This window comes from Gymnodraco acuticeps, unplaced genomic scaffold (assembly GCF_902827175.1).
Source record: "Gymnodraco acuticeps unplaced genomic scaffold, fGymAcu1.1, whole genome shotgun sequence".
Taxonomy (NCBI): domain Eukaryota; kingdom Metazoa; phylum Chordata; class Actinopteri; order Perciformes; family Bathydraconidae; genus Gymnodraco; species Gymnodraco acuticeps.
In genome coordinates, this window is record NW_022989768.1 from 29,338 (window position 1) to 101,426 (window position 72,089).

Below are 72,089 nucleotides of genomic sequence, written 5' to 3' on the forward strand. Positions count from 1 at the left end.
CAGTATTTATGTTCTTCTGGTTGCTGTGCAATCTGAGAGGGGATTTGCTTGATTTGACCTGTTATTTCCTCTTTTTGTTTGCCTTCAACATGGTCTCCATCACTTCAGTCATGCATTCTTTTATACTGCAGTTATTATCCAGTGGAAAGTCCTTACCTACTGGCCTAGTTAAATCAAAGTGGTTACTTTTTTTTGGCTGGGCAGTGTAGTTTTAAACACCGTCTTATTTGACTTTCTCAGGACTTAAAACAGTTTTTTGGGGGCAGACCCCCTCAAAGAAAACAATATATTTACACACGTAAGGTCATCATCTTAATAATTTTGTATGCTCATCCGTGAGCAGAGCATCAAGTTGACATGTCTATTACAGCTGAATGCGGCGATTACCATCTTGTTCATCAAAACGCCTCACAAACGTATTAAGATCAACAGCTTTAGTGCGTGTTGATTCAATGCTGAGTACAGACAAACTGACAGTCTCTTCTCTGTCATTGTAGACCGCAAATACCTCATTCCTTCAGTGCTTGGGTCCGAATGCTTCTCGTTTTGCGCCGTCCAGTTCAAAATGAAATCGCCGCCAAATCTTATGTCCACGCTCGCGCCAGGACCGGGGGAGGGGTTACATGACGTGCATCTTGTGCTGCATTCACTTGCACTCAGACATTAGAGACTTTCTCTCATAAATGTCCGATGAGCCACAACTTTTCTTTCAAAACAAAGCTGCCAACTGGGGTGGCAGCTGGGGTGGCAAGGCCTATTTTTAGGGTGTCAGTTGCCACCCCGGTAGGTGAAACTAGGCTACTAGCTACAGTACAGATGGAACTAGATGAGCTGTTAACTCTCGCTCTGAATTTTTTTCGTTTTTGTTTTAATTCTCGCTCTGACTTAGACAGGTTGAAAGAGACACACACATTTTTCCCACCCGCATTCCGCGAAGACCCGCCCTACTGTGCCTCTGATTCGCAGATTGTTTGGGGGGAAAAAAACGCTGACTGGATGCTGAATGTGATTGGACCAAAGCGTTGACAAACACAGGTGGAACACAGTGGAACAGTCAGACATGCAGAGCGCTGTTTGCAGTGGACATAGCGGAGAATTTTGACTCGTTGCGAATGCGTTGTGGCGATGTCTCACATATAATACAGAGAGATCATACATATGAAAAGTATAATTTGCTCAGAGTCCGGAGACAGTGGTGGTTCGGTCCGGATCCGGACCGGAGTCCGTAGTTTGAGGATGCCTGGTCTATACACTATCATCTTCTCCCTCCATTTACACAAGTGTGATGTTAATGCTATGGGTCTGTAGTTACTGCCCATGATTAAGTACGTAAAATATGCGCACTTCGACCATGCACTGCGTGGGTGTAAAATTACTACAATCTGCTTGTAGAGTAATGTTCTAAGTGTGGGTCAGACATTCGAGATGGCCGAGTGGAATTTTTTTCTCTCCAGCTTTTTTTATTATCTGTTTTGAATGACTTTGTATTTAATGGGGGGCTGTGGCTCAGTGGATAGTGTACTGGACTTCGAATCAGGTGATAGCAAGTTTGAATCCCACTGCAGTCAACATGTAGTTGTGTCCCTGGGCAAGACACTTCACCCTCAAATTAAGGTGGTAGCCTGTCTTCTGCGTTTCACGGCAAATAAATGGGAGGGTATCAGCCTCAGTATTAGTGTTGCTCCAGCTGAAAACGATATCCAACCATATCAAATTAATTGTACCACAAAATGATTCTGAGACTTATTCAGAAATGTATACAAAGGTTCATCACAAACACTGCAGCATTTTCTGCTTCTATTTCATTGCATGCTTCAGAATAGTATTATATATTGATATATAGTGCTTGTGAAGGAAGAGGGGACACATATATAAATATATATATGAAAACAAGAGGGACATAATATCACAAAACAATTAATGGTGATGATTATTTCAGCCATATGTATAATAGTGTTAATATCTATGAGATTTAAAGTAATAATAATAATAATTCCCTGCAAAAGCACTAATAACAATACAATAATGGCAAAAATAGCAATTCGATATATAGTACAAATCAATCATTGTCATGTGAAGCAAGGAGTGGTTGGACCCAAATGCAGAGACTGGAGACAGCAGAAAACTTAATAAAAATGTATATTTAACAGGCAGAACAGGAACTCAAGTAACAACAATCAACACGGAAAAAACAGAACTTCATGACATAGACAAACAAGGAACCGACAAGAACAGGACAGAAAACCATGACTTATATACAAACAGGGTGACGAGGGGATGAAGTGCAAGTAGACACACAACACAGTGTGTAGCTATGATGGAGATAGTTTCAGTTTAGCTGAATGTATGCCATGGCACACGTGTATGACATACATCCCAGGTGTATGAACTGCACTGCTTCTAACCTCTGTAAACCCGCTCCACACATCCGATCACTTCTTCATTTAATTCTCTCTACCCCTTTCCAAACATAACAAACTAATCTCTTCTCATCCTGCACCTCGTTCTCTCTCCCCCTCTACCTTTGCCTCATCGGTTCTCTCAGCCCTCCCTTCCTCTGACTTGTTCCAACTCCTGCCTCCAAACTCTGCTGCAGAAACTCTCCTCTCTACTCTCTCATCCTCTCTGGACTCTCTCTGTCCTCTCACATCTCGGCAGGCTCGTCAGTCCCCTCCTGCTCCCTGGCTAAATGACGCACTGCGTGCTAATAGAACCATCCTTCGGGTAGCAGAGCGGAAACGGTGGAAATTCAAACACCATGACGACCTCCTAACCTATCAGGCTCTCCTCTCCTCTTTCTCTGCTTTGATCTCTCAGGCAAAAAGCACTTTCTTTCAAGATAAGATCCAATCCTCCTATTCCAATCCCAAAAAACTATTTTCCATCTTCTCCACCCTCTTGGACCCTCCCAAAGCCCCTTCCCCCTCCTCCCTTCTGTCAAGCGACTTTGTTAACCACTTTGAAAAAAAGGTTGATGATATTCGCTCTTCTTTTTCTGACTCACCTTTACTCACCGCTGGGTCACCTGACCCATCTTTCACCCATACACTAACCTCCTTTTCCCCTCTCTCTCCAAGTGAGGTTCTTACCCTCATTACCTCTGCTCGTCCTACCACCTGTCCTCTGGACCCTATCCCTTCAAACCTCCTTCAGACTATATCGCTCCTGATATTCTACCGTTTCTCACCCATTTCATCAACACTTCTCTAACTTCTGGTCACTTTCCAAACAGTCTCAAGGAGGCAAGAGTAAACCCTCTCCTAAAGAAACCCACTCTCAACCCGTCTGATGTTATAAACTACAGGCCTGTCTCTCTCCTCCCGTTCCTGTCTAAAACACTTGAACGCGCTGTCTTTAAACAACTCTCCTGTTATCTCCATCAGAACAACCTTCTGGATCCGCACCAGTCTGGTTTCAAGGCAGGTCACTCCACAGAAACTGCCCTCCTTGCTGTCACTGAGGAACTGCACATGGCTAAAGCAGCCTCCCTCTCCTCTGTCATCATCCTTTTGGACCTGTCTGCTGCATTCGACACGGTGAATCATCAGATCCTCCTTCGCACTCTCCAAGAACTTGGAGTTTCAGGCTCTGTACTTTCCCTCATCACCTCATACCTCAAAGACCGCACCTACAGGGTAACTTGGAGAGGGTCCGAGTCCGACCCTTGTCAATTAACTACAGGGGTCCCTCAGGGCTCTGTTCTTGGTCCCCTCCTCTTCTCCTTGTACACAAACTCGGTCGGATCAGTCATTAGCCCGCATGGTTTTTCATACCACTGCTACGCTGATGACACCCAATTAATTCTGTCCTTTCCCCGCTCAGAGACCCAGGTCGTCGCACGCATCTCTGCTTGTCTAGCTGACATCTCTCAGTGGATGTCTGCTCACCACCTCAAGCTCAACCTTGACAAGACTGAACTGCTTTTCCTTCCGGGAAAAGATTGTCCCACTCTTGACCTGACAATCAACATCGGCACCTCTATTGTTTCCCCGACTCAGACTGCAAGGAATCTGGGTGTGATCCTAGATAACAACCTGTCCTTCACTGCAAACATAGCTGCTACAACCCGCTGTTGCAGATACACGCTTTATCAGGAGGATACGTCCCCAGCTGACTCAGAAAGCGACGCAGGTTCTGGTCCAGGGTCTCGTCATCTCACGCCTACTACTGCAACTCCCTCCTGGCTGGTCTACCTGCATGTGCCATCCGACCTCTGCAGCTCATCCAGAATGCAGCTGCTCGTCTGGTCTTCAACCTTCCTAAATTCTCCCACACCACGCCGCTCCTCCGCTCCCTTCACTGGCTTCCAGTAACTGCTAGAATCCACTTCAAGACAATGGTACATGCGCACCATGCTGCGAATGGATCTGGCCCTTCCTACATCCAGGACATGGTTAAACCGTACACCCCAGCACGTGCACTCCGCTCTGCATCAGCCAAACAGCTCGCTGCACCCTCACTGCGAGGGGGACCCAAGTTCCCATCGGCAAAAACACGTGGGTTTGCTATCCTCGCTCCAAAATGGTGGAATGAGCAAAAAGCTTACACACCTTCCAGCGCAGACTGAAAACTCATCTCTTTCGACTCCACTTCGAGCGACAGAATTATTAACAAAGCACTTATATACTGATAAAGGACTGGCTTATCTAAAGCAAGTTGAGTAGCACTTGAAATGTTTTTGCTCTATGAAACCTGATGTACTTATATGATTCTGTTTTCTTCAAGTTTGTATTTTGTTGGTCGAACGCACTTATTGTAAGTCGCTTTGGATAAAAGCGTCAGTTAAATGCAATGTAATGTAATGTATAACTTTATCAGTTTAAAAATAAATAAATAAACAAACCTGAAAACGTGATCAATTCCCAATGATGCATTATATTTTCACGAGAATTTTACATTATCCGTTGCTAGGTTTTAGATTATCAGTAGGTAAAAGTGGTATCACAATTATTCAGTCGGAATATTTTATTACATTATGCCCAGGTACTCACAAGAACATATCCTAGATGTCTGAGAACATCCAGAGATTACATTATAAACTTAATTTTAGCCTCTTCACCTCATTGGAGTCAAGAATTACTGTCAAGCTTACCAAGAAACAGCATCGCGTATGAAGGCTGAATGAAAATGGATAGATACATCTTGAAAAGCATTGTAATCACATGTCTTAGAACAAAGAGGGTTACTGAGTGGAACGAGTGGTGTCATAAATGTTGTATTTAATATGTTAATATATTGTTTAATGTTACACTTCACACAAGTCACGACTGTTTGCAGGTCGTTGCCGTGTGTAACGTTAGTTTATATAATGTGCAGCGCTTCAAACAGTGTGCTGCCTTAAAGGCATTTTATAATGTTATAATTTGTTTGCAGTTCATAAAGTCACCAGTAGGAGTGCTAATGGTATTGTTATCTTTAAGTTCGCCGTTCTTAGCCTCACTTCCGGTTTAGTGTTAGAGAAACGGCATGGGCTGAAGTCCAATAGTCCATTTAGCTTAGGAACCTTCCTAACGAAGTGAAATGACCCGGAAGTACGTCACTGGCAGCCATGATAAGAGCCGTTCCAATTCTCCAAATGAAAGGAAAGGAGGTTTCAAACTTCCTTTATAACCTCCTTTAGCTTAGGAACCACTGGACCTCCCTAACCAAAAGGAGAGGAGAAAATGCTGCCCCACAATGCATTGCAGCCGCAGCATTTGACGTCACACAACAGTCGGCCGTTCACGGACACAAACGATAATGGGAGAAATGATATCATGAAAGTTACGGTGCTTATTAAGCTTTTTAAAACGTATGTGGTAAGTTGCCAAAGTGCTTTGTTTTGAACGTTCATCAGTATTATAATCAAAAAGAGAAATATGAACGTTAGTTTTTACTGAAATGATCAAATAAAGTCAACATTTCACTGAGCTGTGAGGAGTTTGTTCAACTTGTTTCAAACTAACCCCGTGACGTTTCACTCAGAGGTCAAGGAATAGGAGATAGGGTTAGAATTTAGGAGCTGGGTTGCGTTCCGATAATCCAAAAATTAGCTCCTAAATTCTAACCCTATCTCCTATTCCTTGACCTCTGAGTGAAACGTCACGGGGTTAAGGGATAGTGGACCCACCGGTGTGGGTGCCCTCGCCCTCGTTAGGGCCCCTGCCCTCTCCTGCGGCCCCCTTTTGTGGCCCGTTCCATGGCCCGTTCCATGGCCCGGTCCTCAGCTGCGGCCCCACCCTCCTCGGCCCCTGTGGTGCTTCCTCCACGGACGCGAGGATTTTTTTGCCATGTTTGAATTCTGGGGGGGCTTGTGTGGTGACCACCTATTAATACACTGGGACATAATTCATACATGGAACTACAGTTGGGGCTATTGTTCCCACACGGACATGTTATGTGTTTACTATATATGTTGTGTGCCCTCCTGACTTCACTCTCTTGTCGACCCGGGCTGCGACCCGACAACATGTCCTTTGCAGCTTATGAATAAATTACTATTCTTGCACCTTCCTTGCACCGCCTCTGACTCCATATCTCTCGGCACTACACTGGTGACCCTGATACGTCTTGAGAAGTTTCCGGGACGGAGCCGAACACGGCAAAAGGAACTCGAGTTCCTTTCTCGAAATGCCGGGGTTTGATTGGAGACGTCCGTGGCTGCCACCGGCACGCGGACTGAGGTTCGGTGCGCGCTCCGCAGAAGGCTGGAGACGTTGCTCGCCGTTCCCGCATCGGCTTTCTATCCAACGGGGGGACGATGCACGACCTGCTGGGTCGACCAGCAACCCCATTGCTACCTCATGGGTTTGTTCTTCGGGGCGTGCGGCTGCACGTCCCGGCTGCTAACAACGTGGGGCTAACGACGGCTGGCAGCTACCCATGGCTGGCAGCTAGCGACTAACCACGTGGGGCTAACGACGGCTAGTGCTAACGGCTATCAGCCCTTTTGAGTTTGTTTTGTTTCTGGTGCCGGAGAGGAGGTTCGACCAGCCGGTTGACCTCATGTGGACACTCTCACCTTTTTCACCACCTCCACGGCGGTTCCAGACGCCACTCACGTTTTCATCGACGCCTGGGTGGTGCACTCCTGGACCCCGTCTCGCCTCGACGGTTTTGGACGTCGCCCATGCTGCCATCGGCCCGTGGGTGGCACGCTCCGGAGCCTGTCTGGCCTCTCCTGCCTTCCGGGGATATCCAGACGCCACTCACGTTCATCGGCGCCTGGGTGGCGCACTCCTGGACCCCTCTCCTCGCCTCGACGTTTCCGGACGTCGCCCATGCTCCATCGGCCCATGGGTGGCGTGCTCCGGGACCCTGTCCTGGCCTCTCCTGCTTCCCGGGGATGCCTCAGCGCCTGCTGAGGACTTCATGCCCGCCGCCGCGGCACGTCTGCCTGCGGCCGGGTTGCTCTCCTGCTTCCCGGGGATACCTCGACATCTGCTGAGGACTTCATGCCCGCCGTCGCGGCACGTCTGCCTGCGGCCGGGTTGGTCTCCTGCTTCCCGGGGATGCCTTGACGCCTGCCGAGGACTTCGTGCCCGCCGCCGTTGCACGTCTGCCTGCGGCCGGGTTGCGCTCCTTCCTCCCGGGGGGACTGCTCCTCTCTTCCGGGATACCTCGACGCCTGCCGAGGGCTTCGTGCCCGCCGCCGTTGTGCGTCTGCCTGCGGCCGGGTTGCGCTCTTTCCTACTGGGTTCTCCGCGACACCTACTGCGGCCCCCGGTGTGGGTGCCCTCGCCCTCGTTAGGGCCCCTGCCCTCTCCTGCGGCCCCCTTTTGTGGCCCGTTCCATGGCCCGTTCCATGGCCCGGTCCTCAGCTGCGGCCCCACCCTCCTCGGCCCCTGTGGTGCTTCCTCCACGGACGCGAGGATTTTTTTGCCATGTTTGAATTCTGGGGGGGCTTGTGTGGTGACCACCTATTAATACACTGGGACATAATTCATACATGGAACTACAGTTGGGGCTATTGTTCCCACACTGACATGTTATGTGTTTACTATATATGTTGTGTGCCCTCCTGACTTCACTCTCTTGTCGACCCGGGCTGCGACCCGACAACATGTCCTTTGCAGCTTGTGAATAAATCACTATTCTTGCACCTTCCTTGCACCGCCTCTGACTCCATATCTCTCGGCACTACAGTCCTTAACATCTATCACTGTGTATATCACCATTCAAACATCTTTTAAAAGTTGAACAACCCCACACAGCTCAGTGAAATGTTGACTTTATTTGATCATTTCAGTAAAAACTAACGTTCATATTTCTCTTTTTGATTTTTGACTTTCATGATATAATTTCTCCCATTATCGTTTGTGTCCGTGAACGGCCGACTGTTGAGTGACGGCAAATGCTGTGGCTGCAATGCATTGTGGGGCAGCATTTTCTCCTCTCCTTTCGGTTAGGGAGGTCCAGTGGTTCCTAAACTAAAGGAGGTTATAAAGGAAGTTTGAAACCTCCTTTCCTTTCATTTGGAGAATTGGAACGGCACTTATCATGGCTGCCAGTGACGTACTTCCGGGTCATTTCACTTGAGTTAGGAAGGTTCCTAAACTAAATGGACTATTGGAATGGGCCCCAGATTTTTGGATTATCGGAACGCAACCGTCGTCTGAAAGAAGAAGAAGAAGAAGAAGAAGAAGAAGAAGAAGAAGAAGAAGAAGAAGAAGAAGAAGAAGAAGAAGAAGAAGAAGAAGAAGAAGAAGAAGAAGAAGAAGAAGAAGAAGAAGAAGAAGAAGAAGAAGAAGAAGAAGAAGAAGAAGAAGAAGAAGAAGAAGAAGAACATGGCAGTAACTTTCCCTCTGCTTCATTCATTTCCCCTGTGCAACAGGTTAGTAGTGTGTACACAGATTATGTCATATTTCGATCTAAGAAGTGTCTTTGAAACTGTTTTATGTGTAGTGTAATGTCATTCTGTAAGCTACGCTACTAGCGTGTGGCTAATGGCGTCCACTAGCTTCTTTAACACAGGCTGTTTCCCCCTGAATAATGTTGCTCTACTATGTGTATGAGTCCCGTGCACTAGTCTGGCTTACATTTCAAGTTTATTCTGTTTGTATAAATATGTGAAATGCTGGTCTGAGGTCATAATTGTTCATATTATTTAAATGCTAAAGCGCTAATGCTATGCTAATATTGTGAGTACAGTCGGGTTGTGTGTGTTATCTGTTATCACTGTATTATATACTGTAAATGAAAAAGGCTTTAATCCTTCATGAAAGTCATAATATGGCATCTGTATTTATGTCAATTTTTTATTAGAAAACGAAATATGTCAGACATACAGTTATTTTGATTGGCTAAATGTATTTTTACATTCTCAGTTAGCTTCAGGCCTCACTGAGGAGAAGTATTGAGGTAGAAAGCTGGTGAAGCCATTTCCTTATATTCTGTTTGCACATATAATAAAGCTGGTTGGCAAGAAGGAAGTCATATTCATTCGACCACACAACACAACGCCGTGTTGAACGCGGACCAGGAGCAGTCAGTCGGGTCGAGAGACTCCTGTCCCACCTCCCCATTTTATTTTGAGTTGTGCATTGTTATTTGTGCTTGAGAAACATTCCACTTGAACTTTATATTTTAATGAACTTAGTAATAATTATTGTCCTACATTTCTTTCCGATTTCACAGCTGCCTGGGCCTAGCAGCAAGAACCTCCATCTGTGCCTGCACCCAGGTCAAGATCTACCGTGGCTCAAGGGCCTTCACCAGAGCCATCACCACCAAGGACCAGAGGAGCAGCATCACTACAGCAGCCTCCACCTCCATCTGTGCCTGCCACAAGATTAAGATACACCTCGGTACAAAGGCCACCACCACAGCCATCACGATCAACCCAGCCAGCAAAGAAGTCTCGCCTAGCACACCTCCCTCCTGCCGACACAGCCACCAGCAGCCCATGCACCAGGGCTCTCGACTAACTTTTTTCCCCATCCTCCTGGAACCGTCCCGAAATACAATATAAGCCGTCCCGAAATTAATGTGGATCGCCCCGAATTTAAAATGTTAGTTTTTCTACATTATCATTAGTTAAAATCATTCAAAGTGACCTTTAACATAAATAAAACATCATACAAATCATTAGATGATAATTCATCAACCTTTTTATTTGAGTAACTCATTCAATCACATAAACAAAGGCCAAATATATTTAAACAAACACACAAATGAGAAAATTACTCTAATATTGAATCCAATCAAGTCCCATCCAATTAACAAAAAAATGTCCTGAAGACAGAACCCAGAGTAACCACTAACCAGGATGACAGTTTGTAACACAGTCAGGAGACCTTTACAAATGGCCCCGCCCCCTCGCACACAGACGGGAGAGAGAGATCTCGTCTGGATTGGAAAGCTCGAAAATACATCATGGACGCATGTTGTAGTCTTATTGCATATTAGAAACGGAGTTGGTGAAACTAAACTGCGATATAAATGTGTATGTAGCAATAATACATATGACATATATTTTTTAAATGTCTCCAGTACCGATAAAAAGTCAGAAAACGTCGGAGCTTAACGTTACCACTGTCTTTAATAATTCCGGCCCAGGGCCCATTTAATACCGGGGCTCGGTACCCATCCCTACATGGGGAGAGGCGCAGCATATTGCTAAGGACTAAATACGATGGAGAGTTCTCATCTCAGCCTTATTACTAGGGATGCACGATATTGGTTTTTGAAACTGATACCGATAACTTCCTGCTTCTCAAGACCGATACCGATAACCGATAATAAAAAAAAATGTACGCCACTAATTATTTTAACGCGATTAACGCATGTGTATTTTTTTTCCTTGGCCGCCCCGTAGTTTCAGAGCGCATCGAGTTTAAAATACCATCTACAAGCTGATTCTGACAGCCCCGCTCCTGCAGCCCGCTTGTGGCAGACCACACTTCCACGCTCACCGGCAGGCACCGACTGGTGTTTAGAGTCTGCGAGGTCCTGATAATTTATTCCGGTAAATTACTCTGACCTACTAATTGACCTGACCGAAGTTATTGAGTCTATGTAAGTTTACTGCTTGGCTCAGATCCACCAACGTCAGCAAGATCTCACCTCTATTAACCCCCCGAAGAACCAGCTTCAATTAACTGCTGTTTCAATTCAGACAACTCTTTTTTAATCTGTTTAAGGGATCCCGAAGGATTTTGATATCAGTAAATGGAGTGTGCTCCTACCTAAGTGTGAGTGGCAGGGTGCAGTCTTACCTTTTAAGCAGGAGAGGAGAGCACAGGTGTCTTTTAAGTTATCCCAGTCCAAAAGGTAGGATCAGTTTATTTGAAGAAAAATAGGTCCAAACTTAATACAGGGTTTTTACCTTCTCTCTTTACAACATTATAATCATACTAAAAAAAATGGTGCTGTGATCATGTTCAAATATGAAACTTTAATTCACAGTCTTACATTTATTACCAAAATGTTTAATTTCAACTGCCCAATTCAGTTGTGACATTTTAAAATTCTCCCGATAGAATTTAGAGGTATTTCCTCATAAAAAGACCGGTGACAATAAAAAGCGCGTTCAACTTTTTATTCACCAAATCAATTCACATCAGTTTCATACCTTTTTTCCGACATAGACGGCGGGTATAACATTCAAAAACCCGTTCCTATCCGCATTAATTCGGAGGAAGGTCCTCACAGGTGGCGGTTCTAATATTCATACACTTTTTCCGACACAGACGGCGGAATAACATTCAAAAACCCATTCCTGTCCGCATTAATTCGGAGGAAGGTCCTCACAGGTGGCGGTTCTAATATTCACAAACACATCTCTCATCAAATCATTCCACTCAGCCAACAACCAAGAAATTTGAGAGATATTTACCAAGTGTGAGAGGACCTTACCGAGAGCTATTAACCCAGCTCTGAAGGACAAAGCCTACCGGGAGAGAGTATACCAGGGGAAACCCCCCTCTCTCTCGCGCTCTCTCAAAAAACCAGTCTCTGTATGCTCAAAAAACCGGATCGAAACCCCAAAAAACAAACAACTCCTCTATTCCCAACCAACATCTTCTATTGGCTATGGCCTAAGACACACCTTCCCATGTTTGTGTAGAAAACAGGACATGAACAGACATATTCTATGTCTATGACATAACCAACTTTTTGACGCCTCAATGTTTTTCTCCTTCAGTCAGGAGCCCCCCTCCCTGTGAACTGCTGTCAGAGGAGAGGGAAAAAACAGCCTACTCTCTTATCAGAGACACCCATAACTCTTATAGGCCTTACACTCAACTAAACAAACCACTTGGTTTTGTTTATACTGTAACTATAGAAAAACCTAAAATATGAAGTATTTTCATTGTGGGTTATACAAGAATATAATTGATTATATTTGATTATAATTAACTTTCGTTTTAAGTATTAAACATACTATGAAAACTCTCAACACCCTCTTTTCAAAACGCAAGTTATCAAATAGCAACAGATAAAATTGTAAGCATACATACATATTCAAATACCATCAAGAAGCATTCTCATTATGGGTTTATACAAGAATATGATTGATCATATATGATTTATAATTAACTTTCGTTTTAAGTATTCACTTCATATATGATTTATAATTAACTTTCGTTTTAAGTATTCACTTCATATGGAGATCTCAACACTGGCCATCTGGAGGACCGGGAGGGTGTGTGTATGTATGGCACGAGCGAGAGAGAGACCTTACGTGCATTGTTGTTGTTAGCATCTGGTGCTAGCTAGCTGCGCTAACGGATATAAGGAGCTGTGTAAATGAAAACAGAGGAGCGACATTTCGCCACAACTGCGCCGAGCACTTGACTTTATGCTGGAAGCCAGACAGTGGGACATTGTACGAAAAGTCAGCACACTCAGCACGGATAGTGCGCAACATGATTGCAGCGTCCAGGCAGCTCCGGTTCGAGCATATGCCGTGAGTTGCACATAGCTCCAACGCCCATACCACCGACGACATGTTTGTTTACTGTCCTGGCTTCACGGCCGCACACCATTTACGTCACAGCCAGGCATGAGTTAGGGAGCGCTGGATTTGTGAAGAACTCCCCTCTTCCTAAACCACTAATACCACAGTACTGGCAAAACGGGAGGAGCCGAGTGAAAAACAAGCGCCCCTCATCCCAATCCACCCACACCGCAGTATTTTTTTCTTTCTTACCCAAACAAATATATTGTATATTATCGGGGCTATTAATACTGGTATCGGGTTTATCGGGATGATGTCATAATTCCTAATATCGGACCGATAATTATCGTGCATCCCTACTTATTACCCATAGGGGATGAAGAGGAGTAAGTAAATAAAGAGGCCGGTGCTCCAGGGTCTGGTTCTGCTGTGCGTTTTTGTGATGTAATGGTAAAACATTTCAGAATTCCTCCACGGGAGGCCATTGTACATCACTCAACCTGCGAAATACACACACTTAGTACATAGAATGCGGGCACAGCTGTAGCTACATGTGTGTATTTCGCGGGTTTCTAAATGTTTTGTGCGTGTGTGTTTATCATGGTGTTTATGTTGACAAGGAGGTTTAATAACTGTGTGCTACACAAAACGTGCAGTCGGTTTCATTTTCATCGCCGTTTGTAGTAGAGTTAGCAGGGTATTTTTATTTTAACTCTCGTCCCAAAATTATTTGTTATCCTCCTTGACACCATTTTTTTCGACGACGGGACGTCCTTAAGCTTGAGCCCTGCCATGCACCATCACCCCCACCTACACAGCAGCCAGACCCACTGTCTTGGAAGACAGACAAAGACCATGGCACTGCTCCCCCTGTCTTTACATTTATAATGAATAGTTGGTTGAGAAAGTTCTGATATTGTCAGGGTTCGTACGGTCATTTAAAAACCTGGAAAAGTCATGGAATGCAATATGCAGCTCTGCACAGCGGACTTGTAACACTAGCAGCAGTGGAGATGGAGCATCAGAACCTGGAGAATACAGCAACAACAACAAGGATCCATTTGAAGATAGGTAAATATTACAGTAATAGTGTACTTTCATTGTGTGGGTGTAACATAGTTAAATAGAGAGAGAGAGGGGAGAAACATTCCACTTGAACTTTATATTTTAATTAACTTAGTAGTAATTATTGTCCTGTATTTCTTTCCGATTTCACAGCTGCTGGGCCTAGCAGCAAGAACCTCCATCTGTGCCTGCACCCAGTTCAAGATCTACCGTGGCTCAAGGGCCTACACCAGAGCCATCACCACCAAGGACCAGAGGACCAGCATCACTACAGCAGCCTCCACCTCCATCTGTGCCTGCCACAAGATTAAGATACACCTCGGTACAAAAGCCTCCACCACAGCCATCACGATCAACCCAGCCAGCAAAGAAGTCTCGCCTAGCACACCTCCCTCCCGCCGACACAGCCACCAGCAGCCCATGCACCATCACCCCCACCTACACAGCAGCCAGACCCACTGTCTTGGAAGAAAGACAAAGACCATGGCACTGCTCCCCCTGTCTTTACATTTATAATGAATAGTTGGTTGAGAAAGTTCTGATATTGTCAGGGTTTGTACGGTCATTAAAAACCTGGAAAAGTCATGGAATGCAATATTTTTCCCAAAGTTTTGGAAAAGTCATGGAAATAGAACTAAAGTTGCATCAAATATAATTTATATGTTATCTAATCGCCGAAATAGTAATACTATAATGACAATAAATACTGTATCTTATAATGAAATGTAAAATGGCAACTGTGGCAGTATTTTGCTGGTGAGAGATGTTTACAATCATGCCCTCTAGTCTACAGGAGCTACTATTTGATATAAAGATGCCAGGGAAGTGCAGTTTCAACACTGTATGGCTTCTAAAGAATAAGTAATTGTGGTTATCAAAAGACATTGACCCAAGACGTGCTAAATGCAAACTGTGTTGTAACATATTCAATATTTCGAATATGAAAGAGTCATTTCTTTGGTCATGGAAAAGTCATTTAAAATCATTGGTGAAAAAGTGTATGAACCCTGTATTGTAAATATTGAGATTTTACAGTTTCTTATGTTAACATAAATAGTTGGTTGAAAAAAAAAGTTGTAATGCTCAATTTGTATTTGTACACATCACATGAACCTCAGTATTGGAATATGAAGTCATGAATCAGTCCTGATGTAACTTTTCTGTGGTGAAAGTAGAGTGATAGAACTATTTTACTCCAAATTCTAATTTACACATTTTCATTTTAGACATGAACAACACATTTATATAGGCCTATAGTGTAATTCATATATTTCACTACTTTTGTGAACCAAAAACGTTGGTAAACCAAATCTGAAACACCAAAAAAAATGGATGACATGAGTACAGCTGTGTTTTCACAAGAGTTTTTAAGTTTTCCAAAAATCTGATTTCTAAGCTAAGTATCTCATAAGACAACACACTTCTCACTCCCTAAGCGTCCAGGAGCGACGTTTGGTCAGTGTCCGTGGCGTCCAGTTGTGACGCTCCTAGGCTCCTTCAGCGTCATAAAGGGACGCAAATAGCTTTCAACTGATTGCAATGAATTCCCATCTGCGGCGGGATTTGACGCTCATGGAAGCACGGCATTCGTTTGTGTCGGCTGCCCTTAAAGGCAATGTGAGCGTCCATTTCCATTGGATAACGGAGAATTGTACACCCGGAAGTAAGTATTCCTCTTACTGTTGATTGATTTTAGAGTGATATCTGCACTACTCATCGACTAAAAAACACCAGATTATCCTTGTTAATTACACAAACTTGATTGGTTTAAATTGTGTGCAATGCTTTTGTATTTTTCCCCTTCGATTCGGTGAAACACATATTGTTTCGGAGTAAAGGATGGCAGAAGACACTACACTACCCAGAATCCCCAGCTATCGTTTGGACTACACCATGTGCTCTGTTTGACAAACCCCGTGATAGTCCTCAAGCTCTGTGATTGGAGAGTGTGCTCCGAGGGTTATGCCGATTCTCGAACAGCACTTGAAATGGGATGGAACCACGGCAGACTGTCCAAAACTGGATTTGAACGGGTCCACCACGTCCCCCCCTCGCCAACCCCGTCCCCAGAACTACACATGCTGGCTATTCTGTTTCGCAACATGTTCTCTATCTATGGCACGTCTCTACTGGGAGTTGTAGTTTTAAAAGACGTTTTCGTATTTCCCATAATAAGAAGTTGCCAGTATTAAACTGTGTACATCCCTGGAGGTTTAGGGGGTAGGAAACACTCAAATTTAAAACATATAATTAATAAATGGGTGAAAATTGCTTGTGCCCATAATGGGCAGCATTAATATATATACACACATGCCAGCTAAGGTCAGAAGAGCTTTATTTAACAGCTGGTCTTATGTTTGTGACCCCTGTTGTTAATTGATAACATTACATTAATTGATAAGCCTGAAACATGCACTTGTCAAGGTTCAGAGGCACATTTTGCAAATATGGCATGTAGCCATCGATCAGCTTAAGATAAGATATACTTTATTGATCCCAAGTTGGAACATTTGCGTTACATCAGCATGTGTAACAGTTGTAAATATGCAGTGGTGTTTATTTGTAAATCATTTAGTATAATCACACAAATTCTGTGTTTTATATTTAACAATTCTGTGTGCTTTATTTATTGATTGTTCAATACCTGACAAGGCCGGAGATGAAATATCTACATACATCTTATAAGAGTATAATACATTATGTATAATATCAGTTAAAATAAGTGCTTCAACATAGTTTACATTGCTGGAGGTATGCACAAATATTGATAGATGTCTTGTAATGCACTATTGAGGAACCTGCGACCCAAGTTTTTCATTCAATGCAGAACTACACCATAGTTGTGTAGGCCTATATGATATGTCAATAAACCTTAGAAAATCTTGAAATCTTGAAAGGGATGTGCAAAATAGTTATTATATACAGTCTTTAATTAACTATTAGTAGAGAATAACGAGTAATGAATATACTTTATAGGGATCCTATTAATATCTAATAATAAAAATAATGAAATTCAATAACATGCTTTAACCACTAGGTGTCCCTTTATATCAGCTGTGCACCTTTATGGTGTAAATACAGCCTATCTACCAATTGGATCAAATATAAAAGTCAGCCGAATTAGTGTTGATACTGCAAGGAGACGTATTGTGTGAAAAATAAATGTAAGATGTTGTTTAATGGCTGATATATTCACGTTTTCAGTTCCTCATGTTTGTCTAGAAGTCTTCTCATCAGGGCTCTATAAATACAGAACTATGGCAGATATGTAATATTTAATGCAGCCGAACCGTGTATTACAATGCCCTTATGTGATGAGTTTCAAAGAGAAAAGCAAGCACACTCGGAATAAAGTATTTTTAATTTTTTTTAAATGTTTTCGGTCTGTTTCCGGTATTTGTTAATGACGATGTGCTGTGAGACTGGAATTGCACAGGGGAAAAATAACGTAGGCTATCTTTAGATGCGGATTTTGTTAAACTAATATGTTTGCGCTGTGGACCAACACTATACATTGACGGGGAAGGGGGTAGCAATAAAGATAACACCATTAAACAGTTACACAACATAACAGAAATAGTATCGATAGCAGCGTCCCTAGCAACCACCTTGGTAACAATGAAAACGTCGCGATTTCCTGAAGTAATCTTCGTAATAACTAGCAAACTAAAGATCATGTACATCCACTGCACAAATAATCTGAAATAACAACTCATATTTCTCGCATCAAATGACATCAAAACGCATTTTAATGGCCAAACTAACTTTAAAATAGGCATTTTCCACCGAGAATAAAACGAAGTTCGGCCATGTTTTCTTTTTCTGCAGGGAGAAATTTGAAGATCACGTGACATAAACGCCAGCCATTGGAATGAATGGTGAAAAAAAACGGGGTTTGTCAAACAGAGCACATGGTGTAGTCCAAACGATAGCTGGGGATTCTGGGTAGTGTAGTGTCTTCTGCCATCCTTTACTCCGAAAAAATATTTGTTTCTCCGAATCGAAGGGGAAAAATACAAAAGCATTGCACACAATTTAAACCAATCAATGTTGTGTAATTAACAAGGATAATCTGGTGTTTTTTAGTCGATGAGTAGTGCAGATATCACTGTAAAATCAATCGACAGTAAGAGGAATACTTACTTCCGGGTGTACAATTCTCCGTTATCCAATGGGAATGGACGCTCACATTGCCTTTAAGGGCAGCCGACACAAACGAATGCCGTGCTTCCATGAGTGTCAAATCCCGCCGCAGATGGGAATACATTGCAATCAGTTGAAAGCTATTTGCGTCCCTTTATGACGCTGAAGGAGCCTAGGAGCGTCACAACTGGACGCCACGGACACTGACCAAACGTCGCTCCTGGACGCTTAGGGAGTGAGAGTGTGTTGCATAAGACAGTGCTCTAAGGTGAGTGACATTGCATTTCTAGCAAGACCAGAGACTGAACATTTTGATATGTTACACCATGCCATGTTATAAGAAGTACATTTAAAAGGTGATTTAAGGAGACATAAATACCCTTCACTTCAGTAAAATAAGGTAAGGCGATTTTATTTTAAAAGACAATGAAGGCAGGTTATATTGATTGATATATTTATTATATTGAAAGCCAAATTAATACATAGTCCCCTGAATCTGGAATAACGTACAATTTACAGCCTCACAATGTCAGGAACTTTTCATCTACAGATTGCTTTGGTCTGGTTTTGCTCTTCACTGATTGGTTACTGAGACTTTGAACTTAAACGGACCTCCCCGTTTATAAAACGGACCTCCCCGTTTATTCGCGCGTAGTTTCGCGCGAATAAACGGACCTCCCCGTTAATCCGCGCGAAACTACGTGCGAATAAACGTGCAAATTGTGGCGCAAAGGGCGTTCCATACAGGGCGTTCCATAGTAAATTGACGTGCTTGATGTGAACGAGCCTGGTTAAAGTTGCGCATGCTCTATGAGCGCATATACGGGTACTTCTCAGGCATGCTGGGTAATCTGTGACGTTTCACTCTCTCAAAAGTTGGGCCATTTTGTCATCCAGTTCTTATTGTTCAAACCATGGTTCAAACACTGACCCAGATCGCTGGATCGCTAGAAACACCGCTGTCATCAGGCTGGCAAGGGCTGTTCCATGCTCTTCTCAACCTCCCGCCTTCCCAATGGACTCAGTAGCGCCCCTGCTGCCGTGGAGCATGCGCCGGCCCCTGCGGAATATACGTTTTTTACTTGTAAAAAAGAGTGTTGTAGTTGTAAACAATTTTTGTGTACTTGATTTATTAGAAAAATGGTAGGCCTATGTGTTTGTTTGATATATACGTTTTTTCTTTGCAAAACTAAATGCATTAGTTTGTAGATGGTGTTTTGTATTTGCACACCACATTGTGTTTGTTAGTGAATCATGAGGCATTATTTTGCAAAACATGTTTAGTTTGTTTGTGGAGTTATGGCAGGAAATTAGCTCCATAGTATTGGCTTTGCACACAGGCTGGTTGATTGACGTTATGTAAGCTTCTTTTGGCACGTGCTCGAATTTCCCAATGAAAAAGTGAAACGCAACAGCAGTTGGTGGAAACGCCCACAACCGAAAACAGACTTATCCCTCCCTTCTTTTGAAAAGAACGTCCAATCCTCTTTTCCGGATCTGCTCCTGAGTGTACGTTATACAAGCAACTCTTTAAAAGGGTCTCCTAATACATCCCATGTTATATCACATTTCCTCACTGTGGGGACGGTGTCTTAATGTGCCAGGCTCATCTGCAGATATCAATTCGGCAGTTTAAATACTTTGCAAAAAGACTCAATCATACATCTTTTTTGTGTGCACGGAGTATCCAAATAATGGCAATGCTGAATCATTTAACGACAGCATGCTGGAAGAAAGTTCAGAACGACCGGCTAAAGAAGCAGCTCTTCTTCATTTTCCGCGCCTTGCATAAGTCTGCAGCCAGCGATGCTTTTGGGATCTCCGCGGCTGGGGAAGGAGCCATGCCGGAAAGTGTTATCTCATCGGCGGCTGTCAGCGAGAAGCCCAGAATCCTGAGCCTGGAGGAGATGCCTGGACCCAGCACCCTCTCCAACCTGGTAGAGTTCTTCTGGAGAGACGGGTTCAGCAGAATTCACGAAATACAGGTAATGGTGTCCACAACCCATTCCTCTCTTTGTGCATTTTGTTTTGATTATTATTTTTTTTACATATAAAATCATTTCTTTGTGTTTCATTGAAAAATACAAAACATGTTATCTCAATTACAATATGAAAAAAAAGATTCCAAAAAGAAAACAGTTGCACAATTACACACACAAACTACAATTTAAGCATTAAAATTACCTATGACATTTGGAGCATTTTGCAAGAAGTTCATTTGTTGATTGCCATACATCCCCTGAAAGCCCTCAACCATTTATTTGTGGTTGTAAAGTTTCACAAGGCTGTTATCCTAGAGCTCACACTCATTGTATACAGCAAGGTCCAGTTTTTATAAAAAAATGATATGATTTATGAATTTCTTGAACCCATTTTGATTCAGATATGTTGATGAGAAGTCAAGTTACCTCTGCCAATATTCCCATATAAGCTTTATATAACTTTGGAGCGCTGTTTAGCCTCCTTTGGGACAAGCTAGTATGACAAAGGGACAATGGATTTCCACTGTAGCTTTTAAACTGAGAACCCACTACAGCCTTTAAAAGACCATACAGGTCTAGAGAGTTAATGGTCCTATTCTCATGGTGGTACAATATCAAAATGTGCCATTAATATATGAATTTAGCAACATTTTAAAAATCATACATGAGACAATCTTTTAAAAAAAGAAAGAAAAGAAAGACAGTTGCATCATCAAGTAATGTAATGGTTTTTTTCAATCCAATTTAAGGTTTTAAACCTGTTTATTTATTACTCTTTGAAGAATTTCTATACAATAAGAAATACACCTTTTATATGAAACAGCCCATAATACTATTTGAGAAAAGGCAGACATTTCTACAGTCAATATCTCGAACATCAAGAACCTCCCACCTTAGATAGATAGTTAGATAGATAGGTACTTTATTGATCCCAATGTGGGAATTGTTTGCGTTGCAGCAGCATTATAAAACAAGGCAATGTACATAAGAGAAATTTAAGACACAAGAAATAAACAGTCCAAAGTATTTCTGAAATAGAAATAAAATAGCATTAAAGTCCATTATCTTATAATCTTAATCTATATTGATTATTACCATTACTGGTAAGAGAAAACATTTGTATTTTTTTAAATGTTGGGGTTATATGTCTCATTAAGCAGTAACACGAATGTGCTTTGTCAGGCATACAGTCTATAATCCGTCATTACTTCAATCCCTAAATCTATCACGTTTTGAAACTTGACCCATTGGCATGGCATTGAACACAAATCTGCCCTAATGCATTCCATTACTTTATCCACATTTTAATAGGATAACACTTTCTTATTCAGTGAGCCTGACAAAGCCTTGCACTGTTTATAATCCAGTTTACTCATTAGTCTCACTACTAATCAGAAGTATTTTTATCCTTATCTTTATTCTTCAAGTTTATTATAATTCAATTTGTTTGCACTCTTGCTACATCTGCATACTCCCCCTGTAAACCGTTCAGCTATCTAAATGTTCAGCTCTTAAAGGATATTTATGCTATGTTGGGAAAGGTTCTGGCAGAAGATGAAGACTAAATAGTAAAAATAAATATAATAAGTATTTCGGGTTATAAACTTTGCCAGGCACACAGAAAGAGTATGTGTTACCCTGTGTGTCACACACTTGGTGCAGTGTACTCTTTATCAGGACAAGTAATTACTATCACTAACACGAAGTACTGTTCATCTTGTGTTAAAACTTGACTCAACTTGATGATATGACCCACACTGTATCTTATTTGCCATATCCCTTTCTATTTTATCCACTTTGGATTAATACCACTGTTATCCAAATCTTTGTAATTCTATGTGCCTGGTGGAGCCACACACAGTCTATTTTCTGGCAAATGTAAGCGTCTTATACTCATTTGACCACACATTTGGCCATGATACTAACTAGGCAGTGCTGACACAAAGTGTGCAAAAATTACACCAAATAATGCGGAATGATGAGGCATCAAAGGATATTACTTTTCTAAGTTATTTGCCAAATAGTTTTGACAAAAATCTCAAATAACTGCTATGATTTTCATGTTTACGTTTTGCCAATTGAGTGACTCTTTTTGGCAAAAGTTGCTTACAATTTCCCCCCTTCATTCATCATTTTAGGTAATAAACATAGGGGAATTTATGCTAGTTGTAGGCTTGTAACTGAGAAATCAGAATGATTTACACATTTGGCTTGGGGAACCTAGTCTATTGTTGTGTTTGCTAAAATAAATCGCGTTTTCTGCAGGTCTCCCTTGAAAAAGAGATCTATGATCTCAAGGGACAATCTGGATAAATAAAGGTTTGAAATGAAATGTTAAAATTGCTGTAAATATTTACTTAGCACTGGTAATCTTAACATTGGGATGCTCAACACACAATTAATGCACAGACAACAGTTAACCTCATAGCCAATATCTGCAAATTACATTACATTTTTATTTCATAAAGAATATGTCAGTCTGAATGTGAATATGTATTGTTATGTGTGACTCTTGCTTTATAGATGGAGCACAGTAAGAAGTTTGGAAAAATATTTAAGTCCCGTTTTGGGCCGCAACTGGTGGTCTCGGTGGCGCACCGTGACCTGGTGGCTGAAGTGCTGAGGGCTGAGGGCGTGGCCCCTCAGAGAGCGAACATGGAGTCCTGGAAGGAGTACAGAGACATGAGAGGCCGTTCCACTGGCCTCATTTCAGCGTGAGTGCCACTTCAAACTTAGATGAGTGATTGAATCTGCACAAAGACCTACTGAAGTTAATTACTTTGAGGTCAGCAGGATAATCCCTTTAGTTTCCATTATGTGTAGATGGGCACAGCACAACATTGCACACTTTGGCATACATACTTTTAGTTTTTCAACAGCTTCACCAGCATCACACTAAAATACATTTAATTTCGCTAACACTTTTGTCCAAAGCGATTTACAGAAAATGCAATTTCACAACAGCTCAAATCCTAAAAAAATGTATTTGTTTCTTTTTATATATAAGATAAGATAAGAAGTACTTTATTGATCCCAATTTGGGAAAAGTTTGCGTTGCAGCAGCATCAAAAGAGAAATTAAAAGACTAGAAATAAACAATACAAAATGTAATTTGTCATTAATAAAACAACAAGGTTGTCCAGAAATGCCTTGCATTACATTAAACAATGCCAACATGTCCTGCTTGTGTCTCTTGTGTGGTGTTCTCCAGGGAGGGAGAAGACTGGCTGAAGATGCGGAGCGTGCTCAGGCAGCTCGTCATGCGGCCCCGTGACGTAGCATTGTTCTCTGACGATGTAAACGAAGTGGTCGATGACCTTATCAATAGAGTTCGTATTTTGCGCACCCAGGAGTCTGACGGAGCAACTGTCCTTAATGTCAATGACCTGTTCTTCAAATATGCCATGGAAGGTTGGTAGAGATGCAACAGAGGTTGTGTGAATGAATTGAATGGATTTAAAAATGATGAAATGATGATGCACCTGTGTTACATTCGAGTTACACTTTAACATAGAAACAAGTGAGGAGTAAGGAATTCTTGTTGCAGCTTTCCAACTGCACCAAAAAGATTAATCCTCCTATCCCTTTTTTTGTCTTTAAAGGTGTGGCAGTCATATTGTACGAGTCCCGACTGGGCTGTTTGGAAAATGAAATTCCCCAGGAAACCCAAGACTACATCGGAGCGCTGCACCTCATGTTCAGCTCCTTCAAGACGACCATGTATGCAGGGGCGATCCCCAAGTGGCTGCGACCTGTCTTCCCCAAACCCTGGGACGAGTTCTGTTGCTCCTGGGATGGCCTCTTCAAATTCAGTGAGAATTTTACATGACAGCTACTTTAACACTGTTTGGTATACATGTTAGTTTTAGCAAACCATCTGCCTGCAGTAGCAACAGTGCTTTCTCATTCAACAGGTTTTACTGCAATTCTGTTCTCCGCTTCCAATAAGAATTTGTTGCAAAGATAACCCTTGAAAACATCACCAGGATTTGTTTACCAAGCTTTTCCAGAACAACAGGATACATTTACAACTGTTTTCAAATCCTCCACTTGGAAACATGCTTGTAATGATTACTACTACTACTACTACTACTACTACTACTACTACTACTACTACTACTACTACTACTACTACTACTACTACTACTACTACTACTACTACTACTACTACTACTACTACTACTACTACTACTACTACTACTACTACTACTACTACTACTATTTTGGTAAACATGTTGGATAATGTTTTGCCAGCTGTACTCCTTAAACCGAAAACCCTACTTTTTGTATAAGAGCCTTGCATCAATAGAAAGGAATGTTGATTTGCATATAAATCTCAATGCTCTGCCATGGGGTAGTGTGAGTATGGGGTCCCACAGTTGCATAACCTGTTCATTTTTTTCAATTCCCTCGCTACCCTCCTTCAACTCCCCCTACTTCCTCCCTTTCCATTCATCCTACCTTCTTTGTTGCTTTCTAATTCAAGGTCAGATTCACGTCGATAAGAGACTTTCGGAGATTAAGGCCAAAGTGGAGCGGGGAGAGGAGGTGAAGGGGGGGATGCTCACACACATGCTCGTTACCAGGGAAATGAACTTGGAGGAGATCTACGCCAATTTAACGGAGATGCTGCTGGCTGGGGTCGACACGGTGTGTGTTTTGTGTAATCCCTGTGTGTGTGTGTGTGTGTGTGTGTGTGTGTGTGTGTGTGTGTGTGTGTGTGTGTGTGTGTGTGTGTGTGTGTGTGTGTGTGTGTGTGTGTGTGTGTGTGTGTGTGTGTGGTGTGTGTGTGTGTGTGTGTGTGTGTGTGTGTGTGTGTGTGGTGTGTGTGTGTGTGTGTGTGTGTGTGTGTGTGTGTGTGTGTGTGTGTGTGTGTGTGTGTGTGTGTGTGTGTGTGTGTGTGTGTGTGTGTGTGTGTGTGTGTGTGTGTGTGTGTGTGTGTGTGTGTGTGTGTGTGTGTGTGTGTGTGTGTGTGTGTGTGTGTGTGTGTGTGTGTGTGTGTGTGTGTGTGTGTGTGTGTGTGTGTGTGTGTGTGTGTGTGTGTGTGTGTGTGTGTGTGTCTTGGGTTTCAAGGGTTAGGTTTCTGGCGCCACATCCATTCCTGTGTAGCTGTGCCAGCGTCAGGTCAGAACAGTGAATCGGAGGTTACATAGTATCCCTCTGACAAACTTGTTCTCACTCAGCTTTAGTTTATTTTCATATGTCATTGTCTGTTATATCTACACAGGGGGGCTTTTGTCTCTTTTATTCTCCTCCACCAGACAGCTGTGCTGAGCGTTCATGTGCTTCTAAATTAAATAGATATTGTACTGTAAGTTGTTAGGACTGTAGGTCTATTGTCAATGAAGTGCATTTCTTTTTAGGTGCTTGTGTATCTGTGTATACTGTGTGCACATTTGCACTGTTCCTACCTAATTTGTTGGGGGTACTGTCAGGTTAATGATAATTATGAGAGCAGACTCTTTTGTTCTGAGCTGGGGGCCACAGGATAAATGGGTGTGTGTTTTTGTTTAACTTGTTGCAACGGCCAAGTCCCGGTAGGGGGTGGGCTTAACTAAGCCATTACCTGACCCCATGGTGTATTACCCTTACTCGGCACACAAGAGAGCTGTCAAGACATGTTAGCCACAGACAGAATTATAGCACAGACTGACCAGAGGTGCGATGAGGGGGACAATAAAGAGCTTGAGGAAAAGGGAATCTTTCAAGAAACAGGAAAAAAGTTTGGGACTAACGTCATCGGGGGGCTTAAGACGAATCATTGGTGTTTTAAATTGAAAAAAAGATGTGAGAGATTTAAGGGGAGAGGTCCAGGCCTTTCTGAGCTGTTACATGATGAGCTTTTGTCATATGATTCCTGTCCAGCTTTGTCTGAGGTGTCAACAAGTGTCTGTCCCTGTCTGATTAGATTAGAGTAGGGGGGAGAGGGAGGTGGGAGACACAACAGTGAGAAGGATGATAAGACCTGTGATACAGTGAAAGAGACTATTTTGATCATTAGTCTACTCGTCTTCTACCAATCCATGTCATAAAATGCATGGTTGGAAAAGTAAAGAGGCCAGATGAAAAGATGGGCAGGATATCAAGAAATTAAGTCAATAGTAGGCTAGGGCAACAAGCTAACAGCACAGTGAGTAAAGATAAGATTTCATAAAAGAAAATATAACGCACTATAATTGACCTATCTGCCTACGTTATTGAAATTAAGATGTCTGTGAGATTTGAAAAAATAACAGTTTGGCAGAGTTGAGAACAGAAGATATATAATAGAAGTTGGCAGGGCACTACCAATCTGTGAGATTGGGCAATAGCGTGTCAGAGTTTGAGAATTCAAGTTAAATGTAATTGGATTAATACCTTTGTTTCTCTAATTAATCAGGATTATTTTAAATCTGCGGTATCCTTATATTATTTGAGGTAATCTACTCACTGTAATGCTATTAAGTGTATAGGATTTGGCTGAAAAGGGCGAGTAAGGCAATCAGTAGGGATAAGCGTCTGGGTGTGAAAGCTGGTCTCAAGAAGCTGGCATAAGAAGATTTTTTGAAATTCAGTTTTTCCACTCTAATTTTTGTATACATGAAGATGCTTCTAATATAGGGACATACAAATACACACCGTTATGGTTTTTTCAAGTGCACACATGCACATACAGATACAACATCCTAACTCTTTATCATCGTGTATTGCAAAAGTATCAAGAAAAATATCGGCATACATTTTCCAAAGAGATTTCAATTAAGAACAAATGAACAATATCTCAATCTCAATCTTTATTTATTTATATAGCACATTTAAAACAACCTTCAGTTGACCAAAGTGCTGTACAGGCAATAACTACAATATTAAATAACACAATGGGAGTACAATAATAAAACAATAATTAAAAACATTAAAAAGCACAATAACTAGAAACATATAAAAAGAAAACACATACAAATGTAATGTTCAACTAGTATTAAAAGCCAGTGCAAAGAGGTGAGTTTTTAGCTGAGATTTAAAAAGTTCAATAGACTCAGCAGTCCAGATATGTACTGGGAGGCTGTTCCACAGTCTGGGAGCTGCAACACTGAAAGCCCTGTCACCTCAGGTTTTTTTCCTGCACCGAGGAACCACCAACATATTTTGCTGAGCTGATCGCAATGCTCAAGCTGGAGCATGGCGGTGCAACAACTCAGACAGGTAATGTGGTGCCAGTCCATGCAATGATTTAAAAACAACAAGTAAGTACTTGAACTGGATCCTGTAACTGACAGGAAGCCAATGAAGGTCTGCCAAAACGGGTGTGATGTGGTCATAACGTCTCTTCCCAGTAAGAAGGCGTGCAGCCGCATTTTGGACCAGCTGCAGGCGACGGATCAAACACTTATCAACACCAATATACAGGGAGTTACAATAGTCTAAACGAGACGTTATAAATAGGTGGATTAGCTGTTCAAATTCCTTACTAGGAAGATAGGCTTTTACCTTCCCCAGAAGCCGCAGCTGGAAGAAGCTTGTCTTGACAACTGAGCTTATTTGTTTGTCGAATTTAAAACAGTTGTCAAAGATGACTCCAAGATTTCTGACAGAGGGACGGCTGTAGGAGGCTAATGGGCCGAGTACACTATTAAAGCCATCCAGGAGTTCAGACTGTCCAAATATTAAAATCTCTGTCTTGTTTTAGTTGAGAGTCAAGAAGTTGATTTCCATCCATGATTTTATGTCTTTCAGACAGCTAAGCAAGGCAATCCTAGATTCCTTATTTGCTTTTATAGGCAGGTATACCTGCAAATCATCTGCAAAGCAATGGTAAGAAATGTTATGCTTTTTAAAAATTGACCCCAGAGGTAGTAAATACAGACTGAACAAAATGGGGCCTAGGATAGAACCTTGAGGGACCCCATACTAGTGGAGCAGCTGAAGAATACTGGCCAAGATGGTCCTTTCTGACAGATAGGATTTAAACCATTTTAGGACATTACCTTTAATTCCAACACACAGTTCAAGGCGTGATAAAATAATTTGGTGGTCAATGGTGTCAAAAGCAGCAGACAAATCTAAAAGCACAAGCACAGCAGAATTCCCAGAATCAGCAGTTAAAAGAAGATCATTCAAAACTCTTAGAAACCAGACTGAAACTTCTCTGATATGCAGTTTAAAACAAGGTGTGACTGCAGTTGCGCTAACACAACCTTCTCTAGGACTTTAGACAGGAAGGGAAGCTTAGAAATAGGTTCTGTTTTTTGATAAGAGGCTGCACTACAGCGTGTTTAAAAAAGGTTGGAACGCAGCCTGAGGTCAGAGAGATATTTATCAAAGTTAAAATATATGACCCAATAGTAGTAAAATGTCTTTCAGTAGTCTCGGAGGAATACTGTCTAAGGGGTATTGTGAAGGTTTCAATTTTTTAACCACATCAGATAACTCGGGCAGTGAAACCAGGTCAAACTGCTCGAAGACAGCTGAGCACACAGGAGACACAGCTGGGTCTAAGGTGAGAGGAGGAGGTGAAGATCTGATGGCCAAGACTTTATCATTAAAAAACTGAAAGGAACTTTTCACATAGAGTAGGTGATGGCACAACACAGGGAGAGTTACAGGGATTTAAAAGACAATTAAGAGTGGTAAAAAGGAACTGGGGCCTATTTTCTGTTACAATATACTACAAATTAAAAAAGGAATGTTGAGAGAAATATTCAAAATACACTTTTGTTTTTCACAGACATCCTTCACCCTTTCATGGGCCAGCTACCTTTTAGCGCGGCACCCACATATACAGCAGCAAATCTACACCGAAGTGACCAAAACTCTTGGACCGGGAGCAGTGGCCACAGCAGACGATGTCTCTCGCCTGCCTCTTATCAGAGGGCTGGTCAAAGAGACACTCAGGTACACACTGCGTTGGTTTTGAATTATTAAGCTTTTTTCTTATTGACAAAGTCTTAGGTTTCGCTTTTGGTTTGCTATAACTTGCAGTGAGTGAAAACAACAGAGCAATGGTTTAATAGACTTTATAAATTAGGGCTTGACTTTGTTAAATATTTTCACGAGTAGATTTAATTTCCCCCTGTGTTGCACCCCTCCCTGGGAGCAGGCTTTTTCCAGTTCTCCCTGGCAACGGACGGATTACCCAGGATGATTTGGTGGTGGGCGGATACTTCATCCCCAAAGGGGTAAGACTGAAAGAAAGAATAGATGTGATTCCTCATGTGTGTAATGTGTATGTGCTGAAGAAAAAGCGTCACCATGAAAGTTAGCCAACAAAAACATGTCAGGGGAACCAGATGTAACACGATCCAGCATTGCTCATACACCTTTCTGTTCCTTGGTCTCATACACATGCATGTACAATAGCCCAGCAGTTTCCTTACATAACTGACATTTTGTTGTCTGCTCATTTCACTAGACTCAGCTGGCCCTTTGTCACTACTCCACGTCTTTCGATGAAGAGAACTTCCACGATTCTCTAAACTTCCAGCCGTCTCGCTGGATACGGAAAGATTCCACAGATCGAGTGGACAACTTTGGCTCAATTCCCTTTGGCTACGGCATCAGGAGCTGCATCGGCAAGAGAATAGCTGAGTTAGAGATGCATCTGGCTCTCACAAGGGTAGGAGAAATAAATAATTGAATATATTAAATTAATAAATAAATACATCTAGTTATGTAAACAAATGAAATGTAGCTGAATGAGCTTCTGAGGCAAGGCAATTTTATACATAGAGCACTATTCAGAAATATGATGTGCTTTACAGTGGCTTTAATAGATAAATCACATCAAACACACAAGAAAGCTGCAGTAACAATAACAACAACAAAATCACAATATTGTTGTTATCCCTGATTTAAATGAGCAGATTCGACAGACCTCGGGTATTCAGGTGTTTCACCACAGGGATCATATACACAAAAAGCCTGCTTTGTGCATCTGATAATGGACTTGCCTCTATCCTGGTTCTGTTAGATCTGAGTGCTGCCTTTTACACTATTGACCATAACATACTACTCCAAAGATTAGAGTTCTCATTCATAACACTCCGTTCGATGTCTCACTATTGCCCCTTTCACACCAGCGCTTTTTCAGCTCCGGCTCGGAGCTGGAGCCTGAAAAGCGCCGGTTTTTCCTGTTCACACCGCAGCGGCGCCGGCTCTTAGCTCCGGAATCCGGTTCACTTCCAGCTCCAAAAAATTGTCGGTCTAGAGGCAAGAGCTTCGGAGCTAAGAGGTGGCGTCGCTTACGTCTCTCTTACGTCGAGGCGTGCAGGAAACTAAACCCACCTCCCCTGAACATGGGTCGACTGTCATGCCTGCCTACAAGCAGTAGTGCTTATAAACACACTTTATAAAGTCAGGCAACACTAACCAGGCTTCGTGTGATTCTGTTTATTTGTACCTTACTTTGACCATCCGTTCACTGTTATTGATCATTGTGGAGAGAGGCAGACGTTTTGTTTTGTATTATAGCAGCTATCGGATGGAATCAATACATGGGCTGCACAGGTTGTCGTGTCCGACTATCACAAGTAGAATCATAATAAAAATACGCCGGTAAAATGTGCCTGTAGAAAACGGTTTATGCCACAATAGGATAGCAATAGCAAGTAGTCAGTTTAGCTTCGGTTGCTATTCTAACATCACCCATTTTATACCAGAGAAACTTTCATAACAGCGTTGTGATACCAAACAGCGTCAATTCAGACTGACACACATTCACTAGGCTAAGGGGAACTGGGGATATGTATCAGCTGCTTGTGTGAGTCGGACAGTGAATACTTTAGAGCGGCCGCTGCAGTGTGAGCTAACCGGGAGCTAACGGAGGAGAATAAACTCCCGTGGAAGAGCAGCCAACACTGCAGCGGTCGGTAAATGCTGCAGAAACACATTAATAAACAATGAACCACGGCACTCTGGAGCAAAGTATAAGGTTGGAGAAGTCGTTATTCAATGTATTCTGGCTTCGTGTGATTTAAAAGCAACACGATCATCGACCCGACGCAGTTCCCCGTTGTTGTGAGCGCCGTAATGCCGTTGGGGAGCAAATCAGCGATGTAAACGGTGACGTCATGACGCAGCAGCGGCAGCACCAGTCGGGTGCTGGGCGGTGTGAACAGAGCGGGAGCAGAAAAGGGAAACCGGAGCTGAACCAGAAAAGATCTAGCTCGGAGCTAGAAAGGGAAAAGCGCTGGTGTGAAAGTCGCATATGGGATGCGCCTCTGCAAACAGAAGCATCAATCTCATTACGCCAATCCTAATTGGCTGGTGATCTTAACGTCAACGTCAGGGAATCCACCCACCCTTTAAGTAGCTTGCGCTACGACGCAGCGTCATTCGAACACCTCTTCTCGCCTCAGAGCACATCTCGATTGATCAGTAACCGGGCTAGCTTAACGGTCCACAGACTCAACCCAAAGCTAACATTCGGTCGACGGGCGCTTGCCGGTTACTTTTTTGCTTTGCAAGAAGACTGAGCAATATTAACACACCAGTTAATATTGTAATCTGCCTCGCCGTTTCTTTTCTTCAAGCTAACATACCTGTTGCTAGTTTTTTCTTCCCACCACACCGACACCACGGTAAAGAGGACGTTCTCTTTTCTCTCTCACACCAGGGGAGACAGAGATAAAAAAAAAGGTATTAACACACCAGTTAATATTCTTTAAAGAATAAAATCTACACCGTCGCCTTTTTTCCTTTCGGACTAACGGCAAGGTTGGATTTTTTTCTCAGTAACGTACCTGTTACTAGCGTGTCCACTCCACGCCGACACCCCGGCGATCGAAGATGGACCCTTCTCTCCCTCACACCAGAGGAGTCAGGGACTCGGAGGCTCGGCTATGCGGCTGCGGGTTTAAGATTTCAGGCACAGACTCACACCAGGTCTGCTCGTCCTGCCTCGGGCTGGAACACGCCCGGGAGGCTATCGATAACCCCGGCTCCTGCTGGGCATTGTACCCGCTTCACCATTAACCTGTTAAGCCCGAAGGCGGGGACCCTGTTTTTTTTTTTCACGACACTGTGTCTCAGGGCATCTTAATATTTAAAAACCTATTAATGTGTTATACCAGATTAACGAGAAGAATCTCAGCTAACTGACTATACGAACCATTTTTACCGAAACAAAACACAAGTCTCACGTTAGCATTAGCCCTTAGCTAAAACGGGCAGATGCTACTTCCGGTGCTAACTAGCAAAAACGATCTTTAAAACTTAATATTTTCTGCACAAACTACATATCACCTGAAAGCTGATACTCCACAGATTATTTTATTATAAGTATCATCACTGTAGGACACAAACTCACTGAGATATCAGCCAGAACAGAGAAGAAAAAAAACAACAGTTTTCAAAACCATAACAATAATTATGTCTTACCGTTGCTGTTTTGTGATCAAAGCTCGTGTTCAAGGGAATAAAAACGCTGTTTAAGGTTAATCCAATGTCTATTAGTCACTTTAGAATTGTTCCTGATAATCTATCATTACATTCATGACAGCAGAGTAGGTATAACGTTTCGCAGTCCCGAGCTAATGCTGTCTCACGTGCTGTTTACGCGAACCTCTCTCTACTTGACGTAAGTGTTTAGCGGGACTTACTAACTGTCACTCGATTCTATTGGCTCTAACGGTTCAGAAAAGGTGTCAATCACCCAAATCGACCAATGGGTTCCAAAGATATGATCCTGCGTAGTACTACGCCCGCTCCGGCCAGTGTTGCCAACTTGGCGATTTTCTCGTTAAATTTGGCGGATTTCCAAACCCTCCGGCGACTTATTTGTGTCAAAAGCGACTAACGACTAATCTAGCGATTTATAATGGTGTTATTAGCGACTTTTCTGGTGTTTGGAGACTCACATTGTTCTGCAGTTAACGAGCCGCGGGTGCTGCCGTGAGCCCCGCCTCCCTCCCATAGTACTCACAGGCGCTCAGACTGACAGTTGCCTGGCCGCAGCAGAGCTGCTGCTGCAGTCAGAGCAGAGAGGAGACAGACAACCACACTCCCCCGCGTCGAGACTGCAAATGAATTGCGCATGCGCCAACTGCCAAGCCGTCCTGGTTTTGAGCGGGATTTAAATGTTGAATGTAAATGTTTCTTCACTCACTTTCACACTATAATACATAACTGCCTTTGCTTTGCTTTGCCTCACACAGCCTCAGTCACTCAATCACCTCGTCCACTGTGTGTGTGCCTCTCTGTGACAAGCTAAACATCATGGCACAGTCTAAATTGTATTCTCAAAAATACAGAAAGGAGTGGGAATCAAACCTTGAGTATAAAGGATGGTTGAAGCCATTTATTGGAGATGACACACGGGCATACTGCCTTTATTGTAAGGGGGATTTCTATGCCAAACTGTCATGTTAAAACCCCAAAACATACTCAAAAGGCAAAGACATTTCTGATCTACTGTCGTCTGGATTTAACTCCGGTGGTTTCAAGTTTTGATCCTTGAAGGGTTGGGAACGTTTTTTGCCTACAGCCGCCATTACATGATATGCAAATTAGGCGATGACGTCATTTAGCGACTTCTGGTGACTTTTCGGACAGCCAATAGCTACTTTCCTTACTATGGAGTTGGCAACACTGGCTCCGGCTCCATTACGCATTACGCAGCCAGAAGGGAGAGCTTCACCACCGAGGCGAGCAGGTGCTAGAGATGCTAGCTGACGATAGCTCATACCAGATGACTCTTCGTCGGATGATGAAGATCTCCTCCAGCCAGACCTGGATCCGGACAGTAGTGACTCGGATGTTGAACTTCCACCACGGGAAAGGTATGTAATCTCTCTGTTTTTATATATTACTTATGTGTTTGGTGGAACTGCGTCACAGTGCTAGCTTAGCCAAGAAGCTACAGGAATGATTAGGCAAAATGCTAAATAGTGTTACTTGTCTTTTTGGAGTTACATTTTCTAAATGAATGGCCAGTGAATGAATATATACATGTGTTTACTTATTTATTTGGTGTAATATTATTCATTTATGGTCCAATATTATCCTTTTTATATATTACTTTTATGTTTGGTGGAACTGCATCACAGTGTTAGCTTAGCCAACAGGAATGATTAGCCAAAATGCTAAATAGTGTTACTTGTCTTTTTGGAGTTACATTTTCTAAATGAATGGCCAGTGAATGAATATACATGTGTTTACTTATTTATTTGGTGTAATATTATTCATTTATAGTCCAATATTATCCTATAAGTATAAGCCAGTGAATTAATCTAATCTCTTTGTTTTTCCACATTTGTTAGATGAGGAGTGACCCCAGCAGGACAAAGCCACACACCCAGAAGACTTTCAGGGAGCAGCTTGCTGCAGAATTGTTGGAGTTTGCTGAAGGCCCTGCAGAAGGCCCTGCACCTCCACCACCTCCTCCCCCTCCTCCACCACTCACATGCATGTCCGAGTATTATGGGGAAGATGCCACCAAGGTCAGGAAGAACTGCAGGAGGTGCCTAGATGCTGGACTCAAAAGGGTGAAGACACCTGTGTACTGCAGGAAGTGCCAGGTCCCTCTGTGCTTCACTGTCAAAAAGAACTGTTTCAGGGAGTGGCACGACCTAAATACTGGAACATTCAGGTAGGTATAAAGTTCAGGTAGGTATAACGTTTTGCGAGTGTTTATTTAAAAAAAAATACTTGTTGTTTTTATATACCTAGTGTGATTTTATTGTATAGTGTGTTGGTAAAATATTTGTTGTTTTTACAAACCTACAGTGTGGTTTTATTGTATAGTACATTGGTAAAATGTTTTGACATGCCTATAGTGTGTTGGTAAAATGTTTGAAATAAATCTGCCCGAGTTGGAGTCAAATGTTACCTATGTTTCCGTTTTTTTTTATTGTGCAAGTACACCTACACACAATGACCTACAGTGTGGTTTAATTGTATAGTGCGTTGGTACAGTTACATACACACATAGCTACACTTACACATACACACCTACACATACCCACACAGCTACACACACCTACACATACCCACACAGCTACACTTACACATACACACCTACACATACACACACCTACACTTACACACACCTAGTACACACACACTCACACACACAAAAATATATTTAAAAAAAAATTATTTAAAAAAATATATCTTTTTTTTAAAAAATATTTTTTGTTTTGTTTTGGGTGGAATGGATACCTATAGTGATGATTCAATGTAATACAATGATTTTTATAGTCTGGTACCTGAAAAAGGTCAAATGGCACTGATGGAACCAAATGTGCCCAAATGTGCCCAAAGCTTATTCCGCCTGGACTTTTTTTTCATAAACCTCTCTAAAAAAGTCAAATGTCACTTGTTTTGCCTCAATCTTGATACAGGGTACTTATTATATGTTATACTTTGGATTTCTAAAGCTTTTAGGCTACTAACCCATCATTCAAGGTTGGTCTTCACTATAAGTAATGGGTTTTCTTTAGGCGGAGACAGGAATTTACATTTTTTTTGCTATGTTCCATCTGAATTTACTCTGACACAGAAAAATCTATATTGATTCTGACACTACTACATCCAACTCACAGATGTAACCTTGCTTTGATAACAAAAATTATTCATATAAACCTTTTAGAAGTGAAGTTATAGTCATTTGTTCTGGGCGTGTCATTTTCGAGCCTGAAACCTGAAAAACAGGCTCGGGGCTTAACAGGTTAAGAGCCTCCGCCGACGGTTAGCACGCCAAGCTAGCTTGTCGGGACAGGACCCCCTCATGTCCGCTGATTCGCCGGCCGGCAATCAAGACATGGTGGCGTCCGCCGCAGAGATTGAGCCCCGCGCTGTGTCAGACTGGGGCTCAACAACAGCGACAGCCGCTGAACCGGAGCCCCACACCGTTTCAGGCTGGGACCCGGTGGCGGCAAGAGCCGCGAGAGCGGAGCCCCGCGCTGTGTCAAGCTGGGTTTCCCAATTGGACCTCACCATGGTTCCACCCGCGGAGGATGTCCTGGAGTTGGACTATATGGAGGACGAAGAGGATACCTCTGAGTTCCTCCTGTCTGACTCGGATGAGGATGACATCTTCATTTCATCGGCTCAGGCTGCAAAGCCGGGAGCGATGTCCGCTCCCCCGGGCGAGAGCACACCAGCTTCGCCCGTCGTAAGCATGGACTTGCAGGCCGTGTGTCAACGCGCTGCGTCCACGCTGGACATCCCATGGCCTGAAGTGGCCAAGGAGACCACCAGATCTCGCTACGAGGGGAAGAACTTGCCCCAAGCAGCAAGGACGAAGAGGCAGCTCCTTCCAGTCTTTCCGGAGATGCTGGACAAGGTGTCGGTCTCGTGGAGAGACCGTCCCTTTAGCAATAAGGCCCCAATCCAGGGTGCCTCCTCCCTGGACTGTGACGGTATGGAGAGGCTCGGCCTGCTCCGCATGCCACCCATGGAACCGCTGGTGGCAGCCCACCTCCAACCGAGGCTGGCTTCGACACCGAGCAGGAACCCCAAGCTACCGGCAAAGGCAGACCGGTTCCAGTCAGCGATGACCGAACGGGCCTATAAAGCCGCAGCTTTGTCCGCCAGGGCACTCAACGTCTCCTCGCTGCTGACCGCCTACCAGGCGGAGCTCTGCGAAGACATGTCGAGCAAACCTGAGCCTGCCGTGTGGGACGAGATCGCAGCGATCACGGACATTTGCCTCCGTGTGCAGCGCTGTGCAGTCCAAGCCACGGGCAAAGCACTGGGAATGATGATGATGGTGGTACAGGAGAGAGCCAGGTGGCTCAACCTTACGAACCTTCCAGACCGGGAAAAAGAGGATGTTCTGGACATGCCTATTGTTCCCGAGGGCATATTTGACTCCGCTCTAGCTTCAATGCAGCTGAGATGCGAGTCAAAAAGGAAGGGAGACGAGGCTCTCCAGCTCTGTCTCCCCCGAAGGGTCCAGCCGCCACCTCCAATGGTCCCGCGGCAGGCCTTCACTCAAGCTGTCTCACATCCTGCCTGGTTCAAAAATACCGAAGCAGCAGAGACCGCAGCCCGTCCCGGGTCCCCAGCCCAGGCACGAGGCAAGAGCGAGCTGGCCAAGAAAATCTCCGGTTCCGGCAGCTGCCGCTGACCCAGGTTTTCAGCCACCAGGCGAGGAAGAAGAAGCGGGCGGCCTGACAGCCTCCTCTCCTCTCCTCGATGAAGGAGCTGGAAGTTGCCTGTTCCCCAGCTCCAGAGCACGTTCCAGTGTTGGATGCTCATGTGTTTTCGTGGTGCCACCATGCCCCCATCTTCCCGCCGCCTCGAGTGATGTCAGAACGTCATCCTCAAGTTTCGCGCCATCAGGGAAATGGACTTAACATCGAAGACAGCAAGTTCCGCTGCCTGTTTAAGTCACACAAACACATGTCATCAATGTTGTTTCAAAATAAATCTTTTTCCACTGTCGTTTCCAGGCTTGAAGCCAAGGGCGCAGTCAATAAAAATGAAAATAAAAACAATAAACAGTCTGTCGTCTGCCACTCTTTTGAGAGTGGCTACGGCCTCTCTCAAAAGGCGGACAATAGACGGGATTGTGAAGGCACCACCGCCACACGCATGCGCAGTGTCGGCCGGGGTTGTCAACCTGGGGTACCACCGTGTTCAGACACTAGAGGGCCCCATAACACAACAAATAGAGACACTGAGGGCAGACGACAGAGCTGTGACATCTCCGCTCGCTTTGAGAAGCGAAAAGTGGAGGATGCTCACAGATTCTGCTTCGGTTTTCAAGACAGTAACACGGGGCTACAGGCTCCGATTCGCTGTCACCCCCCCTCACTTCTCGGGCATTCTGTATTCACAGGCCCGGGGAGAGTCGGCCCATATTCTAGAGCAAGAGATTTTCTCGCTACTAGAAAAGAAGGCTATATCGATAATACCCGCCGAACAGAGTCAGAGCGGCTTTTATTCAAAGTATTTCCTCGTTCCCAAACGGGGAGGGAACGGAATTCGGCCTATACTAGATTTGAGAGCTCTGAACAAATATCTCAAAAGATACAAATTCAGAATGCTCACTCACACATCTCTGTTGCGTCTCGTGCGCCAAAACGACTGGTTCACATCAGTCGACCTGAAAGATACGTATTTCCACATCCCAGTATATTACCCACACAGGAAATATCTGAGGTTCGCCTTTCAGGGTGTCTGTTACGAGTACAGAGTACTTCCCTTCGGTCTGTCTCTCAGCCCGCGAGTGTTTGTACGGTGTACGGAAGCCGCGATAGCCCCGTTAAGACAACAGGGTATTCGCCTGGCAACTTATCTGGACGATTGGCTCCTTCTCGCACAGTCGGAGCAAGAGGCTATTACGCAGACGAATGTCCTCGTAAAACACCTGCTCGACCTGGGATTTCGTAATAAACACAGAAAAGAGCATGTTGTCTCCAGCCCAGACTGTACTCTTCCTGGGCCTACGCCTGAATTCGGTGCCCTTTACAGCCCGCTTGTCAGCAGAGAGAGTGAAAGCCTTCAGGGCTTGCCTCGCTCATTTCCAGCCACGCAAATATGTTCTCTTCAGGTCATGTCTGCGGTTGCTGGGGCTCATGGCGTCAGCCATTCTGGTGGTACGACTGGGACGCTTACACATGAGGGAGTTTCAGCGCTGGGTAGCTGCCCTCAGATTGGACCCCGCGCGTCATGGCGCGTGGAGAGTGATGGTCACTATGAAATGCGTAATGGCACTGCGCCACTTGCTACACCCGACTTTTCTAGTACGGGGCGGGCCTATGGGTGCTGTCCTATCGCGGAAGGTGGTCACCACAGACGCATGTCTGACGGGCTGGGGGGGTATATACGAAGGTCGACCTGTGAGGGGTCTCTGGAGCAGAGACCTCCAACGGTCACACATAAATTATCTGGAGCTTTTAGCGGTGTTCCTCACCCTGAAACACTTTCTGCCTTTTCTCAGAGGACATCATGTCCTCGTGAGGACAGACAACACGACCACAATATCGTATATAAACCGCCAAGGGGGTTTGCGTTCTCTCCAGTTACACATGCTGGCACGCAAACTGATCTTATGGAGCTGCGGACGTCTCCTCTCTCTGAGAGTGACGCACGTACCAGGAGTGATGGACCTCGGGGCGGATCTGCTGTCCAGAGGTGCACCACTATATGCAGACTGGACTCTACATCCAATGATTGTGAGTCAGCTGTGGGTGCGTTACGGCCGGGCCGCGGTGGATCTGTTCGCATCAAAAGAAAATGCTCAATGTCAGTTGTTCTTTTCAATGCGCGATTTAAACGCACTGTTAGGCGTGGACACGCTTGCGCACGTTTGGCCTCCGGTCCTTCTGTTCGCGTTCCCACCCCTGGCTCTGATACCCCCAACTCTGGCCAGAGTGAGAGAACAACGCCACACACTTATCCTGATGGCTCCGCACTGGCCTGCAATGTACTGGCTGGCAGAGATATATCAGGCTGCTGTGCGGGCAGCCGTGGCAGCTCCCACTACGCAGGGACATACTGTCTCAGGCGGGGGGGACGATCTTTCACCCACACCCAGAGCGCTTGGCACTATGGGCCTGGCCCGTGAGTGGTACAATCTGAATACAGTGGGGCTCCCTCAGAAGGTAATAAACACTATTCTGAGTGCAAGAGCTTCCTCCACCAGGTCTCTCTATGACTGTAAGTGGAGGGTGTTTGAGGAGTGGTGCCTTCAAAAGGGACACATCTCTTTTCAATGTCCTGTCGGGGTGATTTTATCATTTCTACAGGACTTAATTGATAAACACAGAGCTTTCTCTACGATCAAAGTGTACCTGGCTGCTATTGCTGCATGCCATGTGGGCTTTGAGGGAAAGACGGCTAGCCAACATCCTTTGGTCTGCCGTTTTATGAAAGGGGCTCGCAGGCTCCTCCCTGTTTCCAGGTCACTGGTGCCCTTATGGGACTTGGCAGTGGTTTTAGATGGGCTCACTCGACCTCCATTTGAACCCCTGGAAGAAGCTGACATGAAACACCTGTCACTGAAGACAGTGCTGTTACTGGCTCTGGCATCTGCCAAGCGAGTCAGTGACATTCATGTGCTCTCTGTACATCCTTCATGCACTCAGTTTGCCCCGGGGCAAACGAGAGTGTTGCTGAAGCCCAACCCTGCCTTTATACCTAAGGTGGTTGGCTCATGTACCCCCATTGACATTGTGGCATTTCCTCCGCCGCTGTGTTCCTCTGAGGAACAGCGGCCGAATTTGCTGTGTCCAGTTCGTGCTTTACGCATCTATATGGACAGGTCAAAAGAGTTTCGTTGTAATGACCAACTCTTTATATCCTGGGCTAACCCTCAGAAGGGCAAGCCCGTTACCAGGCAACGGCTCTCCCACTGGATTGTGGAAGCGATTGCTCTGGCTTATACGAGTCAGGGTTTGCAGGCACCAACGGGCCTGCATGCTCATTCTACTCGTGGACTGGCTACATCCTGGGCTTTGATCAAGGGTGTTTCCATCCAAGACATTTGTGCAGCAGCGAGCTGGTCCTCGCCGCTCACTTTTGTCCGCTTTTACAGGCTAGATGTCTCTGCTCCAAGTGTGGCCCGCGCAGTGCTGGGTCCCGTGTTGAGACAGAGTTCTACCTGTTAAGTTCTGGTTGTTTTGGTGATTTTCGAGATAAGCATGTCTAGCAATACGGGAGTTTCAATATCCCATAGTGAGACATCGAACGGAGTGTTATGAATGAGAACTATAGGTTACTTACGTAACCCCAGTTCTCAGAGTAACATGAAGTGAGATGTCTCACCAGACGGCCCTTCTTGCTAAGGCGAAGCGAGAAGAGGTGCTTATTTTTGAATGACGCTGCGTCGTAGCGCAAGCTACTTAAAGGGTGGGTGGATTCCCTGACGTTGACGTCAAGATCACCAGCCAATCAGGATTGGCGTAATGAGATTGATGCTTCTGTTTGCATACGCGTTGAGGCGCATCATATAGTGAGACATCTCACTTCATGTTACTCTGAGAACTGGGGTTACGTAAGTAACCTATAGTTTTTGATAGGTATAAGGGGAACTGCACTAAGCTGGTTCAGGTCTTATCTATCAAAACGGTCTCAGTTTGTATCTGTCAACGATTAATCCTCATTACAAACTACAGTCAGTCATGGAGTACCGCAAGGGTCTGTACTTGGACTCATCCTGTTCATCATATATATGCTACCATTGGGCAATATCATAAGGAATAACTCCATACATTTTTATTGTTATGCAGATGATACACAATTGTATCTATCAATTAAACCAGATGTACAATTTCCATTAGTTAAACTGCAAGAATGCCTCACAGACATAAAGACATGGATGACCAGCAACTTTCTATTATTAAACTCCCACAAAACAGAAGTCATTATAGGCCCCCAGCACCTTCGGAACGAATTGTCCAACAACATAATTTATTTGAATTGTATTACCATGACCTCCAGCACCACGGTAAAAAATCTTGGTGTTATTTTTGACGAGGATTTGTCTTTTAAATCCCATATAAAGCAAATTTCAAGGACTGCCTACTTCCATCTACGGAATATTGCAAAAATCAGGCACATCCTAAATCACAACAATGCAGAAACACTAATCCATGCTTTTATCACCTCCAGGCTGGATTATTGCAATTCCCTTTTATCAGGCTGTCCAAACTCATCATTAAAGACCCTTCAATTCATACAAAATGCTGCAGCACAGGTTTTAACAGGAACAAAGAAGATGGACCACATCACTCCTGTTTTAGCAGCATTGCACTCGCTAGTACAGCGTACAGTTAAGACTGGTTTTAAACCCCCTTTTATACATCCTCATGCACCCTTCGTTTTATGGAATTGTATTTATTGTACTCTAACTGTGTTTGTGTCATTGTGTTATGTTTCTTTTTAATTTGGTATTTTCACATTGATCTTATAAAATACGTTTGTTGTTTTTACATTACCAATTGTGTTTGTTGACTTGTGAAGCCCTCTGAGACAAATAGGATTTGTGATTTTGGGCTATATAAATAAACTTGAATTGAATTGAAAAAGCTGCAATATTTAAAAATAATGCAAACAATAATTAATTTATGAGGAAGCTTGACCGCTCCCAGCTGTGCTACTAACAATTTAATAAAAACACAATTGCAAATGTTCTGATTAATATCTTCTGATTGACATGTCTGTGTCTTTGCTCCTTGTACAGCTCATTCAAAAGTTCCACATCTGCGTTTCTCCTCTCACTTCTGAAGTCAAGTCCAAAACCCATGGCCTGCTCTGCCCTGCCGACCCCATCAACCTGCAGTTCATTGACAGAGAAAACTAGTCTCACACTCCACATGGTATACTGTACTGTGTTTGAAATGATACCATTCATTTAACTTTTATTTCTTTATCTCGTCACAGATTTTAGGTACCGAGCGAAGACTGTTTTACTTATTTCAAAATAGTGTGCGGGGGGGAGGAAATTATTACAATCTATATACTCACACTTCCTTTCCTGCCTAAGTTAAATCACTATATCAAACGCATTAGATACACAAAAACAGCTTTTCTATTTTCAATTTAAAAATTATAATCATAGGAATGTTTTTCTTTTTAAATGAAAAGGAACTTTTCCTGTGATTCAGAACAAATTAGTTTCTGTTGCCAACCAAATAAAGCAAAAGTGGATTCTTTACTCAGCTAATTAAATACATTATGTATCTATTTGTGTTTTTCACACTATGTACTGGTTCAAAACATCTGTAGACTACACTGTTTATGATTTTTCAGTAAATACAATCATTTAGCCAGAATATCTGTTACATCATGATTTTATTAGGATAATGTATATAACAGTTTGTGCAAGAGGAGACCATTTGTAAGACTGCAGTTTTATAAGGATCACTTTGGTTTGTATAGAGGAAAAATAATATTTTAATAACTTTTTATTTATCTGCTCTTTTTTCTTTCTCTACCATTTGTTACTTTAGCTCCAATAAAACGTTGGAAAACAATAAAGATCTAAATATTATTATAAACATTGTGTTTGTCGTGTTTGTCCAATTGCAATGTATAAGTCCACAATACTCACATAAAGTGACAGTGTGGGCAATGTAAGCGGATGACATACAGGAAGCCAGTGTAAAGACTTCAGAACTGGAGTGATGTGATCCACTTTCTTAGTGTTAGTGAGGACTCGAGCAGCAGTGTTCTGAATTAGGTGGTGAAGTCCATATGGGCTTGGCTTGGCAACTGGAAGGTCACCAGTTCAAGTCCCGGCAAGATTAAGCGCTACCGTGGTGTGCAAGGCACTGTTCCCTACACTGCTCCCCAGGCGCCGTTCATAATGGCAGCCCACTGCTCCTAACACTAGGATGGGTCAAATGCAGAGAAACCATTTTGTTACGTAGTACCTGTACTGTGTAATGACAATAAAAGTGCAACAAGAAGGTGAGCGGATGGTTTCTGCATGTGTGGTTCCCACCGTGAAGCATGGAGGAGGAAGTGTGATGGTGTGGGGGGGATTTTCTGTTGTCACTGTTGGTGATGTATTCAGAATTCAAGGCACACTTAACCAGCATGAATACCTCAACATCCTGCCAGCAAAATATAAATCATATTCTGGATTCTTTAACAATTGTTTTGTTTACTAAATAATTCCATATGTGTTCTTTTATAGTTTTGATGTCTTCAGTATACATCTACAATGTAGAACAAATTAAAATGAATACAAAACTTTGAATGTGTGTCCAAACTTTTGAATGGTAGTGTATGTACCCAGAACACACATTGACGTAGGCCTATAGGCGAACTGGTACTCAAGACCACACTGGATCATTTCAGGACTTGAGCAGGCAGCTTTCCAGAATTCTCCCTCGAGGGAATTCTCCTTGCGCTTTGGACTTTTTGATCCTGCCGACAACTTCGGACACAATGCAAATCAATGTGCTCTACAGTGGCATATAAAAATGTTATTTACATAGAATACATTGAAAATAAATGATCTAATTTATTGGAAAGCTGTAGTAAGCAATTTTATTTCGCATTGTTCATCCTAACACTCAGTCCTGCACAACCCTCCGAATTCTGCACATTGTTACTGCACATATTTCATTTTATTATATATATTTTTATCATTGTTTTATTTTTATGTATATTTGTTTATTTATGCACCAGAAACACCAAGATAAATTCCTCTTTCAATTCTACTCGCACAATTAAAAAAAAAAAATTGTTATTATTTTATGTGGTATATAACATGTTGCATTGTTGGAGGAGCTCGGGACTCAAGATTTCCTTTGCCATTTCTACACTGTAGTTAGTGTGCATATGACATTAAAGCCTTTGAATCTTGAAACTTTGATTTGAATCTCTTATGTGTTAAAACCTACTTGGCAATAAACATGTTTCTGATTTCTGATTCTGATTATTTGTATCCCTGATATAAACGAGTTGACAGATTCAACAGACATCAGGTATTAAGGTTTTCCACAGTTGGGGACCAAACAAAGGAAAACGTACTTTGCTTGGTTTTGACCTTTGTACCTGGGTCCGCGTACCCCCATTTGAGAACCACTGACCTAAACCATACATAAATTAATATATTTAAGCCAGATGCATATTTGTTATGCATGTTATGTTATTTAATGAAAAATGTATCTCAATTAACTTATTGAATCCTCTTTAACGTACAAACATTTGCTTTCATGGAGGGCTGGAGAAAGCATGCTAGCTTCCAGCTGTGTCACCAAGCACTATCAGCAGAAACATATTTGTACATGTTTAAGTATACACACACAGGCCAATTGTAAGAAAATGGTAAGCTATAGCTAGTTAAAATAAATCTTTCTCCTGCAGTTCCTGTGCATGAGTGGGTGTGTGGTTGATCACTTATTCTCTGATAAAACAATTCCTGTGACACACAATACTGTGCACCCAAGCAATGTAATGCATTGCCATTTATATACAGTAATACAGTTATATCATAAAGGACATTAGGAATACCATAAGATGATATAAACTTGATTCATCCCCGTAAGGAAAATTCAGGTGTTAGGGCTTTAACAGCAATGAGAATAAAATAAAAGATAAGTCAGATAAGAGGTTCACACAAGGAGATTTGAGAATACAAATGTAACAGTTTAGATACAAAATAAGAAATGCTCAAAAACAGGTCTGTGAATAAATTGATAACTTTTAGCTACTTAAGAAGAAGGTTAATTAGGGTTGCCAATTAATTACTACTCCTGCTTGTTCCAAGAAACACTTTCTATGGCTTATAGTTGGTTTATGGAAATTAAGGATTTTAAATCCTCTTAACAAATGTCAAGCTTATAGCACAAACAGTGTTTTATGGGCTACCTGGCAATTCTCCAGGTACCAGTCCACACTTGGTAATTCAAGAACTTGAACGGCACTAGTTCGCCAGTCTCTGCGGACTAGGTTTATACAATCCTGCTGTAAATGGATAAAAGCACACAGATCCTCAATCTTAAAATGCTTTCGTACAATTATTAATAAGTTAATATCCTGTTAATTCAATACACTAGTAGACATGTTTTCCTTTTTATATTATTATTGGTGCATGTATTTCTTTGCATTTTCATGTGGCCCTTTCTCTGTTAATAATAAATGAAAAGGGTTAAGACTCGAGGGTTATTTTTAAGAAGGTTTTCCGTTACAATTACTAATTTCCTGAAAACATTTTTAATAAAATAACTAGTAATCCCCATTTAAAAAAAAGTAACCATAATCTGATCGCTTATTTTTTATGGGAATACAGTAACATTTACATTTGTTGGTATCCTTATTAAATAACCTACTCTATGCACTTCATGTATTCCATTACTTCCAAAGTCTGTAAATGAATAAAGAAAACTCACTGTACAGTTTTCAATTGGCCATGTATATACCTGTTATTCATAATTTACAAAATCATAATGTGTACGGTTTCCTAATGTCTTGAGTCCTTTCCTAACTCTCTCTCGCGATATTTTACCAACGGGAACACAAGCGGAAGTAAATAGTCGTCATGGCATGTTAGCTGGAGAGGGGATAAAGTAGCAAGTTTAGCTTGTGTACGTCAATAAGTTCAACTTATATAAATACTCTACAATCTTACCGGTTAGCTGATCCGACGCAAATAAGTAATATATTACCCCCTTCTGCATTTCCATTGTAAATACATTACGAGAGTCGAGGAATCGTGCAGCACGTTTGTGGCCTGGAAAGACGCATGCTAGCGTAGCTAAGCTAGCCAACCTGAACGCGGCTGTTGAGCTAAGTCCACTGAAGTGGCTTGTTTCACTAGCTAATGTCGACTATCATTTTAATCATATAGACTCTACTTCGCCCCAGTTAGTATTAATTCTGGCCGTCGTGGAGGGAAGGTTTGGCTGGATCTAAAATGATAATTGAAAACCTTGATGCCTTGAAAACATGGCTGTCTGAAACCCTCGAGCCCATGTAAGTACTGTTAGCGACACAGGTGTTTCCTTAACTCAGCTTGAATCATTATAGAGTTATAAGGTGATGCTTTTAGAAACAGACAATGTGACATTTACATGTTATTTATTTGTGTTCGTTTGTGTCTTTTCTCTATTCCAGCTGTGATGCAGACCCTTCTGCCCTCGCCAAGTATGTTGTTGCTTTGGTGAAGAAAGACAAAAGTGAAAAGGAACTTAAAGCCCTTTGTATAGACCAGTTGGATGTATTTCTCCAGAAAGGTATTTCATCTCCCTGCTTCATGCAGGCTATATTTTGGAAGCCTTGTTACATTTATTACCTGATCCAATGTGTGTTATTGTTCCTGTCTAATCTAATATATACTCATGCATGTGCACTATCATTATCTTTCAGAGACACAGCCTTTTGTGGATAAGCTGTTTGAAGCCATTGACAACAAAAACTACCTCCCGCAGCCAGAGCCACCATCCACTCTGATCAAAGTTGAGAAAGAGGAGCAGAAAAAAGACGAGGTATTACTGAGTGGAAAACTATTAAAAAAATACTGTTGTTGCATCACACATGAATATAATAGTACAACACAATATAAAGTACCACTCATATAAGTGGCCATCAAAAATATTTATACAAAAGTTATAACAAAGTTACTTTTACTTTATTTAGACAAACCGAGAAGACGATCGGGAGAAGAAGGTTCCTCGCCGGGTGAATCACAGCCCACCGCAATCAAGCTCTCGTTACAGCAGGGATATCAGGTGTGTGCAACTGCATGTTTCAACTTTCTCAATCTACTTGTCTTTTAACTCACTAATTCACCGCTTGTCGTGCCTTGTTTCCCTGAAGTTCAAGGAGAGGAGATGATCGCAAGAGAGACGACCGTTCCAGGAAGAGGGAATATGACCGCGTCCCACCAAGGAGGGACTCGTACAGAGATCGCTACAATCGCAGAAGAGGCCGCAGTCGCAGTTACAGTCGTAGCCGAAGCCGGAGCTGGAGCAAGGATCGAACCCGAGACAGAGAGAGAGATAGAATTCGTAGCAGGAGCCGGTCACAGAGCAGAACTCGGTCTAAAAGTAGAGGTAAGAACCTGGTTGATGGAACTGAACTGGTCTACAGTTTTCTACACCGCACCAGCAAGGTCAATTTGTGCCTTTCATTTGAGAACATTGTTTTTCCACGAAAGAGCAATGACACCAAATCCTGGATTATGAAATGCCTTTCTTTTACAATCTGCACTCTACTCAAAACTCACTCCATTCGAACTATGATCTGGTTTTCTGCTGACCTTCCAAAATGAATCTACTTAGATAAGAGATGACAAACAAGACAATCCAATAATTATCTCCTGGATTCTATGTCTAATTTATTTTCAGCTTTTTTGATCTGTAACAGTTATTAATGACTTACTGTATATGATGACGTATCGGTGTTGACCTGAGCATTTGGAACTGATAGAATTGAGTAGTGATGGCATCATGAGTGCATATTAGGAAAAGGAACAACAACAATATAAACAAGGTGTATAAGTTTATAATGTGTCCGTCTATTTTCTCACTTGAATACATGTTATAAAGAGGCAACTTTTGTCTTTTTGCAGAACGGGATTCGGGAAAGTTGAAGTTAGATCTGGCCCCGGTCCGGCCCGAGGGGGGGGATGGCTACACCCCAGCAGCCCTGGTTCCCACTGCAACCACCTCACACTTCCCCGTGCCAACACTGAGTAGCACCATTACAGTCATTGCCCCCACACATCACCATAGCAACAACACCACTGAAAGCTGGTCGGACTTCCGTCCTGGGCCTCCTGTGGATCGTGTCCTTTTCAACAGGGGCCCGCCCCCCCAACAGAGGAAACGATGCCGGGACTATGATGGTAAGGAACGCTTATCAAATATTATCCATTAAAATCGATAAATTGTCTTTTTTTGTTGTTGTTGTAGTTCTGTGTGTTTGATGTTCTTCCCTTGTTTGTCATGTTTTCCAGAAAAGGGCTTCTGCATGAGAGGAGACATGTGTCCTTTTGACCATGGAAGTGACCCAGTGGTAGTGGAGGATGTCAATTTGCCCAATATGCTGCCCTTCCAACCTCCACCACTCCCAGGTGTGGACACCCCACCGCCTCCAGGCCTCCCCCCACCACCCCCTCTCATGAACCCCCCCCCTGTGAACCTGCGACCCCCCGTGCCTCCACCAGGGTCTCTCCCTCCCAGCCTTCCACCTGTTGCAGGTAGGGATTCACACATTTCTATGAATTGTGTAGGGCCCGATAGGTAATAACAACATTTTTCAAAATATTTTGATCATCGAATGTCAGAACCTAATTTCAGGTACAAAAACTGTGACTATGATGTCCACGACTACAATGTTCATCTCCAAAGTTGTGTTTGTTAAAGGTGGGGTTGGTAAGTTTGAGAAACCGGCTCGAGATACACCTTTTGTTATATTCCATGGAATGCTCTTAACATCCCGATAGCAATGAATATCTTAAAGGTCAAATGCAAAGCTTCCAAATATGCTACATTTTTATAGAAATGTTGTTTTTAAGACTGCCTGTATTTTTTATTTAATTTAAATCGAGATAATACACCCGAAAAAAAAGCTTTTTATTGATACAAAACTCGACCAAAGCCGTCTGAATTTCTGACATGTCATTCCCAGCAGCCTCCGCGCGCGTGACGTCATTGTGGCCAAACAGTCTCTGGGCCAAATATCCCGACTCGGCAGTCTCGTGCGCTGTTCACATGTCAGCAGGTGTTTTTCGCTCATGACTGGTGCGGAAAACTCTGAATTATATCCGCGAAATCACGCAAAACATGGGTTATTGTTGTGCTTTCGGATGTACGAACGGTGCGGGATCTGGGAGAATTTTTCATTCATTTCCCCAAGACAAAATCATCCGCAGAAACTGGATTATTTTAGTGAATCGTGTTGGCTGGCAACCGACAAAATGGAGCAAGTTGTGCTCTGACCACTTCGCGTCTGATGCATACGATGTTGATCCTGCCATCGTCAAGTCTGTTGGTGGAGAAGCATTTAAAGTACATCGGAGGCTGAAACCCGGAGCCGTCCCCTCCATATTTGAGCTCAAAAAACAACCGAAAGAACGAAAGAGCCGGGCAATGCAGAAACGCCAAAGAATTGAGGTAAACAAATTTTGATTTGATTTCAAAGCGCACGGAGCACAGAGCGGACAGCAGATAACGGAATTGCAGTTTTATTGCTTATAGATTATCAGAACATTTCAAAGGGGACACAGCCCCATTGGATATTAACCTATGGATGAACTACATCATCGTTTTTATCGTTTTAATGCCATTTTAGACCAGACAAAGAGGAAGGTAAGCCTAGCTCATGTTAGTACCTAGCGCCACTTGTTTTGATGTACGTTTTTGTTGATAACCTCGCGAGTTTGTATCTTTCAGTGTTGAGGTGGGCACCGTTAGATTCTGTGTCTTTACGATCATAAACAATGTGTTGGATGTGGAGCTAGGATAAGTAATAAGGGAGCTAGGAGTGATTTTCGGTGCAGTAATAGGTTAGCATTTTTCGCTCGAGGCTAATTCAGAGGCTCAATGTTAGCATTGTGTTGTTTTTTTTTAATAAATGAAAAAGATCAGTTAAATGAGTTTTTTCCCGTTATATGGATATAAAATATTCATAGTTTATTAAATATTAAGGTTCCTTAGACGTTGTTTCCTGCAAATGACGCGATTTCGGGTCCGTGGGGCTAAGAGGATAACAGAGTATGTTTTATTTTTTTTTCACAACAGTTGTATTTGGATGGAATGAATACCTATAGTGATAATTAAAAGTAATAAAATGATTTTTACAGTGAAAAAGTTCAAATGGAACTGATGGTTCCCAAATTACCCAGAGGTCGCCTGGACTTTATTTTTCTAAACCTCTCTAAAAAGGTCAAATTGCACTTGTTTTGCATCAATCTTGATACAGGGTACTTATTATATGTTATAGTTTGGATTCCTAAAGCTTTTAGTCTATAGTCTACTCAGAATCAGACATGATAACGAAACTAAGTTGTACTATCGGCGGAAGCAGCTGTGAGCGATAAGCCAGGTGGAAATATGTTTGGCCACTCTGACGTCACGCGACGCCATCTTGCGGAGACGAGCGGCTGAGAAATAAATCGTCGGACTTGGTGTTGGGGGTTGAACAAAATAAATATTGCGCATTGCCAGACGCATATTATCTCCGATTTTAATACTGCAATATCTGAGATAGTGTTGTAGCTATATGATTTCGATTTTACTGGCAATTATAAAAAAATCTTTGCATTTGATCTTTAAGTGCTTTGACAAAAAATCCATTAAAAAAAGGTCATCTGTGGAAGCTGTAGTACTGTAAAAAGCACGACCAATAATTTTAGCCGGCCCGGCTAAAGTAACTGGGCTACCTGCCTGTCAGCCTTCCAGCTGTGCACAAACTTATCTCGTGCCCTCTTTGGTCATATGCACGTTCGTGTGTGTTGGAGGAGGGGCTCTGTAAGGAAGTGGCAGATTTGTTCCGGCTGTGTATTTTCAAATTCTAGCGCACTCGAGGTGGTTTCTTCAAAATTACCTACCCCACCTTTAACTGACTAAGATTATAATAAAAGGCCCAAACTTTTACTCAATTTACACAAGGTTCAAGAATTATTATCTTTATATTATGAGAATATATTAATTCATATGATTAATATTAAATGTTGATTAATTGGCTATTGCTGTAGCTAGGAGTGAACAGGAGAAAAAATAACAGAAGTTACCTACCTGGTCAACAGTTAGTTATGACATGTTAAGAACAGGTTGGATTCACGAATATAGTTTCACCAGTTTGGGTTCTGCTTTCATTTGTCATTCTATAACATTTAGTTTAAATCTGTCTGATACAGGTCCACCTCCTCCTCTTCCTCCTCTGCAACCGTCGGGCATGGATGCTCCTCCCAACTCAATGACCAGCTCTGTGCCCACCATCGTCACTTCTGGAATGCGCTCCTCACTCCCCCAGGCCGCCCTGCCACTCTTCCTTCCTGGTAATAGTTGTGTTTCTTTTTCAAGTAAAACATGTGATTTTGTTTTTACAAATTGCTTTTGCTATACCTTACTTTTCTCTAAAGTGAGTTCATGTATATTATCCCTGCTGAACAGACAACTATGAAACGGATGTGTACAACCCTGAAACGGATGTGTACAACCCTGAGGCTCCCAGCATCACCAATACCTCCAGGCCGATGTATCGCCATCGGGTCAACGCCCAGAGACCCAACCTGATTGGCCTCACAATGGGGGAGGTGGACCATCCACCCAGAGGTATTGTTCAACATAAACTGGACCATTTGAGCTCTGCATAGATTGTCTTTAAACATCAATGTACTGTCTGCCATACAATTGGCAGGCTTTCCGATGTGATGATCTGTTGCTGTGTTTTGGCTCTTTTTAAAAGGCTTGCCTTTCAGTGTAGATCTCTTTTTGAATAATGTGCTTGGAGTTGCAAAGGTCTGTAAATAAAAATTATTATTGGTAATACATAGTTAAGCCAGCATACAGTTGGTTTACATACTCTTAAAGCTGAAGACCCCATGTTTTCCAATCAGGATAACATGCATGTTTTCATAGACTATCCTCCATCACAGTTTTGTCTCCATATACAGCCTCAGCCTATTAGGTCTACTTTTCTATTTTATTCCCATCATTCCCTGTCATTTCCTATGAAAAGATTCCACTTTGAATATTACCAGTGTTTTGCATTATGTGGACTGAAATCTGACCTGTTGTTGTTTTTTGTCTCTCCCCAGACAAGATCCCGAACAACATGAGGATCGTTATGGAGTCTAATGCGAGGAAGAGACCGCCTCTCTCCCACGATGGAGGCCTCCCCCCCAAGAAACCTTGGTTTGACAAGTAAGAGACCCATTTCCGGTCGTATAAAAAAACGAATGCTGTATGCTGCCTTTTAAACCCAGCATAATGCACCTTTCACTTTGAATTGTTTAACTCCTCTCTTCTCGCTTCAGACCCAACTTTAACCAACCCAACCACCAGGGCTATCACAACAGAGTCCCATTCTCTGCCAACGCCAAGCTGCTGGTTCGACAAATTCCTTCGGAGCTCAACAACATCAGCAAACTCAATGAACATTTCAGCAAGTTCGGTACCATTGTCAACCTACAGGTCAGTCCCTGTGTTGTTCTGTCTTTATGACAATGCAGCTATGATTGTTACTAGTCAATCAATTATAGGTCAGTATATTGGAAAAATGTGTAGTTACTGTGTAGTGCAACCTGTGATGCAGTACATTAGGTCACTAATATACGAACAGTGTGTGTGTGTGTGTGTGTGTGTGTGAATCTGGTATCAGAAAATTCAAGTGTTTTAAAACGATATCAGTAGAAAGTTTGACACAGAGGAAGGATGTTTATGATTTTTACGTTTGAGTAATGGTTTATGTTTAATATTAAGTTTGTTATATTCAACATGTGTTCAAAATAAGGCTGTTTAAGCCATTGATTAATCTTAACTAAGTAATACAATTAGCAACAGTTGGTTTGAAGCAAGCTAAAATTACAGAAGAAACTTAAGGTCAAATACGTTTTGGAAAGTCTTGAAACTGAAGGATATTCCAGGGTTTAGTACACACATTTACTGCTACCTTTGGGATAATAAGGTGATCTGATTACCCATTGAGCATTAACAGGATTGACAGTATGTGTGACCCACCCAGCGTTACTAGAAATGTCTCACAGTACCATGCTTGCTTGACAGGTGGCCTTCCAGAATGACCCGGAGGGCGCTCTGATCCAGTTTGCCTCTCCAGACGAGGCTAAGCGCGCTATGCAAAGCCCAGAGGCGGTCCTCAACAACCGCTTCATCAGGGTGCACTGGTATCGAGAGGAGGGGGGTGATGGCCTGTCCCACCCCCATCAGCAGCCTCAGACGCAACCAGCCATGGTAAAAGTTCAACCATGTTACCGTGTGGTTGTTATAAAATGTCCAAGCTTAACACCAACCCAAAACATTTATTACATTACATTTAGCTGACGCTTTTATCCAAAGCGACTTGAAGAAAACAGAATCATATAAGTACATCAGGTTTCATAGAGCCAAACATTTCAAGTGCTACTCAACTGGCTTTAGATAAGCCAGTCCTTTATTAGTATATAAGTGCTTTGTTAGTAATTATATCGCTCGAAGTGGAGTAGCACATTCCTTCGTTAAGTTCTTAAGTAAAAATAAACACGTTGAAATGGGATGCACTAGCTTCGAAAACATGTGCCGCCACGAAAATAGGGCAGTTATTAGCGCTTGTTAGTGTTACGATCAAAGGACTCCTTGCAGGACTTACGCTGTTAATCTTCTGGTTGTTGTTTATTTGTATTTCAATGAAATGCCAGAGCATTATTCTCTCAAGGCTTTCCCATTTGTTCTACTTTGAAAATACTTGTTGCATTAATGTCAGTGCTACCTCCACACCCAATGTGAATACAAAATGATATGTAATAATACAGAGAGCTTCTTTTACTGACCGTTGTGAGGCACTTTAGGATAAGGAGAAAATCAGCATATAAATTAGATGTTAAAGATGCACCTTAAGACAACTGCAAGATTAAATGTAAGACATTTCATCTGACAAAGACTATGTTGAAATGCATTATGTATACATGATGTGATGAACATATCCTTTGTCACCCAGCAGCCCTCGGCCACGTCTCTTAAGCAGTCCGTCAAAGATCGCCTCGGCCCCATGCTCAACTCTGAGCCCTCTCAAGACTCCAGCGTAGCCTCTCAGGTGTGTGTGTGTGTGTGTGAGATGGTGAGGTTTTTCTCATATGCTTGTCAAAATCTGCAAAGGGTGTGTTAACATTCCATATTTGTTCCCATTGCAGCAGAATTCCTCTAAGATGTCAGTGAAAGAGCGCCTGGGTTTCTCCGCCCAACCAGCAGCTCCTGTGGAGAAAGTGAGTCGTATTCTTTTTTAACTCCTCCCATTCTCTTTCAAATTGTGAAAATGATACATGCTGGCATTCCCCCACCCCCCTTTTTTAGGTGTTTTCCACATCTTTGGGGCTCACAAAGACGGTATACAATCCTGCTGCCCTGAAGGCGGCACAGAAAAACTCAGAGGAAGCCCTGAAGAAGAAACAGGTGAGCATGGGAATGGTGGGAGAAGGGAGGTTGAAAAGAAAGGCCATTATAGAAGACAGTTGGACTCTCAAATAAATGAAAAGGAATGATGTACCTTTTTTATTATCTTCACAGCAAGCTCTAAGACTACAGCAGGATGTACGGAAGAAGAAGCACGAAATACTGGAGAAACACATTGAGACACAGAAGGTAAGATGATCTGGAGTACAGATCTTCATCTTTATATACATACAGGATATCACATCTACAATTTACATTCTGCAACCTCATTGTAAACAAATGAAATGTCACTGTGAGAACTGGTCAAGAGAAGTCACTTAAATACATGAGGCAACATGAGCTCATGGACTTTGGTCTGTTTGTGTAGATGTACCTACAATGTTTGACACCTTTGTAAGGGATCTTGTGATCTTTGTCAAAGTGGTTAATGAAGAACAAATACAAATTTTAAAAAAAAATCCCGTTTTTATTACATCTTACACTATCTTCCATCCTTTGACTCATGTTGTTTTTAAATGGTCCACGTACTGTGGAAATGAAACTTCTCATTCTGTGTCTCTGCTCCTCTGCAGCTCCTGATTTCCAAAGTGGAGAAGAACAAAGCAATAAAGGCAGAGGATAGAGCCAACATCATGGAAACGTTGGGCATGATAACCAAGAGCATCACCAAACTGCAAGAGGAGATAAAGGGAATCTCGAGCAGCAACAACCCGCTGCGCACAGCCAAGAGCAGAGCCCAGGTGATTTGGTGTTTTTTCTAAATGTGGTTTCAACCAGTTTCTTTCTACTTTGAGATGTAGAAAGACTCAATGTTATTCTCTGATAGCGCCTAGTCCCAGGACACAGGGTTATCAGTTTATCCAGTTGCCTTTGACTTATTACTTTAGACTTGCAATGTCGTCTTTGTTCAGGCACAGAAGGAGCTGCTGGACACAGAGCTGGACTTGTACAACAAGACCCAGACGGGACAGGACACTGCTCTGCTGAAGATCAAGTACACCCAGCTGCAAATTGAGGTATTGACTCGATTTGAAAAGAGCAAACTGTCCTCTCTGTTGAGTTCCATCACCAGAACTAAAATTCCCTGTTTTGCGTTTCTGACCCAGGCGGCTAGACGGGGCATCCTGTCACCAGGACGAGGCCGGGGGGTCCTTACCCGGGGCCGCGGCGCTCTCAGGGCCCGGGGGAGGGGCTCCAGAGGACGGGGAAGAGGCGTGCACGCAGTCGTGGACTACCGGCCACGGGCGCTGGAGATTTGTGGTTTCACCGAGGCAGACCATGTCGACCTGCTGCCACACTTTGCTGTAAGTCGACTTACAACACCTTTTGATGGAAGCTGTGGGTGGGAGCGGACTGTGAGAAAGCCCACTGCTAGTGCAGGGTGTCCGCGGGGTCTTAAAAAGTATTAAACAGCATTTTCCAAGGTATTACATTTTGTAGCTTGTATATAAATTGTCCAAAGAGATTGTATTCCAAAGTCTACCTGAATGTAATCATTGCGTAGGTGTGTAGTGTGATTCTGTGTAGTTTATTTATGGCATCCCGTTGGATTTGACGTCATCTGAACAGGACATCGCACGCTCACTGCTTGATAGCGTGCGAAGGTCCGTTTACACCGGTTGTAAACATCATCGTTATGGGGAAATGCAAGTTTGCGTCCAAATGGTTGGAAGATAAGGAGGAAGGACAATCAATGCTGTATATAGTCAATGTGAGGTAAATTGTGTCGCCAATGTAACCGGTTAGAACTCCAAGTGGTCTTAAAATGTATGGAAAGGGTCTTAAAGGTATTAAAGTGAACTTCATGATTTCTGCATATACCCTCTAGTCTAGTGTAACTGTTGAGGGGGGGGGGGGGGCAATTAAGCGCCTTACTTTGGATTAACGCTGTGTGATGCGAAAAGCCATAGAGTTTTACTATAAATCCATGTGTATTTGTGTGTAGCTGAGTCCAGCAGTGCAACAACACACACTTACTGTTCATTCTGTCTTTATACTAATGAACTGGTGTGGTGCACATAGTAAGGACTATCTCACTTTCACAAGGTTATTCACTACTTTACCAGCAGAGACAAATACCAAGCAGTTCAAACAAATAAATAAAGATACATTGATAACTACACAGTACCAGCGCCAGAAACACTGTCGGCTATCATGACATGGAAAATATAGACACTGTTTCTCATGCTTATTTTAACAGCTGAGAAACCACCACCAATTATAAATCAACACTAATATTGAAATACAGGTGCTGCAGTATTTTTAAAGTAAGTTTTTAGCAAAAATATACTTAACTCCTAAGATGTGTTGTGAATTGCAAAGAAGATGCATAAGATGATGTTTCAATCATTGTACATGAATGAGTTTGTGAAGAAAACATTGTTTGTTTACACTTTTGAAGCAATTTGGAGAGATCGAAGATTGCCACATAGATGAAAACACGCTGTCTGCAGTCATCTCTTACAGGACAAGAGGCGAGGCAGAACAGGTGAGTCGGAAATGTCCTTTGGTTCCTTCACTGCTCCTGGTACTAGACTCCTGGTACTAGGATGGGTTAGATGCAGAAGCCACATTTCACTGTGTGCTGTGTGCTCTGCATGTGTGACCATTAAAGAGGGTCCCTCCCAATTATTATATTATATAACATTTCTTGATATTTTTTTAATTATATCTATCTCACTATGATCACCAAAATATACTTGGTGCTCAGGTTAAACCCATTGTTTATATTCAAATCTCTTACACTTTATGATCTTTACTTCCAGTAACCGCCTGTCTTCTTGTGCGCTCTGTAGGCGGCTCTTCATGGAGTGAGGTTCAACAACCAGACTTTACGCCTGGCCTGGCACAAGGCCGTGAAGACTCTCAGTGCTGCTCACGCTGATGAGGCAGAACAAGAGGATGATGAGGTTTGTCTTCTCATTGTGCATATATGTAATTTTCCCCTTTGTAGCACCTATGGTAGCTGAAGTGGGACTGTTGGTTCTGCGTAAGGTTTGCTGTAAAGATGATAAAAATGGAGAGGCACGGACAGGATCTGTCTTATTTCTCTCAGCGCTAAGTACCTTTTGTGGTTGTGTTATATTTTGAGAACACTAGAGGGAGCCATTACAGCAAGGAATTGTCTGTATGTGGCTTTCGCATGGCCTCTGTCTGCAGCTCTCATTAAGCTGCTGGTCTGACTGCAGCGTGAGAATCCCAGGCTGAGACTTTAGTCCCTCTTGAGGCTTTTTAAATACATGGTGCTGATGATGCTTAAAATAAAAGGTCTTTCCACTTTGAACATTTCCTTTCCTTCACTTTTTAATCATCTATAGAGCGCATTAATCTCAGTGTTTATTTTCTCCCAACAGTACCCGGAAGAGTCTCTGAGTGATGATGCACTGCTGCAGGATGATGATGAGGAAGAGGACGACAACGAGCCTCGCTCCTGGCGCAGATGAAGATCAGACCGACGCGCCTGGTGTGAAGGACGAGCGGCAATCCAGCTACTTTATTAAAAGCCTGTTCATAAAACGACAAGGCACATTTTTACTTTGGCTAGACTTTGTTTTCCTCCTCACAAATGTGTAACTGGCAGCAGAACCATGTGCAAGTTTGATTCATTTTAACGTGTATACCAGATGCAACAATGTTGATTTTTTTTTAATGCTCTTAATATAGAATTTGTTGTTGTTTTCAGTTAACCGAACAAATACTTTGTCTGGACATGTGATAGCTTATCACCTTGAGACACCGTTGTTGAGCTCGGCATAGGCAAACACCTTGTTGTAATTGAACTGACTGACTAGCTTTTGCAGAATAGTATTAGGTTGACTGGTTTGAATTCTCATGTGTAAATATTTTATGCCCTGGTTTAAACGATTTGTATGAAAGCTTGGCTTCTCAGTTTTTGGCTTTTCTTTGAATTGTACAAAAAATAAAGAATTGAAATGGTCTAAAAACATCCTGCCAAAAAAAAAAAAAAAAAAAATCAAAATGCTCTGGCAGTGAAAAAAAAACTAAAGAGCTGAAAAAGACCATTTCAAAAAACAAAAAAACTTCCTATTCCCCTAAAGAGCAAACTTCCTAAAAAACTCCTGCTTCTACAACTTGTTCCTCTTTCTTTTTTGGATGGGTATGGTAAGCTTATGTATCGCACTGATTTTCATAACAAGGTAAAGACATGACATTTTAAGAGTATATTTTTGCAAAATGTTTACATTTCCTCTCAGTATGTATTGCTAAGCATCACACACATTTGCACAGACTTGAATATACAAAAATAACTAAGAGCGTTTTTGTTCTTTTTGTTGCAGGAGCTGTCTACAGTATCCAGATACAACACTTGTCTCCAAGAGGCTTCACCATTTTACAACATTAATTTGTATTACTGTCAAAGCATTGTCTTACATGCTGATGTATTAAAATAGGCCTACCTGTTTTCTAATGAAACGTTGATAAATGTTTCTGGCATTTTTCTTTTTTTTTGTGAATATTTTTATGCCATTTTACATCTTGTAAAATGAAAAGCAACACAAATAATTTTGCCCTTTTTTACATTACACAAAGTAGAACATCTATCATTGAGAACTTGACAGAAGTAAAAAAGTACACACGTGATAACATTTATTCATATTGATCCCTGTAGAAAAAATCAGGGAATTAAATAAACGGTAAGATTTACAAAGTTCTTTTTGTGTTTAAAAGTTGTCTTAACAAATGGATCAAGGAGATGGCAAATCATGATTACACTTATTTTGTAGCCTTATATGTTTAACAGTAGCATTCAGATAAACAACAATAGATGTGAGATAAACAACAACTTATAAATACCATTAATGTCAACATCCAAGCCATTTTTTTTAAACCTCTGACATATATCTGGTTGGCACTAACTGCTTGTAACAAAACAAGCAAGGACGCCTGACATTAACCAAAGCTTTCAGTGTAAATAAGCACTAAGTAAATGGAAACATCTGATCCTGTCAGTGCATCGTATTTGAATCCTCAGAAAGGCTCATTTAAAAATATGAAGTCTCCATACATGGACATCTTTCCCATCTATACCATCCAGCCCAAATCTGTAGCCTGTGAGCGATCACCGAGTGGTCTGATCTGTGTGGGGTTTTAAAGCCTTCTTATACTCACTTAAATTCAGATACTCTTGTAACTCATTAGTCGTCTCTCCTCCAGGCACTGTGACTTGTATGAAAAGCACAGGTGCAATTTCAAGTGTCCCAGTAAGCCCTGACACTCACTAAAACTGAGCAGACAAATGGAATACATGTTTCAAAATGTCTTCTGTGTAAAATGCCTGTCTCTCATTTAGAGCTGTTGCAGTCTGTCAGCCAAACATGGGCTCATATTTACTCAGAAACTAGACATCTTTTGCTTTCTTCCAACTTAAAGTGAATTGGAAGTTGTGGTGTTTAGGTAAAAAGGATGTGGCTTCCTGTAAGGAGTTGGTAGCGTGCACCTGCAGAGAAGCTCTCCACAGAACAGCTCCCACAATCCCTCAGACCTGAATAAGAGGGGACAAATAACCCAATCAGTGTCCACCAGTTCGGTGTTCCCGCCCCCCCCCCCTGGTGCCTGTCAGGCTTGCTGAGGTAATTGTGAGAAATCAGATTTGCTCTTGTAGAATATCTGCTGTTTATCATTTAAGCCCTTTTCCCCTGCGCCATCACCAGACATACCCCCCCTCACTCAGTATGGGAGTGTTAAATGCCCCCTCCTGTCCCCTCATTTACCCACTGCGGTGCCCCCAAACTCACACAAGCAGATCAAACCAGCTGTTTCAGTTTTACCTGCACACTTGTGAAGTTGTATCACGAACCTGTAGCTTTTATGGGCCATTTTCACCGCTTTGATTGACAGTAACCACGTTTCCTGCGAATGTTCAGGAGCACTTTGTGGAACAGCTACACAAATAAATGTGTTACAGAAAATGTAGGACCCCATGTCGTCTCAAGGCACTTCAGTGGTGGTGTGATGCTCTGCCGGCCTCCCTTTGTGTCACAGTGGGCAGAGGATGTTTATCTGCTCGGTGTGAGCTCACAAAATATGGCCTAACAAGTTTACAGAATCCCTGTCATCCATTAAATAAATCTTTACTTTCTGATTTGTGTCAAGGAGACAAATTGCATGATATTTTGGAATGAGATGTAATGTTTTTCTCCCCCCCCCCCCCCCCCCCCCCTCCCCCCCTCCCCCCTCTCCTCTCTATATAGCGTTGGCAGATGAAATTGAAAGTATGTTTCACTGGGGGAAGAAAAGGATTTGTTTGTTCAAAGTCTCACTTTTGTTTGCGTGGAGATTTGCCGTCTGTCAGTGAAAACGATTGTAGTTTCTTTCAGAAGCCCCGGGGGCTCCAGAAGTCGGTCATATGGATATGCAACAACTAGGAAAATGCATAACATTAAACACGTTTGTTTTTTCAGAGTCATTTGAATATCATCCTTGCTTTTTCACAACACGAAAACATTGCTGAATGCCAATTATTACCAATTACCACTTAACCAATTTTGTAGAATAATACGTACCAAATGAATTCTAATGGATGGTCAATAGTCAATGTTTTGGTCACTTGCTGTAGGCTACTTCTCGTATCCATTTAATTAAAGACACAATGTGAGGAAGGTGTTTTTGATCTTAAATCAACAGCGACCCCTCCCTCACACTGCGCTCTACGCTTTCACATGCCTTGCCCCCATTGCTACAATGCCAGTTCTCTGTAAATCCATTAATATTTTATGCGATCATGGGCCTCCATAAGCAAATTTCAGTCCCTAGCAAGTTGAGCCAAAGCATGATTAATTTAGTATTTATACCCCGACAACCCTTTAAACAACACAGGGCCCCCGGACACAAAGCAAGGCGCAGTTTGAAACAAAACTAGCAGACCCTAAATCATAATCAGCATACTCATTCAGGATCATTTGAGTTTGGGGACACATTTTTTTCAGCAGCTGCAGTTTTGGTGTGGAATCTGTGCCTGTGTGAGTGTGAGGACGGCACCAGTTACATTTAGTGCTGCAAAAATATATATTTTGCAGCTGCGAGGTAAAAACACTATTGCTTCTTCCTAAACCCTCTCCATCATCCTCAGGTTGTCGGGGAATACTGCTGTGTGAGACATAACACAGCCCTTTAACCTCACCTTCTGACCACAGGTCCCAGGTAACCCTGCTAGCTGGTAAACGCCATCAATAAATCAAAAAATATGGCTGCCCTGAACCGGCACATCACAATAAATCTCCTTCTCAGAGAGCTGCGGCTAATCTGTGCACAAGTGAAAACAGGGCACCGCTTGGAGACTATATTTCCTGAGTTAGAGTTTATGGTTTCAGACTCTCCGGAATATGAATTTGAATCAATTTGTACTTAAAACTAGTTTGTTAGTTGTTTTCAGAGTCCTTTTTTGGCGGATGATAGGCTACTCTTTTCTCGGTACACAATAGGAGTGAAGACAGCAGACAGGTTCCCAGGGAATTTAGCAACTGTTTATTTTCTCTATACTTTAATCATTTTCATCCCAGTGTCTGATCAAGAAATAATAAAACTCCTTTTCCTTTGTTTAATTTTTCACCACTTTTATCTACTGAGTTTTGACCTTGAGTGTATTGTCTACAAGGTCTTCTGTGGTCAATGCATCTCTCAACATCTTTTTAAATATGTGATTCAATAAAAAAAAATAAAAAAATAGGATTATTATATAGTTGGTCAAAATTGAGTTTATTTTACTATCTTAATTACTTGGTTAATCTGTAACCATGCAACAAATTGAATGGGTTCTGAATATAATATATACATTGAAGCTGTCAGTAAAGTAGAATTTTAAAGTGGCATACAATGGGAGTAAAAATAGTTAAATACGAGTGACTTACAAATGAGTCTTAGCTCATTGTTTAGCAGTCTTCTACCGTCTCGATCTCACTTATCACAGCATTGTTTTAGGCATCTGCAAACAGACACCTTTAGAGACTAGCTGGTGAACATAGAGGAGTATTTATCAGACAAAGAGCCAGATATTTCAATCAGTCATGTCAATTTGACATTCATTTAGGAGTATCTTATTGTAAATATATATTGGCATGACTAAAAGCTGAAGTGGAAGTCATGTGACTTGACTCAGCGAGTAGCTCTTATCTGCATCCGTCTCTTCCCTGTGAGGATGAGTGTGTTTTTGTAGGACGTCATTCAGAATCTAATCAGGCTTTACGCTAACATGATCACTGTACAGTTCAACTTCATTAAAGATAATCTCTGCACAGACCTACGGCAGCCCCCCCCCCCTCTGCCCTCGCCCCTGGCATTGATTGGAGGAGTGATTTGCAGCATGTAATCCAATGCTCTGACAGGTTGCAACTGAGGTTAAAGATGGCAATTTAATTATGTGTCAGAGGTCACATTAAGGCCTGACCTTTGACCCTTTACCTCAAGACTATGCTGATTCGTTACAACCTTGTGTTATTGTTTGAACTGACCAACAAAATGGACAAATACGAGTGTAGAATTACAGGATAGGTGGCTTTCTGGAGTCTGTGAGAACTCAATCATCCTAAATATGCCACGATGACCTTTTTTGTTGTACCTGGTCCAGCACAGCAGATATAAATTGTAAACAAACAGCCTTACCAATGCTGTAGATTATTCATCCAGATTATTAGTGTACACCTTTATTTGTTTCAAATCCACATTTAGCTACACGAGTAAAGACAAAAGCCATCATCGAAAACGACTCTGAAGTCCTGAAACATATAAATCTCTACTTTCACCGTGTTAAACTCCGATTCAACTCTTAATCATCCGATTCCAGTCTTCATGCTAAACTGAGCAAACTGGCACTAGCTTCATATTTTACAGGCTTATTTTTGGAGAATATAATTAATATTTTAATCAAACTCTCTGCAAGAAAGCAAGCTTAAATCCAATAATGTTATACTTCTCCTTTAAGCGTACATATAAAGATATGTTTTCACCCCAGTGGATGAACAGTGGGTAGCCATATGTAGCAGACCTCCAGCCGCTTTACTTTCAATATAACCTAAATGATTCCTCACGTCACCACTTTTTGTTTATCGCATTAAAGGAATGTGGCTCTGACTTGTTTATGATACTGTGAATGAGTACAAAGTTGTTCTGTTGTCTCATTAGGCCCCTGGGTAAAGCACGTTTCTATAGCACGCCACATATGCAAATGAAAGGGCAATTGTAGATATACAAATATGTACCCATAGTCCACGCGGCCTAATGGCCTCCCTCCCTCTGGCTAGCTCAATGGCTCATTTAGATATCTGCTTGGTTTATTATGTGAATAAGTCATGGCTGGCTTGTTACGAGCCTCTAGGTTCCTGTTTCTGCTGTGTCGCTGAGATGTGTGGTGCTCAATTAGGCTGCCTGGCTAGCGGAGTTAACCCTTAGCGCCATATAAGCTGTTTATTTCTCAGCCAGATGGGGTTGGTACAGTACGGGGGGTTCCAGGCTGGGATCAAAAGATCAATCCTAATACAGTGCTACCAGGCTGACCTCTCAGATGTAATAAAGGTGCCATCTTTCACCCATGGGGCCTATTCAGAGCCCCCCCACCACATGAACAAACCTGGTATCTTTAAATTAGCTGACTTGCTAGCCCTGCAGGTAATTGCATTAGTTTATCAGTGTTCAACACAATTTATTACTTACTCTAGCACCATGTAGGACCCTGGTGTTAATGTCCTCTATGAGGAGACCAAAAAGGGGGGGGGGGGGGGTCTTTGTGTGTACGCATGTGTTTTTTCACATAAAGAAATAAAAGAACAAAATGACACAAGGATGGGAAATCAGTTTTATTGCCAGTTCATCTTAACAGGTCTAGTTGTAATGATATGATATGTGCATATTTGGACCAAATGATAACCTCACATTAAACTTTACATGAGTGTACACCCTTATTGCAATATGCATATCATTTATTGGTGACCTTACCGTTTCCTTTGAGGTTAACCCTTCATGTCCATCTCGGTTTTCTGCATTCTCTGTCAGTAAAAATGATAGCTTTAGCACTTGTTTAAAAAAACGTAATATGACAGCAGACACATGTGCGTTAATAGGTCATTAAATCAGATCGTCTTTCATTACATTAAAAACATTATTACTGTCTGTACTCTCACTGGAGTTCTGTGGCCAGAGGCAGCTGCGTGCCTCCCTGACATCTGTATGCATTATGGATCTGTCTGAAGTAATAAACAGACCCTGCTCTTATTCCTGCTTCCTGGTATCATTATTCGTTGCCCCTCAGATGGATTATAGCCCACTGTGCAACATGTAGATGAGTGGCGCTCCTCTGATTGCCTTATGGCCATCAGGCGTTGCATATTTACGGCCCATGAATCATAGTGCACAGAAAACCCATAGCAACATATTCTGATCCTCCTCCCTCCTCCACTTTTAACCCTCTGTTCTTAGTTTCTCTATCATCTGGCCTCTCCTCTCACTGCTCCTTCAGATGTCTTTCTCTCACTGCCTCTGCACTCTTCTTTCTTTTCCTGGGCCTTGATCCCGCGCTATGCATTTCCAGATGCTAAATTAAAGCATGTATTATTAATACATCATACATCTTTGTCCATCTTTCTTCCCTGTTCATATGACTGCTACATTAAGTGTAAATCGTTTCGCTGTAATTCCCTTTTAATGTCCCTGTTATAATCAGTGTTTCTGGTGTATGGAGGCAAGGGGGGGGGGGGGGGAGAGAATAAGAGAGCAGGCGTCTGAGATCATAGGCTTTTACTGTAACTTACTGTTTGATGTGTGCGACTCACATGCTACAGGCCTGGTAATTAGGGCTGTTTTACAAGTCAAATGTGGCGCCAATCTGAAAAATATGAGATTAATAAAAGAACATTGTCAGATTTGGCTGGCTGTGGTGAGTTGGCCATCACTGCTCAGCCCCAGGGAAAAATCACTGCACTTCAATGCCTACAGCCATTTTAGCTACCCATTGTCCTTTCTAAACTGAACATAACCCTGAGACAAAGAGCTGCACGATTTGTACATTTTTAAAATGTTGTCACCATGAAATGTTAATCTCTAGCTACTGGATTTAACAGGTTTTATCAGATATGATGTGCCTTTTCTCCTGTCTTTTTCAAGTAATCATTTCCTATAAGAGACCCTAAAAACATTGATACCAATAGTTTTTACTTTTTTCCCCCTGGGTTTTGATATATTTTGAGACTCCATCCACTCAAGTACAATCACAGGAAAATGTAATTTGCAGTGATCACATTAAAACACTACTTTCCTAAGCACTTAAGGTTTAAATATTGTCACTTGTGTGCGCAGCTCTTGAGCTCAAGTGGTTGAGTTCATGAGAGGATACAAATGAATTAAAAAAGAAAACAATGCACCATTTGGTAATTCACTCAGTTTCCAACTATGGACAAGTCTCTTGTGTCACAAAACAGGCGGATCATGATGTCAAAAAGCCAGTATCAGAGCTCTTAATCCCTAACTGTTTGGAACCCAGAGCCCTAACTAACTTAATTAGCAGGAAAGCTTCTTAAAGTCCATGAGTCTGTTAGTGTAGAAGAGACTCGTACCATTGAGCAGCAGCAAGTTAGCATTGTAAATGTTAGCATGGTGACATTGAGCTCAAAGTATAACATAGCTGCTTGTGTGGCTTGTTTGGACAGTATTACAAGCACTGTTGGAAATCTTAAAAGTGTTAAAAACTTGGGCTGACAAAATCAAAAGCAGCCTGATAGAATATCATCAATCCTTATTGGGTTTTGTGGATGAATCTGAGCATTATACATTATTAGTTCACAAACTTTTTGTCCCCTGCTGTCACTTTTCGTCTCCTCTAACCATCATGTCTAATGAAATGGTGTTGATGCCTTACCATTTATCAGTCACATGTGCTTGGTCCCCCATTATTGATTTCAGAGAGCCAATTGGCTGTAAGGGTGCTGTCAACTGTGCAATTTAAATCCTGTATCCTTCATTGTCACATGATGGGTCTAGAATGAGGTTGTTAGAGGCCGAATGATTGTAGTGGCAATAAATAAAGGGAAGGGAATATAACCTGGCAGACAGGTGGTTCGTCGATACGGATCTTATGGGATGTGTTCAAAGTGATTATCAGGGCAGGGACGATCAGCTGAGGCGTACGGCTCTGTAAAAGTGTGGTGTGGGGGACATTTCCTCCCCGTGTCTGGGCCCTGTCTTTTGGGAGACAGATGTTGTGCATGAGTAATGGCACAGCTATCATCTCACATAGAGGGCGGATCCATGTGGGGAGCAGGTAACGTGGAAAGAGTGTGAGGGCCCGGTAATATCGTAAAACAGTGTTTAAATATTTTAATTTCATTTGTCAGAGGGGCCCCTCCCTTGCACTCCATTACCCTGACAACCATCCTTCATCAGCTGAATGAGTGCATTATTCATTAGCACTAATTATTTTCACATAACGTCTGCCCCGATATATTTAACCTCCACATTACACCCGGGATAATGGCCTTGTAAAATTGAATTGCGAGAAAGAAGTGGAGTTGGAAAGCTCATTTAAAGAACATAAGAGGGAAGAAAGAGGAGTGAGGGAGGTGCGTGAGGGCTCTTTGAAGCAGCTGAAGAGGGGGGGTTGACAGGAAGAGTGTTAAGCACTTTGGGACATGGAGCCCCAGAAGTGATGGGACATTTGTTCCCGTCTCATTTGCATGCTAAGAGAAGAGCCCGGTGGTTCTCTGGTGGGTTGAAGTGATACCTAAATGCCCTGTGGGGTGAAGGTGCCTTCCAGCCAGGGAGTTCAGATTATCTATTTGTGATCCGACACGTGACCTCAGCCATTAATATAAAAACACACACCTGGGAAGACACAGCACAGAGGCTGTCTCTTTCCGCTTACCACAACTCCATCTCTGCTGTCCGTCTTTACCTTTTCTTTTCGTCTGTCTTCTCTGCTCGCACCTCCGTTTTGTCCCATTCTTCCTCTTCTTTCTTTTGCTACTTGCCTGCAAAAGCCCAACTGATGATTGAAATGGTCTGGACTCACCTTATCACATTCCCCACTGAGAAGATTTCCACACAAACTTCAAAACAAACACTTTGCTTATTCATGAGATTGACATTCACCAGCATGCAACATTTAGACCTAGACAGGGCCTGCTGCTGCTGCTGCTGCCGACACACACACACACACACACACACACACACACACACACACACACACACACACACACACACACACACACACACACACACACAACACACACACACACACACACACACACAACACACACCACACACACACACACACACACACACACACACACACACACACACACACACACACACACACACACACACACACACACACACACACACACACACACACACACACACACACACACACACACACACACACACACACACACACACACACACACACACACACACACACACACACACACACACACACACACACACACACACACACACACACACACACACACACACACACACACACACACACACACACACACACACACTTCTTTTGATTAAATGTGGGGTAGGTAATTTTGGAGAAACCAGCTCGAGTGCGCTAGAATTTGAAAATTCACAACCGGAAAAAATCTGCCACTTCCTGACAGAGCCCCTCCTCCAACACACACGAACGCGCACATGACCAATGAGGTCACAAGATAAGTTTGTGCACAGATGGAAGGCTGACGGGCAGGTAGGCCATCCAGTTACTTTAGCCGGGCCGGCTAAAATGATTGGTCGTGCTTTTTACAGCACTACGGCTTCCACAGATGACATTTTTTAATGGATTTTTTGTCAAAGATATTCATTGCTATCGGGATGTTAAGAGCATTCCATGGAATATAACAAAAAGTGTATCTCGAGCCGGTTTCTCAAACTTACCTACCCCACCTTTAAGTAGACCGTCATATGGATATCATTTTAAAATAGGACTTTAACTGAAATCTTTCGAAAAGTGCCCATTGTGGTGATTGACATTATTCACCCACGGATCTATGGGTTGGGGTATTGTTCCGCACGGACATTTTTAGTGAACCGGACTTCCTGTTTCCGCCGGTCTTCGCTTCCCGGGCATGAAGTTGTTTACGTGTGTTTTCAGATGCTAAATAAAAGTCTAGCTTGTACCCTTGATACCCCGCCTCCGACTCCCGTCTCTCGGCACTACATTGGTGACCCCGACATAAGTCTCGTTGAAGGATCCGAGACTGAACCGAGCATGTCAAATAACGCAGTTTTTTTAAACTGCCGGAGTTTTGGGAAACATATGCGGCTGCATGGTTCGCTCAGGCGGAGGCTCAGTTCGCCCTCTGCGGAGTGACTGACGACGCAGCACGCTATTGTCACGTCGTTTCGGCGCTGGGGAGCTCCACTGCGACCCGGACAGTGGGCTTTATTACATCTCCTCCTGCCCAGGATAAATATGCAGCGTTCAAGGCTTTCCTGCTAAAGACTTTCGAGCTGTCACGGTCGGAACGGGCCCGACGCTTGCTCGCTATTCATAGCCTGGGGGACAACAAGCCTTCTGACCACATGGAGATGATGCTCAGCCTGCTGGGTACGGAAGAACCACATTTTTTGTTCATAGAACGGTTTCTTCGGCACATGCCGCCGCATGTACAGACAGCGCTCGCTAACACGGCTATTACTGAGCCCGACACGCAGCGGCACCTTCCCTGGTACAGGCATGCCACCTAGCAGAAGCTCCGGGGCTGACGTCAGCAACTCCAGCCCTGGCCTGTTTTATTACCATGCACGCTACGGGCGAAAGCGAATATGTGCCGTCCCCCCTGCACCTACAAGGTAACGGGAAACGCCAAGGCCTGCGCTTGGTAGTGGCCGCGAGCGTGGGCACATCCAACTGGCTCCTGTTCATCAGGGAGACCCTCTCTGGTCGCAGACTCCTTTGTGACACAGGAGCCCAGCGGAGCGTCCTGCCAGCTACCGTGGAGGATGCCGCCGGTAGGGGCCCCGGCCCACCTTTAACGTCCGCTAACGACACCCCTATTCGCACCTATGGCACAAAGACAGTGGACCTGTGCTTCGAGGGACAGCGGTTTAAGTGGGATTTCGTCACGGCTGACATCTCCTTTGCCCTCCTCGGCGCAGACTTCCTGTGCGCTCACGGACTGCTGGTGGACGTCAAGAACAGCCGCCTGGTGGACGCACTGACGTTTGCCTCGTTCACATGTACCCGTGGCGAGGCATCATTCAGCGGGCTCTCCAGCTCACTCTCACAGGGCGACAAATTTCAGCACCTTCTCAGTGAGTTTCTCGACTTGACGTAGCCCACCTTTTCCGCTGCCACTACTACGCACCACATTGACACTGAAGGCCCCCCTGTCTACGCTAGGGCCCGGCGGCTCAACCCTGACATGCTGGCAGTCGCCAAGTCGGAGTTCGTCAACATGGAGCGTCTGGGCATCATCCGCCGCTCAGACAGCCCTTGGGCTTCGCCGCTTTACATGGTCCCTAAATCAGCCGGTGGCTGGCGACCGTGTGGTGACTACCGCCACCTTAACGACACCACTACGCCAGACCTCTACCCGGTCCCTCACATCTAGGACTTCTCTGCACACCTGGCGGGCATTCTGGTCAGGTTCCGGTGCACCCCTCGGACGTCCCCAAAACTGCGGTAATTACGCCGTTTGGGCTTTTCGAGTTCCTGTGTATGCCGTTTTGACTTAAGAACGCAGCTCAGTCCTTTCAGCGGCTGATGGATTCAGCGCTCAGAGACATGCCATTCATCTTCGTCTATTTAGACGACATCCTGGTCGCCAGCTCCTCCTCCGAAGAGCACCAGGCACATCTCCGGGTCCTTTTCGCGAGGCTCAACCAACACGGCCTGATTATCAATCCGGCGAAGTGTCAGTTCGCGTTGTCTTCCATCCATTTCCTCGGGCACCTCATCAGCAAGGATGGGGCTGCTGCCCCCCTCCCGTCGAAAGTGGAGGCCGTGTCTGCCTTTCCACGACCGCCTACAGCTCGGGTGCTCCGAAAGTTCCTCGGGATGGTGACATTTTATCACCGGTTCATCCGCCGGGCGGCCAACACCATGCGCCTGCTGTACGAGGCCCTCAAGGACAAGTTCCCCGGCCAGGCCATAGACTGGACGGCTGAAAGGGAGGTCGCTTTCAATGCCACCAAAGCCGCCCTGAGCGAAGCCGCCATGTTGGCTCACCCGTCACACAGGGCCCCCATCTCTATCACCACCGACGCGTCTGACTACGCGGTGGGCGTGGTGCATGAACAATGAGTCGACGGCGCCTGGCAACCGCTCGCCTTTTTCAGCCGCCAGTTGACTCAGGGAGTGCAAGTACAGCGCTTTCGACAGAGAACTCCTTGGTCTCTATTTGGCGGTTCGCCACTTCCGTTTCCTGCTGGAAGGCCGGGAGTTTGCGGCGTTCGTGGATCACAAGCCACTGACCTTCTGCATGTCCAAGGTGGCCGAGCCGTGGTCCGCCCGACAGCAACGCCAGCTTTCGTACATCTCCGAGTACACCACGGACATACGACACATCGCTGGCAAGGCTAACGTGGTCGCGGACTGCCTCTCCAGAGCGGTCATCGGAGCTGTGCAGCTGGGTCTCGATTACCTCCGCATGGGCGCTGACCAGGCTTCTGACCACGGGGTCCAGACCCTCAAGGCCTCGGTCACGGGATTACGCATGGAGGAGGTCACGGTCGGTGACTCTGGCGCAAAACTGTGGTGTGACGTCTCCACGGGCCAGCCTTGACTGCTGGTCCCTGAGGACTGGCGCCGACCCGTTTTTGAGGCGGTTCACAATCTTTCCCACCCCGGTAGGAAGCCGTCCGTGAAGTTGTTGTCGCAGAAGTTCGTGTGGCAGGGGCCTAAGAAGGACGTGAGGTCCTGGGTCGACTCGTGCGTGGCCTGTCAACGGGCCAAAGTAGGGCCCCTTTTGAACTTTTTGTGGTTCCTGAGAGGAGGTTTGACCATATCAATGTCGACCTTGTAGGTCCGCTTCCCCCCTCTCACGGTTTCACCTACCTGTTTACGATGGTGGACAGGACGACCCGCTGGCCCAAGGCCGTTCCCCTTGCCTCGACGTCAGCTTCCGACGTCGCCCGCACTTTCATCGGCACGTGGGTGGCGCGCTTCGGGACCCCGTCTGACCTCTCCTCTGACCGCGGTTCTTAGTTCACCTTGGAGCTGTGGAATGCTGTTGCTGTAGGTTTGGGGGTCAAGCTGCACCGCACCACCGCATATCACCCCCAGGCTAACGGATTGTGTGAGCGGTTTCACCGGTCCATGAAGGCGTCACTGCGTGCCGGCTTGACAGACGGCAACTGGGTGGATAAGCTCCCGTGGGTTATGCTTGGCCTCAGGTGTGCACCCAAAGAAGACCTGCAGTCCTCGTCGGCGGAGCTCGTCTATGGCCAGGCGCTACGGGTCCCCTGGGAATTCATTCCCACCGCCACTGTGCCCTGGTCTGCGACCGGGCAGCGCTCCTCCCTGCTGGAGACCACCGGGACATTCGCGCCCGTCCCCATGTCGCAGCACAGGAACCC

General features: G+C 43.3%; 2 protein-coding genes and 1 long non-coding RNA gene across 7 annotated transcripts; all 3 read left to right on the top strand.

Annotated features, from left to right (window-relative positions):
- The first annotated feature begins 13,206 nt into the window (after window positions 1-13,206).
- Window positions 13,207-15,018, top strand: LOC117548010. Its single transcript, XR_004569278.1, has 2 exons — window positions 13,207-13,951; window positions 14,099-15,018. It is a non-coding gene; the product is annotated as an uncharacterized LOC117548010 (long non-coding RNA).
- A 4,301-nt stretch (window positions 15,019-19,319) lies between these two features.
- Window positions 19,320-44,342, top strand: LOC117548060 (cytochrome P450 27C1). 2 transcript variants are annotated; one of them, XM_034219018.1, is made up of 10 exons: window positions 19,320-20,073; window positions 22,594-22,784; window positions 23,282-23,481; window positions 23,673-23,882; window positions 24,557-24,720; window positions 28,775-28,941; window positions 29,147-29,225; window positions 29,459-29,662; window positions 42,179-42,314; window positions 42,948-44,342. In XM_034219018.1, exons 1-9 carry the CDS (start codon window positions 19,684-19,686, stop codon window positions 42,296-42,298), a joined length of 1,725 nt encoding a protein of 574 aa, XP_034074909.1. In that variant the 5' UTR covers window positions 19,320-19,683; the 3' UTR covers window positions 42,299-42,314; window positions 42,948-44,342. The 2 variants fall into 2 exon arrangements, with proteins under 2 accessions (XP_034074909.1, XP_034074903.1); XM_034219012.1 differs by having other exon boundaries at window positions 19,321-20,073; window positions 42,179-42,995.
- A 1,615-nt stretch (window positions 44,343-45,957) lies between these two features.
- Window positions 45,958-59,020, top strand: rbm26 (RNA binding motif protein 26). 4 transcript variants are annotated; one of them, XM_034219032.1, is made up of 22 exons: window positions 45,958-46,422; window positions 46,564-46,682; window positions 46,816-46,934; window positions 47,086-47,177; window positions 47,266-47,501; window positions 48,020-48,295; window positions 48,407-48,649; window positions 51,311-51,451; window positions 51,567-51,728; window positions 52,214-52,319; window positions 52,433-52,589; window positions 53,181-53,366; window positions 54,109-54,204; window positions 54,302-54,373; window positions 54,462-54,560; window positions 54,675-54,749; window positions 55,133-55,300; window positions 55,472-55,576; window positions 55,667-55,864; window positions 56,962-57,048; window positions 57,356-57,469; window positions 57,914-59,020. In XM_034219032.1, exons 1-22 carry the CDS (start codon window positions 46,364-46,366, stop codon window positions 58,001-58,003), a joined length of 3,000 nt encoding a protein of 999 aa, XP_034074923.1. In that variant the 5' UTR covers window positions 45,958-46,363; the 3' UTR covers window positions 58,004-59,020. The 4 variants fall into 4 exon arrangements, with proteins under 4 accessions (XP_034074923.1, XP_034074942.1, XP_034074932.1 ...); XM_034219051.1 differs by having other exon boundaries at window positions 54,305-54,373; XM_034219041.1 differs by having other exon boundaries at window positions 54,112-54,204.
- The last annotated feature ends 13,069 nt before the right edge of the window (window positions 59,021-72,089 follow it).

Bases quoted from the DNA above. Each gene is read 5' to 3' on its own strand.
- rbm26 (XM_034219032.1), top strand. From the start codon at position 46,364: ATGATAATTGAAAACCTTGATGCCTTGAAAACATGGCTGTCTGAAACC. The intron at 54,750-55,132 runs GTAAGATGATCT...GCTCCTCTGCAG, and splicing joins AACACATTGAGACACAGAAG to CTCCTGATTTCCAAAGTGGA. The intron at 55,577-55,666 runs GTATTGACTCGA...TTTCTGACCCAG, and splicing joins ACACCCAGCTGCAAATTGAG to GCGGCTAGACGGGGCATCCT.
- LOC117548060 (XM_034219018.1), top strand. From the start codon at position 19,684: ATGTGCCAGGCTCATCTGCAGATATCAATTCGGCAGTTTAAATACTTT. The intron at 23,482-23,672 runs GTTGGTAGAGAT...TTGTCTTTAAAG, and splicing joins CTTCAAATATGCCATGGAAG to GTGTGGCAGTCATATTGTAC. The intron at 24,721-28,774 runs GTGTGTGTTTTG...TGTTTTTCACAG, and splicing joins TGCTGGCTGGGGTCGACACG to ACATCCTTCACCCTTTCATG.